Source organism: Camellia sinensis, chromosome 10 (assembly GCF_055761805.1).
Source record: "Camellia sinensis isolate YWXY chromosome 10, ASM5576180v1, whole genome shotgun sequence".
NCBI classification, from domain to species: Eukaryota; Viridiplantae; Streptophyta; class Magnoliopsida; order Ericales; family Theaceae; genus Camellia; species Camellia sinensis.
In genome coordinates, this window is record NC_138970.1 from 68893840 (window position 1) to 68965928 (window position 72089).

The following is a 72089-nucleotide window of genomic DNA, read 5'->3' on the forward strand; positions in this document are numbered from 1 at the left end:
CTTCTTCATTCTTTTCTAGGAGATTGGCATGTTTTCAATGGAAATGCTCACTTGATGCTTCTTTAAATATTGATATAGCTACTGCCTGAATATATATATATATATACACTTATATATAAGAGGGAGTTAGTAGTTACTCCAGTAAATATGGCTCTCCTTTGCTTTTCGGTTTTGTCCTCCTTTATTCTGTTCGACTTTTGTTTTATTGAAGAGTTTTGGATCAATTGGTAAATGCACAAATTACTCACTCTCTGTGTACGAGAACCAGTACGTCTCCCTATTGCTAGCCACATCTACCTTTTCTCTTCCACTATGCCATCTCTCTCTCTCTCTCTCACTTTCACTCCGTCCTTACATCTCTCTTTCTATCTCTCGACAATGACAATGAGATCACATTATGGATGATGATCACTGGCTCACAATGATGATCTGAAAATTGTATTGGAGATGGGTTAAATGTAGACGATTTGGATGACGATGGGTTTATGATTTGTACGACGATCTCGAAGCTGTGTTGGACCAAGTCTATGGGTTTAACTATGCGTTCAACCAATTTCAAATGAGGTATCAAAGAGCCTCTATTTTCAAGCCATTGTTCCTATATTGAAGGCCATCATCTTCAACCATAGCTTTTGTTTGGGTATCTGTAGCGCCCCAAATTTCTAGCCCAATGATAATGCAACAATCATGGCTCTCTTAAAGGAAAACCAAATATAACTTCCCATACTTGCATTACATAATAATAATAGTTCCTCATGCGATATTACATTGATTCAACAACAAGTAAATAACCAAATAAGCACCCCCAAGGGTTTACAATCCTCCAAGGTTATTCAAACCCACACATACATAGGCCTTGGCTTACAAATAGGATCACAGCAAATGAGAACTTTAGTGCTCTCAACACACACATTTCCACGCCCTCAATTAGGCGGATTCACCACATCTTTTCCTGCACAAAAATCCGATAGGGTGAGCATAAAGCCCAGGAGGAAATCATTAACAAAGTATATACATTTTATACAAGTCTCAAGAGATGAATGCACATACCATGCCATGCCTTTTTGAAAATAAAACACATCGTCATCTTTTGAAAACCATCATGCTCAATGATGTTATGCAACTTCAATTGTTCAAAATTTATCAATTTAATTAAAGAGGGTGGTAAATACAACTCTGGTAATCCCTAGGTCGGTGTCTGCAAGTAGACTATACGAGTACTACCAATTGTCATTTTTACCGATATTAACCGGAAGGCTCGACACCTATCCGCGCGATTTTCTGGTCTTTCACCAAGGACACTCAGAACAACTTAAACAATTTCATCTACACCACCTATCAAGACTTACCACCGTATTTATCCCAAAACTATTTCATGAAAATCCATTTCCCAACATTCTTTTCTTAATGCAAATTTCCAAAGCTTAACATAATCTAATGAATTGAAATGCCAATGTATGCTTAATAATGCAATGCAACATTACTTTCATATTCAATTGTTCCACACAATATACCATTGTGATCAAAATTTTCAAATCCTTTTTTCAACACAATTCCACAAGATAAATATATATATATATATACACTTTTATATCCAATTCATTCAAGAGAATATTGTAATTCCCACATTTCGAGCAATCTTAACAATTTAGTTAATTCAAGACTAAATCAACATTTTGACAACAATTTCCAAAATAAACAACATTTCTCATTTTTTTCACAAAATTCGTCATTTATATATAAATAAACAATTTTCAAAACATCCATTTATTTTGGTACACAAAATAAATATGACAACATCTTCCAATGATTTTCAACATTTTTCAAAGAAACGACCCAATTTCTTGGTTTTCTTACCAAAACCATTCTTCTCCAAGATATTTAGAAGAATCACCCCAAAATCATCTTTCTTCAATCAATATGGTTCAAAACCTTAAATTTCTATTTTAAAAGGAAAAGAAATTAAACCCTCTTTCAAAATCATTCATCTTCTTGAAATCAATAACCAATTTCTCAAAGCTAATCAAAGGATGATTTCGAAAATCATCTAGATCTTGCAAAACACACACACATATATATATATATATATATATAACTCTAAGAAAATCCCTATCACAAGTTTTGAAGAAGAAATGAGATGAAACCCCAAAAATCAACAATGTCGAAACTCGATCTTCACTGCACACAACGAAACCCTCGAGATGATAACCAACTTTCGTGAAGAACTTAGGTCTAAATCCCAATAGATTTGGAGAAATCAAAGAGAGAAGATGACTTCTAGAGAGAGAAGCTCCCGATCTGGAATTCTGGAGAGTTTTAGAGAGAGAGAGAGGACTGAAAAAGTGATATGAAATATTAGATTCACGAACTGATATAACATGGTCCGCTCGAGTGTGGAATGCCCCGCCGAAGCGTCAAATACACTAACAAAGTACTTTTACAGACAGGTCAAACTTCTGAAATCAAACATTTTTCGCTCGAGCGCATAAACGGCCGCTCGAGCTGACCAGCAACTTCGAATGCATTTTGCATTTTTGTTTTGGGGGTGTTGCCCCTCAACCCCGCCAGGGCGCTACCCTAGGACCCGCCAAGGGGCGCTGCCCCCTGGACCCCTACGAGCTGACCAGGCAACTCGACCCCCGACCGACCCAGTCGAAGTGGCAAAACATGAAAGAAGGATTGAAACTAGGATCGCTGCAGTATCTCTGTTTTTTTTTTTTTTTTGGTTTCCTTTTCTGTTTTAATTTGTTGTAACTTAATATTTCTTTTTTCCTTCTGATTTCCAGGGGTCAATCTTCGAAGTTGAAACACAGCTAGAATAGCTAACAACCTTATTTTTTAAAAGGTAAATAAATATTATCACCGATTCTTCATTCTTTGTGGATCTTTCTTTCTTGTTCTTACTTTTGTTATCATTTTTCTCTGCTTTTATTTCTTTGGTTTGTTATTCCTTGCTCTATTTTATTTATTTTATTTTTTCAAGGGAAGTAGACTGAAGTCTCAGATTTTGCTTTCTTTTGGGTACAAATTTGTTTTCCATGTTTTTTTTTTTCGTTTCATGTTTTTTAGCTTCAATGTTATATAGTGGCTATAGATAGAACATATGAAAGTTCAAAAGTTTCACTCTTTGTTACTTTTTATCAAGTAATTAGAACCAAGGGAAGGCCACTTTAATCTTTTCAGTGAACTTTGCAAATTAGGTATTCATGAAGCCAACCACACAATTCAAGTAGTTTCTAAACATATAGCCTTTTTAATGCTAATGTGATAGTCATACCTTTTTCTGCAATCTCTGTTGTGACTACCTCTTAACTATTTGTATGGTTTCATTTATTTATTTATTTAATATCTTATTACCAAAATAAATAAATAAAAATAGTTCTTCCTCTTCCAAGTATTGATGGATGCTTTCTAATCCTTTTGATTTTTAAATGTTTAGGATTGCATTAGCTTGGTGATTGAATTTGTTATATTTGTGGGCTAACTTCTTGCTGTTGTCATTTCGTATGGATAATACTAATTTCATCAATATGGGATTTGTGGCTTTTTTTGTTATAGTGATTCAGGTGCTCACTTTCTCTCTCATTGTTATGGTCAAAAGGGCTACTTTTATGTGATTACCGGTTTCGTCATACATCATTTCACTTATTGTCTTCATTGGGTTTGTTGTGTTCGGAAGTTTTTTCTCAAATTCCTGTCCTTGTTTATTTCGGGTTTGTGTGTCACTTGTTTCGGAGGGTGCACGGTTGAGTCCGGAGTGTCTGGACTTGAACCAAAAAAATTCTGGGCTGGAGGACCAAGGCCACATGTGTGGGGCCTTGGGCCGCACGTGCGGGAGATGAAACCGCACGTGCGGGGTGGTGTGGGTTTTTCAGCTTACACACTGCATTATATGCAGGTGCGGAGTGAGGTGCGGGGAGGGGCCACCGCACATGCGGGGGTGAAGGTCGCATGTACGGGAAGACGCTCCGCACGTACGGGAGTGGGCGCCGCACGTGCAGGCCTTTTGGCAGTCCGAAAATCTGGTTTTTCTCCTCCTTTAGGCTGTTTGTATATCACTTTTGTTGCATCTCTCTAAAAACTCTTTTCTCTCCCTTCTCTCTACATTTCTACATCAAAACAAGATCAAATCCTTGATCTTCTCACATCCATTAGAAATTGGCCCATAGCTTCTTCATCAAAGTTAAAGAGCTCCTCAAGAGCTACATTGTGTACGGTGGAGATTGGGTTTGGCACCATTGATTTCAAGGGTTTCATCTCTTTTTCTTCTTCAAAACTTGAGGTAGGGACTTCTTTGAGTTATATATACATGTTTATGCAAGGTTGATGTGATTTCGGAGTTTTCTTAAAGACATTATAAAAGGTTTTGGTTTTAGCTCAAGAAATTAGTGGTTTTGCAAAAGAAATCCTTCTTTTGTTTCTTTGAAATATTTTCTTGAATAATTGGAGCACATTGACATAAAAATGATGTTTTTTGGTGAGATTTTACCAAGAAAAAAAGAAATGCATTGCTTGGGTGAGAAACCTAGAAATTTCAGGGTTTTGTTGGATGTTGAGAAATTATGATTCTACTTGTGTTAAATGAATGTTCAAATGGAGATTTCATGATATTAGATGTAAAATGTCAAATTTCTTAGTATATGCGAAATTAGTAAATTTCCTTGGGATCTATTATTTATGTAGATATGTATATAAATCTTGAAATGACAAAATGTTGAGACCATATGAGATGTGGAAATGTTGTAACACTTGGATAGATGTAAAAGTTCATGAATAATACATGTTAAATGTATTGGAAAAAGAAAGTGCAAATTGTAATCGCAAATGGAACAATTGTGGGAAAATTATGTAAATGGTTGGATGGTACATCGTATGGGTAATCACTACATGACATGGATAATTGTTGCATTGCATGGATAACTGTGGCTTTGACATTTCATTATATTGCTTGTTACAAATATTGAATTGGGATTTGAAACTTGAATTGAGAAAGAATTATTGAGAAATGAGAACTATTGTAATGTCTTGGGCAAATACGTTAGTAAGTCCGGATAGGAGCTATAGATGGAATTGATTAAGTTAGCTAGAGTGTCCGGAGTGAAAGACCGAAAACACGCACGGAGGAGGTACCACTACCCTTCCGGTTAGCAACCGGTAAAGTGGGTTTTTGGTAGTGCTAGTTATGCCTACTTGCAGACATCAACCTAGGGATTACCTGATTTGTATTTACTACCCCAATAAATTAAATTGCAAATTTCTGAACTGTAGAAAAATTCAAGTTATCATTGTGCATGGTGGTTTTCAAAAAGATGTAAACCGCATAGCATGGCATGTGCATTTCATATTAGGAATTCTTGCATAAATGTATATACTTTGTTAAGATTTCTCTACTGGGCTTTATGCTCACCCCTATGTGATTTTGGTGCAAGAAAGGATGTGGTGATCCCGTCGAGTTAAGGGCGTGGACATATTTTGTGAAGAGTGAATGACTCTTATTTTGTTGTGATTCATTTTGCTAGCCAAGGGCTATAAATTTATGGGTTCATGAAACCATTTCTGTGTAACCAGGCATAAGCCTTGGAATATGTAAGCCTTCAAGGGTATTTTATTTATTTTTTGGATTTGGTGTTCTACATGCTATAGATTCATGTGTTTTATATCATTGAATGTATAATTCGCATGTGGGACTTTTGTACAAACCTTATTGATTAATGATGTAATGGTTGGTGTAGCGATCCCGATTTTCGATCATTCTTTCATGTTTTGCCACTTCGATTGGGCCGGTCGGGGTAGAGGGGCAGCATCTCCAAAACAAAAATGCAAAATGCATTAGAAGTTGCTTGTCTGCTCGAGCGGCCGTTTATGCGCTCGAGCAGAGAATGTTTAGTTTCAGAAGTTTGACCTGTCTGTAAAAGTACTGGGATAGTGTATTTGACGCTCGAGCGGGGCTTTCCACGTTCGAACGGACCATGTATTATATCAATTCGTGAGCCTGATATTTCACATCACTTTTTGTATATCTCTTTCTCTCTCTAAAAACATTTCCTCTCACTTCTCTCTACATTTCCTACCAAAAACCTCACAAGATCTTTGATTTCTTCAAATCCTTTGGGATTTGGACCTAAGTTCTTCATCAAAGTTGGTTAGCTCCTCGAGGGCTTCGTTGTGTGCGGTGAAAATCGAGTTTGGACACCGTTGATTTTGGGGGTTCATCTCATTTCTTCTTCAAAACTTGAGGTAAAGATTTTCTTAGAGTTATATATGTATTTTGGCAAGATCTAGATGATTTTTGAAATTATCATTCGATAGCTTTGAAAATTGATTGTTAATTTAAGAAGTTGAGCGATTTTGAAAGTGGGTTTGTCTCTTATTCTTTTAAAATGATCTTATGGGTTTTGATCTTCATTGATTGAAGAAAAGATGATTTTGGAAAGTTTTCTTTCAAAAGATTTGAGTTGCATAGTTTTGGTGAGAAAATCTAGAATTTGGGAATTTTTTTTAAAAGACTGAAAATTCATGAATGATATTGTTATATTTATTTTGTGTGTCAAAATAAATAGATGTTTGAACAATTTCTTATTTATATTTATATAAATGATGAATTTCAGGGAATATGAGAATTGTTGTTCATTTTGGAAATTATTATTCAAAACGTTGAAATAGTCTTGAAATGACTAATTGTTAAGGATACTTGAGAAGAGGGAATTGCGTTATTCCTTGGATGATGAATTGGTATAAAAATATTTATATTCATCTTGTGTTATTGGCATATCAATTCATTTGATTACATTAGACTTTGAAAATTGATTTGAAAACTTACATTGAGAAAATAATATTGAGAAACAAGTTTCCATGAATTGGTTTTGGGGTAAATACGGTGATAAGTCTTGACAGGTGGTGTAGATGAAATTGAATAGGTGTCGAGCCTTCAAGTTAATACTGGTAAAAATGATAGATTCTAGGTGTCGAGCCTTCCAGTCAATGCTGGTAAAAATGACAAATTGGTAGTACTTGTGTAGCTACTTGCAGACACCGACCTAGGGATTACCAGAGTCGCATTTACTGCCCTTGAAATAAATTGTTGAGTTTTGAACAATTGAAATTGCATGACATCATTAAGCATGATGGTTTTTCAAAAGATGAAAAATGTGATTTATCTTCAAAAAGGACATAGCATGGCATGTGCATTTCATTTCTTGAGACTTGTATAAAATGTATATACTTTGTTAAGAATTTTCTACTGGGCTTTATGCTCACTCTACGGGATTTTTGTGTAGGAAAGGATGTGGTGATTCCGCCTAACTAAATGCTAGAAAATGTGTGTATTGAGAGTACAAAAGTCTCATTTTGCTGTGACGCTGTCTGTAAGCCGAGGGCTGTATTTGTGTGGGTTTGAATAACCATTTTGTGTAACCATGCTTAAGCCTTGGAAACTTGTAAACCTTTAGGGGTATTTATTTGTTTAATTACTTGTTGTTGGACTAGTGTATTGTTGGACTAGTGTATTATCACATGAGTAATTATTTACATTAAGAAATGCAAGTGTGGGATTGTATAATTGGTTTTCCTTTAAAAGGGCCATAATTATTGTATTGTCATTTGGGTATGAAAATTAGGGCATTACAACTTGGTATCAGAGCTACCGGGTTTGAATACTTAGAGCTTGTGGGACGTGGTTGTTTAACCACAATGGGTTCATTTAGCCTGTTTAGGAAGTGTTATGCATCTTATGACTATGTGATAACATACTTATGTGACTAAATGGGTATGTGATTGGACTTTTGGGATGTTGTTTGCGCCTGTTAAATTCCTTTGAGGTCTTATTAGAAGGGTACTTGATCAATACTCATTCTACTAAGAATTCTTAGTTTTTCGTGGGACGAATCTCATCATAAGAGTATAATTCGTATGTGTTTACATGACTAAGTGTTTATGTGGAGTGAAATTGAATTATGTATATGGTAAAGAAATATATGGAATTATTGTAGTCGAACGTGTGAGTCCAGTTACGAGCACATATGAGTTAATGTGCTAAAAAAGCTATACTAATCCCTTAATTTTTGCTATACCTTTTGGTGACAACTACGGATGTGCGCAGTGTGGTTCGAGCAGTTTGAGGGTAAAATTACATATCGAATGGCGGATTGATGGATTGGTGGATTGACAAATTACGATTTGGACAGTTTTTGACAGATTGACAAATTGAAGAATATTCTAACTAATTATCATACATCTGCATAATATATAAAGTAATTTGTATAATATTTTTAATATATATAATACAATAATTTTACATAATATGTTTCATATATATAACTAGTAATTTGCAATAAATTTCATATTTTAAATCTCTCTCACACTCATTTTTACTTTGATATTTCAATAAAGGTTAAAAAATATATGTGTATTAACTATAGTGGAGAGGAGCGGTTTGGAAGGCGGATTATAAATTTTAAAGTTTAAATCGCGGTTAATGGTTAGAGCAGTGCAGATTGATGTGGATCAGTGCAATTTTAGCGAATTGGGCAATATTTTGCACAGCGCTAGTGACAACTACTGGCGCTGCAAAAATCCACATTTTTTATATAAAAAATAAAATAAAATAAAAATTACAAAGAAATATATAAACAATACTTGTACAAATGACATATTTAACATCTACACATTCACAACCAAATATAAAAAACAATTTTAAAAAAGCAAAAAAATATTAATATTATCCACAAATATAGTAAACTTAAAATATTTAAAAGTACATGGTACATGATAATGAAAGATAAAATATTTTCCCATAATTCCAAAAAAAAAAAAAAATTCAATAACGGGTAGCATTCTCCATTGTCATTGCATCAACATCACCAAGCAAGCTCCCAGCCATGAGGTAGCATCTAAAAAAATAGGTTAAACGTGCCGCGCAATATATTGTAAATAGGTGTTCATTTCTTATTACAATATGATTTGGCATTGTGTGTCTGCCATCTTTATCCTTAGGTTCACATAAAACTTTATCCTAAACTCAAATATGGTGGTTAAAAATTTCCCTAAACTCAAATATATATTCTTCTGTCTTGGATCTAGATATCTCTACTCAGCTCTTCCCCTAGCTACCATAACTACAGAAGCTACTAGATTTCCAATAACAATTCTAGCAACATTGACCTTTAAGCCTAAGTATAATCTAATATCATGTGAGTTTGAAGAACATGCGGTCTTCGGGAGTTGATTCCAACAAAACCAATAATCATAATACATTGCTCAGGTCAATAATGCTACAATAAATAAAACAATGTATTTGGGTTTTCAATAGGTTCACCCACAACCTCTACTAGCAATCCATGTAACAAATATAACATATCCGGATTTTTAGTAGGCTCACCGTCATCTTCCCATGGATTTTTAGTAGGCTCACCCTTAACCTCATCCGCGTGTGTGATTGTGTAGATGTGTGTGTGTATATATATATATATATATATCAATTTACAGGACATATACCAACTGCTTCATGTAGCGAGATTAAGGAATACCAATTGTTTCATTAGTTAATATCAACTTTTTTCCCTCTTGGCTCCCTGGAAACCAATAAACACATGGGGCTAGTTAAAAATGTAATGACCCAATTTTCATACTCAAATGACAATATAATAATCATGGCCCTTTTAAAGGAAAGCCAATTATACAATCCCACACTTGCATTTCATAATGTAAATAATTCCTCATACGATAATACATTTGACCAACAACAAGTAATTAAACAAATAAATACCCCCAAGGGTTTACAAGTTTCCAAGGCTTAAGCCTAGTTACACAAAATGGTTATTCAAACTCACACAAATACAGCCCTTGGCTTACAGGCAAAGTCACAGCAGAATGAGAGTTTTGGACTCTCAATACACACATTTTCTAGCATTTAGTTCGGCGTAATCACCACATCCATTCCTGCACAAAAATCAGGTAGGGTGAGCAGAAAGCCCAGTAGGAAATTCTTAACAAAATATATATATTTTATACAAGTCTTAAGAGATGAAATGCACATGCAATGCTATGTCCTTTTTGAAGATAAATCACATTTTTCATCTTTTGAAAACCATCATGCTCAATGATGTCATGCAATTTCAATTGTTCAAAATTTATCAATTTAATTCAAGGGACGGTAAATACAACTCTGGTAATCCCTAGGTCGGTGTCTACAAGTAGACTATACAAGTACTACCAATTTGTCATTTTCACCAGCATTGACTAGAAGGCTCGACACCTAGAATCTGTCATTTTTACCAGTATTAACTAGAAGACTCGACACCTATTCAATTTCACCTACACCACCTGTCAAGACTTACCACCGTATTTACCCCAAAACCAATTCATGGAAACTTGTTTCTCAACATTCTTTTCTCAATGTAAGTTTTCAAATCAACTTTCAAAGTTTAATGTAATCAAATGAATTGATATACCAATAACACAAGATGACTATAAATTTTTTTATTCCAATTCATCATCCAATGAATAACACAATTCCCTCTTCTCAAGTATCCTCAACAATTAGTCATTTCAAGACTATTTCAACGTTTTGAATAATAATTTCCAAAATGAACAATTCTCATATTCCCTTAAATTTATCATTTATATAAATATAAACAAAAATTTTCCCAAACATCCATTTATTTTGACACACAAAATAAATATAACAATATCATTCATGGATTTTCAGTCTCTTAAAACAAATCCCTAAATTCTAGGTTTTCTCACCAAAACTATACAACTCAAATCTTTTGAAAGAAAACTTTTCAAAATCATCTTTTCTTCATTCAACAAAGATCAAAAGCTATAAGATCATTTTAAAAGAGCAAGAGACATACCCACTTTCAAAATCGCTCAACTTCTTGAATTAACAATCGATTTTCAAAGCTATCGAAGGATAATTTCGAAAATCATCTAGATCTTGCAAAAATATATATATAACTCTAAAAAAATCCCTACCTCAAGTTTTGAAGAAGAAATTAGATGAAACCCCCAAAATCAACGATGTCCAAACTCGATCTTCACCGCACACAACGAAGCCCTCGAGGAGCTAACCAACTTTGATAAAGAACTTCGGTCCAAATCCCAAAGGATTTGAAGAAATCAAAGATCTTGTGAGGTTTTTGGTAGGAAATGTAGAGAAGGGAAAGAAAATGTTTTTGGAGAGAGAGATATACAAAAGTGATGTGAAATATCATATTCACAAACTGATATAATACATGGTCCGCTCGAGCGTGGAAAGCCTCGCTCGAGCGTCAAATACACTATCCCAATACTTTTGCAGACAGGTCAAACTTCTGAAACTAAACATTCTCCGCTCGAGCGCATAAACGGCCGCTCGAGCAGACAAGCAACTTCTAATGCATTTTACATTTTTATTCTGGGGGCGTTGCCCCTCAACCCTGCCAGGGCGCTGCCCCCTGGACTCCCGCAAGCTGACCGGGCAGCTCGACCCCCGATCGGCCCAGTCGAAGTGGCAAAACATGAAAGAAGGATCGAAATCGGGATCATTACAACCTTCTCCCCTTAAAGAATTTTGTCCCTGAAATTTCAAATCAAACTACCCAAACAAAGGGTTTCTAGTGATCAAAGCCACGCTATTTCATTTTCAAATCACAATACTAACTCTCAACCAAATTCCACCATTTCTACCACGGTTATCTCATTAACAACAACCTCCCAAATATGCATAAACATGAAATTTCTCAAAAAGTAATGGCGACTCTAAACAACCTTATGCTTAAAACAACAACGCACATATCAACATGTGGTTAACAACTTTAAATATGTTTCTCTCAGCATTAGGGAATATTACAAAGAAAAGCAACTTAAGCATTTTCAAATAAATTCGGATATTTGGAGCAGACTTCCGCCTCCCGTTCCCATGTCCCTTCTTCCATCCCATGGTATCTCCATGACACCTTTACCAACGGTATAGTTTTGCGCCGTAGCACTTGCTCCCGGGTATCTCATATTTGAACCGGTCATTCTTCGTAAGAGGCATCCTCATCTACCTCCAAGTCAACCCAATCAAGAACATGAGAAGGGTCGAGTTCATACGTCCTAAGCATAGATACATGAAATACGTTGTGAACTACCAAAAGTTGTGGCGGTAAAGCTAACGAGTATGCCACTTCCCAAATTCGCTCTAAGATCTCAAAAGGCCAATGAACCTTGGAGATAATTTACCACTCTTACCAAATCTCATCAAACCCCGCATTGATGAGATTTTTAGAAACATATGGTCACCAACTTCAAAAGATAAAAGTTGTCTCCTCTTATCGGCATAACTCTTTTGTCAGCTTTGGGCCGTAGCTAGCCTCCTCCGAATGAGAACAACTTTCTCGGTTGTCTCTCTAATAATTTCTGGACCCAGTAACGATGCATCACCCACTTTGGCCCAACAAACCGGTGATCTACAAGGTCAGCCATATAAGGCCTCAAATGGTGCCATCCCAATACTAGCTTGGTAACTATTGTTGTAAGAAAACTCAATCAATGGTAAGCGTCTTTCCCAAGGCCCATTAAAATCAAGGACACAAGCTCTAAGCATGTCCTCCAAAATCTGAATGGTACGTTCCGACTGTCCATCGGTTTGAGGATGATAAGCAGTGCTAAGAGTCAACTTAGTTCCCAACGCCCCTTGAAGGCTTTGACCGAGCAGTAAAACGAGGATCCCTATCCAACACAATAGTCACAGGTACTCCATGAAGTCGAACTATCTCTCTAATGTACAACTCTGCCAAGCGTTCAACTGAGTCGCTGGTGCACATCGGAATGAAATGGGTAGACTTAGTCAACCTATCAACAATCACCTAAACAACGTCATTCCCTTGTTGTGTTCTAGGAAGCTCAACTACAAAATCCATTGTAACACGCTCCCATTTCCACTCGGCTATTCGTAAGGGTTGTAACAAACCCGCTGGTCTTTGGTGTTCGGCCTTCACTTGTTGACAAGTAAGGCACTTCGATACAAATAAAGCAACATCCCATTGCATACCCCTCCACCAAAACTGACGACTAAGATCATGACACATTTTTGTGCCTCCCGGGTGTACCGCAAGGCGTGAGTGATGGAACTCCCGAAGTACTTCCTCTCTACAAGATTCTAGTACAAACAAACGGTCTAAGTAACGTACACTCAAATCCGAGTGAACGTTCAAACCTTTCTCTTCCTTCCCATTAAAAATCTTAACACGGATTGATTCCACATCATGGTCTCCTCGTTGTGCCTCTCTAACCTTACTAACCAAGGTAGGTTGAGCATTCAAAGTAAACAAGGTAGCACTCTCTCCGAACTCACCCAAGTGCAAATCAAACTTGCCAATAACATCTAGCATATCCCATTCCCGAATGGCCACACTTGCCAAACTACTCACAGATTTTCAACTCAAAGCATTGGCCACCACATTGGCCTTCCCTGGATGATAGTGTAACTCAAAGTCATAATCCTCCATAAATTCCATCCACCTCCGTTGTCATAAATTCAAGTCTTTTTGAGAAAACAAATACTTTAGACTCTTATAATTAGAGAAAACCTCAAACTTCTCACCATACAAGTAATGCCTCCAAATTTTCAAGACAAAAATTACCGCCGCCATATCTAAATCATGGGTGGGGTAATTCTTCTCATGAGTTTTCAATTGTCGTGAACCGTAGGCCACAACTTTTCCCTCTTACATCAAGACACAACCAAGTCCATCCCTAGACGCATCACAATAGACAGTGTAATCCAAACCCCTTTCCGGAATTATCAAGACTGGTGCTGTAGTCAATCTAGTCATAAGTTCTTAGAAAGACTTTTCACAAGCCTCACTCCACACAAACTTGACACCCTTCCTAGTCAGCTTAGTCAAAGGTGTAGCTAGTCTAGAGAAGTCCCTTACAAAACGTCGATAGTACCCTGCTAACCCCAAGAAACTCCGGATCTCAAAAACATTCTTGGGTTGTTCCCAATCCTGTACCGCGTCTATCTTTGAAGAGTCTACAGTCACTCCTTCACTCGACACTACGTGCCCCAAAAATTTCATCTCGGTGAGCCAAAACTCAGACTTATCAAATTTGGCATACAAACGGTGCTCCTTAAGCAATTCAAGCACTACCCGTGAGTGAGCCTCATGTTCCTCCTCGGAGGTTGAATAAATTAAGATGCTGTCCACAAAGACAACCACAAAAAGGACCAAGTATTCCCGGAAAATTCTATTCATCAAATCCATAAAGGAAGCAGGCGCATTGGTTAACCCAAAAGCCATTACAAGGAATTCATAGTGGCCATAACGCGTATAAAAGGCTGTTTTCTGAATGTCCTCCTCCCGGACTCCCAACTGATAGTACCCCAACCTTAAATCTATTTTTGAGCAGCAACGAGACCCTTTAAGTTGGTTAAACAAATCATCTATTCTGAGTAGATGATACTTGTTCTTAACTGTAACTCTATTCAACTTGCGGTAATCAATATACAACCGCAATGACCCATCCTTCTTCTTTGGAAAGAGAGCCAGCGCTCCCCAAGGCGATGTACTAGGGCGAATGAAGCCCTTGTCTAAAAGTTCTTGGAGTTGAATCTTCAACTCATGCAATTCGGCTGGTGCAAATCTATACGGTGACATGGAAATTGGTATCATGCTAGGCACTAATTCAATGGAGAACTCGATCTCCTGGTGAGGTGGTAAACTAGTAAGATCTTCTGGAAAGACATCCGGGTATTCACAAACTATCCTTGGTAACTCAACATGAGCCCCGTTACTCTCACTATCCAAGAGAGTTGCAAGAAGGCCACTAAGCTTGCCCCTACTACGAGGGTCAACAACTGGCGACAAGGCTCTATTAACTCGGTTCCCCAGAAAATAGAAACGATCACCACCCGAAGTGCACACTGTAACCCTCTGACGGTAACAATCAATCATAGCTTGATAAGAACACAACCAATCCATGCCTAAAATGGCATCAAAACTCAACATATCTAGCAACACAAAAGCAAACGAAAGTCGATGTCCGGCAACTTCTATTTCACAATCACGACAATCCCGGTCTAAATCAACTGTATCCCCAACATGTGCCTCTACTCTGAGTGAAGGCACTAACTGTGCTACCTCTAACCTCAATGCAGAAACAAATGTAGTAGATATAAATGAATGAGATGCACCCGTGTCTATCCATACATTAGCCAAAGAATTACACACAACAAAAATACCTCTCACAACTAAGGATTCTGGAAACTCTGGCACGGTAACAGCATACATGCGCCCCTGTGGTCCCTGATTAACTTGTCCCCCTCTCGGAGCACAGACCTGTTGTATCGACTGAGCTGAAGTGGCTCCCTAATTAGCTCGTGAAGCCTGAGCTGAATGAGCCTGCTGGTGGCTCTGAGTCTGCTTCAACCCAGATGCGCCTCCCAACTGAGGGCAAGTTCTCTTCATATGCCCCGGCTGACCACACTGATAACAATTAAATTCCTGGCCTGCATTCTGAGACTGAGACTGACTCTGAGATTGGTTAGGTGGTGGTGGTGGTGGTGGCAACATCAACTATCCTCCACCCTTCTGTGGGCACGAAAAGGCTTTGCGTCCCAGCTGGCCACACTTGAAACACGTGAAGCCACTAGATGCCCTTTTTCCCGGAACCACACTAGGAAAAGGAAAAGTGGATTTTGACTGCTGTGGTTGTGGCCAGAATTAAAAAGTACCCCTGCTCTTCTTATTCTACCTATAGTCTCCTTGAGACTCTTGGCCCCTAGGCCTCGAACTCCAAAGCCTCTCCTCCTCGGCTTGTACGGAAATCTCAATGTATGCCATCGACTCTACAAGACGGTCATAGTTCCGAATCATGTTCCCAACAATCTTAAAGAAAATTTTGGTTTTCAACTTTTTCTCGAATTCAATGCAACGACGCTATTCTGTTGCCACTAACTCTGGTGCAAACCTAGATAAACTAAAGAAGACTGCCTCGAACTCGGCCACGGTCATGTCGAGTTATTTGAGGCCTTTGAACTCTTGCCTCAATCTCTCCCTAGCAGCGGGAGGTAAATACTTATCTTGGAAAGCAACCACAAAGGCTTCCCATGATGGCTCCACCCTACCCTTGGCATACTTCCACCACTGACCCGCATCCCCTGTTAGGTAGTAACTCGTTATCATCTATATGAAGCTTCTCAAACATCTTCACAGTTTGTTCGAGCCACTCATCTGCTTTCTTGGGCTCGGGGCCATCATGAAATTCATCTGGTTTGGCCCGTAAAAACTCTCTAGTAAGGAAACTCGTCCTTGACTCCACGGTGTTCTCTCGGGCTTGATTCTCCGCCCTCAACAAGTTCATAGACTCCCTCAAGGTCGCCGTCATTTCTCAAGCTAGGGCCCCCATTGCCGTTTGACCCGCTTGTCCCACCTGCTCGGCCACATTAGCTTGGCCTGCTTGCTCGACCATATTAGCTTGGCCGAACCCTTCTTCTTGCACTGGAACCCTATGGACCGGTACGTCATGCACACCTCGGCGAGCCTTACCACGCCTCCCGCCTCTACCACCACGGACTTGACCCCTTCCTGACATCCTAATAAAGGACACAAGAGAAATAATTTAGCGCATTAACTCATATGCGCTTATAACTTGACTCACACGTTCGACTACAACAATTCCATATATTTCTTTACCATATACACAATTCAATTTCACTTCACATAAGCACTTAGTCATGTAAACACGTACGGATTATACTCTTATGATGAGATTCGTCCCACGAAAAACCAAGAATTCTTAATAGAATGAGTATTGATCAAGTACCCTTTTAATAAGACCTCAAAGAATTTAACAGGCGCAAACAACATCCCAAAAGTCCAATCTCATACCTATTTAGTCACATAAGCATGTTATCATATAGTTACAAGATGCATAACACTTCCTAAACATGCTAAATGAATCCATTGTGGTTAACAACCACTTCCGACGAGCTCCAAGTATTCAAAACCGGTAGCTCTGATACCAAGTTGTAATGCCCCAATTTTCATACTCAAATGACAATACAATAATCATGGCCCTTTTAAAGGAAAGCCAATTATACAATCCCACACTTGCATTTCATAATGTCAATAATTCCTCATGCGATAATACATTAGACTAACAAGAAGTAATTAAACAAATAAATACCGCCAAGGGTTTACAAGTTTCCAAGGCTTAAGCCTAGTTACACAAAATGGTTATTCAAACTCACACAAATGCAGCCCTTGGCTTACAGGCAGAGTCACAGCAGAATGAGAGTTTTGGACTCTCAATACACACATTTTCTAGCATTTAGTTAGGCGGAATCACCACATCCATTCCTGCACAAAAATCAGGTAGGGTGAGCATAAAACCCAGTAAGAAATTCTTAACAAAGTATATGCATTTTATACAAGTCTTAAGAGATGAAATGCACATGCCATGCTATGTCCTTTTTGAAGATAAATCACATTTTTCATCTTTTGAAAACCATCATGCTCAATGATGTCATGCAATTTCAATTGTTCAAAATTTATCAATTTAATTCAAGGGGCGGTAAATACAACTCTAGTAATCCCTAGGTCGGTGTCTGCAAGTAGACTATATAAGTACTACCAATTTGTCATTTTTACCAGCATTGACTAAAAGGCTTGACACCTAGAATCTGTCATTTTTACCAGTATTAACTAGAAGACTCGACACCTATTCAATTTCACCTACACCACCTGTCAAGACTTACCACCGTATTTACCCCAAAACCAATTCATGGAAACTTGTTTCTCAACATTCTTTTCTCAATGCAAGTTTTCAAATCAACTTTCAAAATTTAATGTAATCAAATGAATTGATATACCAATAACACAAGATGACTATAAATATTTTTATTTCAATTCATCATCCAAAGAATAACACAATTCCCTCTTCTCAAGTATCCTCAACAATTAGTCATTTCAAGACTATTTCAACGTTTTGAACAATAATTTCCAAAATGAACAACAATTCTCATATTCCCTGAAATTCATCATTTATATAAATATAAATAAGAAATTTTCCAAACATCCATTTATTTTGACACACAAAATAAATATAACAATATCATTCATGGATTTTTAGTCTCTTAAAAAAAATCCCTAAATTCTAGGTTTTCTCACCAAAACTATACAACTCAAATCTTTTGAAAAAAAACTTTTCAAAATCATCTTTTCTTCAATCAACGAAGATCAAAACTTATAAAATCATTTTAAAAGAACAAGAGACAAACCCACTTTCAAAATCGCTCAACTTCTTGAATTAATAATCGATTTTCAAAGCTGTCGAAGGACGATTTCGAAAATCATCTAGATCTTGCAAATATATATATATATATATATATATATCTCTAAGAAAATCCCTACATCAAGTTTTGAAGAAGAAATGAGATGGAACCCCCAAAATCAACGATGTCCAAACTCGATCTTCACCGCATACAACGAAGCCCTCGAGGAGCTAACCAACTTTGATGAAGAACTTAGGTCCAAATCCCAAAAGATTTGAAGAAATCAAAGATCTTGTGAGGTTTTTGGTAGGAAATGTAGAGAGAAGGGAGACGAAATGTTTTTAGAGAGAGAGAGAGATATACAAAAGTGATGTGAAATATCAGATTTACGAACTGATATAATACATGGTTCACTTGAGCGGGCTCAAGCGTGGAAAAGCCCCGCTCGAGCGTCAAATACACTATCTTAGTATTTTTGCAGACATGTCAAACTTTTGAAACTAAACATTCTCCGCTCGAGCGCATAAACAGCCGCTCGAGCGGACAAGCAACTTCTAATGCATTTTACATTTTTGTTCTGGGGGCGCTGTCCCTCAACCCCGCTAGGGCGCTGCCCTAGGACCGGCCAAGGGGCGTTGCCCCTTAGGCCCCCGCGAGCTGACCGGGCAGCTCAACCCCCGACCGGCCCAGTCGAAGTGGCAAAACATGAAAAAAGGATCGAAACCGGAATCGCTACAAAAAATACTTTCTATTTTAAATAAAAACAAATGAGATAGAAAGGAGTGAGAAAGTAAGAAAATAAAATTGATAGTTTTTCTTGATAGCCATTGAAGCACACCAAAGATGTTCCTACAAATACTTGAGATAGGGAAAAATTGAAATCAAATTGAATTAGAAACATCATGCACAATCAAATATGACAACAAAGTATTTGTTTCTCTAAATCCCTAGATATCCCATATTCCGTTGCTGCAAAGTATGCAAAACAGAAGTCCTTTGGCAGCATTTGAAATTCTGTCCTCGTAGGTTATATGGCCCCAAGCTAATAGCAAATCATTCTCAGATTGGATGCCTTTGACAAAGGACAAAGAATCTAATTCAAGTTGAATTTCATTGAAACTCAAATTCGTGCAAAGCTTACCACTTGGATGCTGTCAAAGACTCCACACAGTCAACATCCACAAGATTCAATAATTTCTTAGACAAGTTAGCAATAACTTCCCTTTGTGATCCCTAACAATAACACCTACACGTACTGTTTTTTTGCATTTTGAAAATAGTTTCATCAAAATTAACTTTAAACATCAATTCTTTGCTGAGAATTAACAAATTTTGCAAGCTCACTTGGATTTGCAAATCCATAAATTTTGGTTATTCCATCTGTTCAAACAAATCACAAAAAATAAGTCTAAACCCATAGGATCTCTTGCAACAACCTTGAAGTCAAAAACATTATGAACTGTTAGCTACATTAAGGTGGGTTGTTCAATGTGTCAATGACCACAGGCATTACATAAGCTAATGGTATGTGTTTGTTTTCTTAACATTGAGGTTAGGGACTCAAGTTTCATGGCTGTCATGTTTGGTTGTGTTTTCATTTTTTTTCTAATTTCCTTTTTTAAAAACACAAGTAAAAATTGTTTGGAGAACTGTTTTGGGAAAAAAAATAAAAACAACTCATTTTTTAGGAAACATCAATGTCTAGCATATACAGTTTGCAAATACTTCATTTTATATATATATATATATATATAATACAGATAAAAAATTAACCCAAAATTTAAAAATATAATCTGAAAAATATAACACAGTGATAAAATTTTTTTGAAACCCTTTAACATCTATGAATCTAGTCTTGGGCCTTGATACCCAAACAAGGTTCCAAACCACTCGGTCACTATCTTCAACATCTATGAATCTTGCCTGAATGCTTTATCAGAATATATCAGTTTAGTTTTACAATTCTAGCATAGCTTAAGAAACTACGTTGGAAGAAGAATCTAACAACTACAATAATCTAATAGCTACAACTCAGAAATTTATAGCAACAAATGAAAATAGGATGATCTGATCTGATCCTCCATGCTTTTAGCATGTAGTTTCTAAAAGCTACAACTACAGGGGTGTGTGAGTGTGACAGCCACACTTTGTAATTGTGGCCAAGAATTCAAATTCCATCTAGAAAACTCATTCCTCACCACACCAACACTCACTCTTGCTCATTTCCTTAGCAAAGGTCGCACGAAGGCAGGAGGGATTTAGTTTTCATTTTTAACATCCACAAAAGCAAATACAGATCTACAACATAATTGCCCGAAATTCGGGGTTAGACAGATCAAACTTGGGGTATATTGCCAGTAAATACTTATGTAACGTTGCTACAAGAAAAAGAAAACCAAAAATAAAGTAATATAAAGACCCTTTTCAACCCCAAGAACAAAAGATTAAAAAAATATGCAATTTTTTATTGTGCTTTTGTTTTTTGCATTTTCGAAAAAAAAAATAATGAAATTGAAATTAGTTTTCATTTCTGAGCCTAGTTTCTGAAATTTTAAAATAACTTTTTTATTGTTCCTAAAAATTGGATAATTTTGGGGAGATTTTCCTGAAATTAGTTTTTGTTAATAGCCAAAACAAATTTTCTGTGTTTTTCAAAAAAAAAATAAATAAATAAATTAAGCAGATTACAAAAGCTGAAAACACAACCAAATACGTTCCAAATCCAACAATTAGAAGCAACATAGACTCAAATCCCACAATTACGAATTTTTTAACAATATACATATATATATATATGTGTGTGTGTGTGTGTCAATAAAACAAAGGGAAATGAAATCAACAAGAAGATATGAAAAGAATTCGATTGGATTTACGATGGTTAAAGCTTTAAAGCAAAGATGACGAAAATTGGATGAGCAATCTTTGAATCGATCCAAACAAACCGAATCAATTCAACCCAATACCAAAAAAGTCACAAATTCGAAGCACCCACAATGATAAACAAAGGAGAAAGAAGAGAGAAAGAGGAGAGAAGAGAGAGAGAGAGCTATACCTGGATGTCAGAGGGAGCTTGAAAGGGTCTGCGAGACGCCGATGTTGTCACCAAAAGGAAGTCGCCGCCGTTGCTAGAGAGAGTCTGTGAGGGTATACGAGAGAGAGATTGTGAGGGTCTGCGAGAGTGATAGGAGAGGAGAGGAGAGGGGGGTTTCCTCGAATACAGTACTACTTTTTGCGACGGTTTCGGGTTATTCGTCTCTAAAAAGTGTATTTATCTGGTGCATTTTTTGGCGACTGTCAATTGCCATCAAAAAAAATAAATAAATAAATTCCCAACATAAAAATAAATAAATTCGCAACATATTTGTATTCCATCGCAAAAACAAGGCCGGTTTTGAACCGTCACAAAAAGCTTCGTGTTTTAAACCCTCTTTTCTAGCATTTGGTATTCTTACGAGTCTTTGTACAACTGCAATTTTTAACTAATCTACTTATTGGCATAGCATTACTTGTTTTTCTTTGTTTATCGCTATAGCAAATTATGATCTCAAATGCTTCCTGGAGATCTTTCTCTTATTTTTTATGAGTGATGATGATTGCAGGAATTACTGAATATTATGTAAGCATTTTTTTTTATAAATTTATTGTCAGTTTGATAAATTGGTGATGCAAGCTTTTTATGTCCTTTGTGGGATTGCTAGAAGCAAATTGTCTACCTCACTTATACTGTGTTTGGACAATGCATTTAAACAATGATTTGGAAAAAAAAAGAAAAGAAAAGAATGTGTGGTTGGAAAATTGTGGATGAAATATAAATATAATTTTTTTTTTTTTTTTTTCATCTCCTCTTTAAATCTCAACTTAAATTTATGATCCAAACACAATATTAAAAAAGATTAGGCTATAATACTTGTAATACATACCATATGTACTTATCATCAATTTTGGTATTGGTTTTAAACTATTGTAGTCGTAGGTTACACGATATTACGGTGGTGGAGCAAGCAAGTTATTAAAATAAAATTGATTAGGACTTGTTGTTGTATTTGATTATATTTTAAAATAATGTTAGTTATAATTTATTAAAAACTATAATTTTTAATTTTGTCAATTTAAATTTTAAAATTTTTATTTGTTTTAAATTTAAATCATTTACTTATTTTAGTTTTAAAAAAAAGAAGAAAAGTATTTAGTTATTTAACTGAATAAAAAGAAAAGAATTGGGCATTGAACTTAGTGGCGTTTAACACTTTTTATGGTATGAGGTTTTGGGTCTAATTCTTCGGGATACTTACGTGTAGGTCTTAATAAGTGAATTTATTGTCTAATAAGTCTTATGAGAAAAATTTATTATAAAAAAATGTCACTAATTGTAAGTTTCAGAGACAATTTATAAAAATCATAGCAAAAAAAGTCACTAATTGTTAATTTTTAGCGACATATATAAAAAATTGTCACAAAAAAATTATTTTTAGCGACAAATTTATCAAAATTTATTTTCAATAAGACTTGATGGGAATTAAGTCCAACTATTAAGACTTATCGGTAGTTTACCCTAATCTATACTATATATTAAGCAAAAATGGGTTTTTAACCCCAAGCCTTGTGGGAGCTCCAATCTCTCAATCTAAATTTCTTGATTTTTTTATTTTTTTAAAAAAAAATCTTAGCATTTATTAACTTCTCCGAACTCCCAAGTCTTACCCTCATAATAACACTTTAATGCATTAAGAACAAGCATAAATAAAATTCTTTAAAATCCAACACATATGAATTCCTTGAAAAGTCCCAACACATATGATTATTATCTCTCATAATAACACTTTAATGCATTAAGAACAAGCATAAAAAAAATTTCATGAAAAGTCCAACACATATGATTATTATCAAAATATTAAACTTCAATATAATATAATATAAAAAAAAAGATATTTAATTCTTTGAAAAGTCTAACACATATGATTTATTATCAAAATATTAAACCCCAAGCCTTGTGGGAGCTCCAATCTCCAAATCTAAATTTCTTGATTTTTTGATTAAAAAAAAAATCTTAGCATTTATTAACTTCTCTCAACTCCCAAGTCTTACCCTCATAATAACACTTTAATGCATTAAGAACAAGTATAAACAAAATTCTTTAAAATCCAACACATATGAATTCCTTAAAAAGTCCTAACACATACGATTATTATCCCTCATAATAACACTTTAATGTATTAAGAACAAGCATAAAAAAAATTTCATGAAAAGTCCAACGCATATGATTATTATCAAAATATTAAACTTTAATATAATATAATATAAAAAAAAAAAGACATTCAATTCTTTGAAAAGTCTAACACATACGAATATTATCAAAATATTAAATTTTAATATAATATAAAAAAGGGAAAAAAGAAGACATTTAAAAAAAAATTTAAAAATCACAATTTACATATATAGATAATTGTAAATACAATCCATGCATAGCACGGGTGATATGCTAGTTCTCTTCTTACGGAGAAATTTGATACATTTTGTGGTGATATTTAATTCTCCCTCATTATTATGGGATAGTATGTGATTAGTGGTTGTTGAGCTTGGACTTTAAATATTTTTTGGGTTCGTTTGGCAAGAAGAGTTTGGGATTTTTTTGGCTATTTTAGTCACAAAAGACAAAATAGGCTATTTTAGCCACAAAAAACAAAACATCACATCCACCCCATAATCATTGCACTCTTCTCTCACAAAAAAAGTCAAAAAAATCAAAAAGTCAAAAAACCCTTCCCAAACTAAGCTTTTTAGCCCAGGTTAAAATAGCCAAAAAAGCCAAAAAGCCAACCCACTTCCCAAACGGAGGCTTTGTATACTTACATTGAGTTTGATAAATAAAATTTTCTTTTTCTTGCGATTTTACTTGATGAAAATATATAAATCATTTAGATTAAAAATAAATTAGGGAATTAAGAATTTAATTGATAAAACTAAAAATGAAAAAGAAGCCCAATAAAAGGAATTTTATCTTTATAGTAGAAAAAAATTTTGATTCGACTAAGGTACGACATGGCTTGTCTTGGGTATGTACTAAGTATGTCTGGGTACGCCAAAAATTAAGAAAAAAAATTTAATTTAAGAATGTATTTTATGTACTCGGAATGTACGTAGAAATACCATACGTCGATAAGTATCTGGTACATGTACAACATGTTTGTTGAAGTACTTATGCTTCGTAGTATCAAGATAATTCTAAATGATGATTTTTATATTTTTTATTATTTTTTTGCAAAGTATATATTATTTAAAATTTAATATTTTTATTATTGAGATAAAAATTATTTATTGAATATTTAAAATAATTTTTTAATATTTGGGGGCCTAATTAATTTTTAAGGTATTGTTTGGGAGTAAAATGAAGTTTCAAATAAGATTTTGTGCTACGTCATCAAGTTTCATTTGATTATAGACAGAATGTGATGACACTAAATCGGGAGCTTTTCCCAAGTTAAGGCAAAATAGCAACCTATTTCTCAAAACTAGGTGTAGTTTGGACGGAATTTCCAAACTAAGCTAAAACGCTATTACAAATCACGCTTTCACCGTTTTTGTGGCTCTCCCGCGAAAAAATTGTAAAATCGTAAAAGCGTGGTTACAAACCACGCTTTTAATTAAGAAAGCGTGGTTATAAACCACGCATTTAAGGAAATTTGATTTATACATAAAACGTTGTTAGGAATCATGTTTTTAAGTAAAATTTGTTTTTTTTTTAGAAAACGTGATTGCGAACCATGCTTTTATTATTGCTATTAGCATTGTTAGGTCACAATGTAAAAACGTGTTTTCAAAACACGTTTTCAATAAAAAATCAAAACCAGTACTCACACTCTTCTTTCTTACACTCACTCACACACACTCTCTCTCTCTCTCTCTCTCTCACACTCATAATTTTTAATATATATAAATTTTATTTTATAAAATTGAGACCAATATTAAATATATATATATATATAATAATTTATAATAGAATTTATAATAGCAAATAATAATCAACTATATAATTTTTATAATTTTTGTAAATATAAATCATTTTTATATAATTTTTATCTTTCGAGTGGTTAGAAATAATTTTTTACAAATTAAATTGAAACAACTATACGTATGTATATAATCTACCCAAAAGTTAAAATGATAATTATTTTTTACCCTTAAATGATAATTATTTTTTATTTTTGTTTCTTAACCAAATTAATTTTTAATTTTTTAAAAAAAAATTCTAAAAATCAAACCACACATAGCCTAAAAATATTTTGATAAGTCATTTCTTACTTTGGTAACTTATTTAATTATTTGTTAATTTTACAATATTTTTACCATCTGAGGTATGTTTGGTAACCATTTTGTTTTTAGTTTTCAATTTATATTTACAAAAATTTAAAAAACTATCATAAAAACTTGTTTGATAATTTTTTTAGTTTATAAATGGTTGTCTGAATTTTTAAATTTGAGGAAAAAACGTAAATTCAAAAAATGAGTTTATGCTAGTTTTTAAACAAAAATTTAAAAATTTTACTAACAAAATTTTTTTCAATTAACTTTTTTTTCAAATAACTTTTTTTTTTCCAAATAATTTTTTTTCCAATTAATTTTATTTTTTTTCGATGATTTTTTTTTTCCAACTAGTACTAATCGAGGGGACATTTGGTAATACTACTTAAATCTTAGGGAGGAGATTGTAATTTCTAAAATGTGAGGGGTGTCAATGCAATTTACCCAGTGAGAGCAAATTGGTTTTTTAAAAAATTAAATTGCTGGGGGAATCTCTAATGAAATTTTAAACCTCAGGGGAGAGATGTAATTTCCAAAAGATGAGGGGGGAACTGTAATAAATATAAATCTCAGGGGGTGTCAGTGTAATTTACCTAAATAAAATAAATAAATTTTAAGAATTAAAGTAAAAAAAAAATCATTTTATATAGTTGATTATTATTTGCTATTATAAATTATTATTATTATTATATATATATTTAATATTGGTGTCAATTTTATAAAATAAAATTTATATATATTAAAAATTATATATATTTGATGTGAGTGTGTGAGTGTTGTGGGTGTGTGTCAGAGAGAAAGAGAGAGAGCAAGTGAGTGTGAGAAAGAAGAGTGTGAGTGCTAGTTTTGATTTTTTATTGAAAACGTGACGTTTTTACATTGTGGCCTAACAACGCTAATAGCAACCGTAAAAGCGTGGTTCGCAATCACGTTTTTTGAAAAAAAATAAATTTTACTTAAAAGCGTAATTTCTAACAACGTTTTATGTATAAATCAAAATTCCTTAAATGCGTGGTTTATAACCACACTTTCTTAATTAAAAGCGTAGTTTGTAATCACGTTTTTACAATTTTATAAATTTTTCGCGGAAGGGCCACAAAAACGGTGAAAGCGCGGTTTGTAATAACGTTTTAGCTTAGTTTGAGAATTCCGTCAAAACTAAGCCTAGTTTGAAAAATAAATTACTATTTTGACTTAATTTGAAAAAAGTCCTGCTAAATCGATCAAAATTTTAAAAGTTTAAGAGATAAATTGATATTATATAATGTCTGAGATTAAATTAAAAAAAAATGTAAAAATTTGAGACACAAAATGATATTTTTTCAATTTTTTTTTTTGTGAAAAATTTATAAATATTGTCAACAACTCCTCTCTCTCTCTCTCTCTCTCTCACTCTCACACTTCAGTCTCTCTTTCCTTCTCTCTCACTCACACAAACAGCTTGAAGAAGATGTCAAGAAGAGTTTCTGTTACTTTCATTATTGGACGAAGAACAAGAAGAATTGTTGATCATAATTGTCAAAAAGGTACAATATTTCCCTCTCTAATTAATCATCCCTCTTCATTCTTATTTGTTCTGTTTCGTTCTCTCTATACTACTACCCAAAACCCTAAAACTTTACCAACGCACCGATGCAATTCACGGCACAATGATCTGCAAGATGCTGTAAATTCCTTCAACTTCATGCTCCAAATGCGACCTTTGCCCCCCATTTCTCATTTCAACAAAGCTTTAGGTCCTCTTTTGAAATTGGGTCATTATGACATCGCTCTTCTTCTTATTGGGAAATTGCATTTTCTAGGCATTCAGGACAATTTCTACACCTTCAACATTGCTATTAACTGTTTTTGCCGCCTGAATCAAGTCGATTTTGGGTTCTCTCTTTTGGGTACCCTCTTCAAACGTGGTTATACACCCAATGTAACTACCTTCAACACTCTGTTAAATGGACTTATTTTGAACGATAAAACCCCTGAAGCTGTAGAGTTATTTAAGAAATTAATGAGAATGAGAGAAATTGAACCCGACGTGGTTATGTATGGAACCATTGTTAATGGGCTCTGCAGAACGGGGAACACTATTAGGGCTGTTAGTTTGCTTAGGATAATGGAAGAGGGAAGCTGTAAACCTGACACTGTAGTGTATAACACGGTCATTGACAGTCTTTGCAAGGATAGAATGGTGGATGATGCTATGAAACTCTTTTCTAAGATGAATGAACAAGGCATTTGTCAAGATGTTGTCACTTATACCTCTTTGATTCATGGCCTATGTAATTTTGGCCGGTGGAAGGAGGCTACCGGAATGTTTATAGAAATGTTGGATAGTGGTATTGCTCCGGATGTTCATACGTATAGTGTGTTGCTAGATGCATGTACCAAGGAAGGGGAGATGAAAGAGGCAGAGGGGATACTTGAAGTCATGATACAAAGAGGTCTGGATCCTGATGTAGTCACATACAGTACTCTAATGGATGGATATTGTTTGCAAGGCCACATCAAGGAAGTAATGAGAGTGTTCAATACCATGGTGGAGAGGGGCCTTCACCCTAATGTTTTTAGCTATAACATTCTAATCAATGGATATTGCAAGAAAATGAAAATAGATGAGGCTATGCATCTCTTTCAAGAACTGCCTCGAAGGGGTTTGCAACCTAACACCGAAACCTTCAATGCTATGCTACAGGGTTTGTTTCGATCAAGTAGATGTGGAGCTGCTCAAGAACTTTTTAATGAGATGCAAGCTGTAGGAATAATTCCAAATTCTCAAACTTATGGTATCTTATTGGATGGGTTGTGCAAAAATGGGCATATTTATGAAGCATTGTCATTATTCCACATGATGGAAAGCAACGGTTTACATCTTGATATTGTTAAGTATAATATCCTCATTGATGCATTCTGCAAGGATAAAAAGATTGAAACTGCAAGGGCTCTTTTCAGTAACCTTTCTTCCAAGGGCTTAGATCCTGATGTTAAGACATACACTATGATGATACAAGGTCTTTGTGAAGAAGGCCTACTGCATGAAGCTCAAGAGTTGTTTGTTAAAATGGAACATAATGGTTGTTTGCCAAATGATGTCACTTACAACACTATTATCCGAGGATTTATTGGACAACACAAGTGCTATGAGGCATTAATACTTGTTGAGGAAATGGTTCAAAGGGGTTTTTCAGCAAATGCTTCCAATTGTTCCTTGATCGTAGATATGCTCTCAACTAAAGGACAAGATCCTGCTCTTCGAGAAGTGATAAAGAAGTTCATGTCAAAAGATAGTCATGGAATGCATGATATTGAGTAAATTTCTTAAGATGTGAAGGTAAAGCTACACACATTAAAATATATATTATTAGGTGAAACTCCTTTCTTTTTTCTTTTTTTTTTTCTTGGTTATATATTGACATGGGCTTATACTTCTCCATCAACTATTTTGGACCTGTTGCTACATGACTTTGCAACATGTTTTCACATGTTGTAGATTCTTGTAGACTATTTGTTACCTCTCTCTCTCTCTCTCTGCAATATTTTAATTCACATGTAACAAATTCAAGTAGATTCTTTTTCAGTCCCCACTGAATAATGTACAAGTGGTCATTTCTTAGAGATTTAGGACCATTGACAGCCAATGGTACTTTTGGAGATTTCTTTTTTAGCTATGTGGTCATCAACTAGTTCTCTAAAGGAGAATTTATGGTCTTAGTAGTTGTACAAGATTATGACCTCGTTTGGGAACCCTCTTTTTTAGTCAAAAAGTCAAAAAGTTACTAAATTAGTCAAAAAGCCAACAACCCATACTAAAAAGTCAAAGATTCTCTTTTCTCTCTACTTTTTGCACATCTTTTCGTAAAAAGCCAAAAAGTCATCCCAAACATACTAGTTTTTTTTAGCTCATATTTTAGCCAAATAGCCAAAAAGTTACTAAATTAGCATGTTCCCAAACATGGCCTAAGATATCTTCGAATGTGGTGTTGGAAGAGGCATAACTGTTGTAGTATGCTAAATTGGGTACAAATTATAATCATTGTTGGTCTTTGTGCTCTATGAGATTTATACAAAGCTTGAGAGGATTTACATCATAGATGAGATTGTCATTGTCAAATAGAAGGGAAAAAAATAAAATAAAAATAATAATAATAATAATAATGAATAAATCCATTCAGAAGTTGCTACTCTTCCTGGTAGTGGGTGAGGCAATTCTCACCTTGTTTGAATGCCTATTGTTGTTTTATAATTTCCATTTATGTATCTTGTGCATTATGCCTCATAATTCTTTCACCCAGTCAAAATTTTTGATTCCCCTCTTCTGAAGGTTCATATCTCCGCCGCAGTGCTAAGAAACCCCCCTCACATACCTCGTTGCTGTTATAATTCATGGCAAGAGCAAATTCCTGTTGAATTGACAACTGTTCCTTTTCTTCTAAGCTATTCAAATACATATTATTGTTATATTATTCTATTGTATTTATTGGCACATATATTCTCATGTTGATTGTGATGACTGTCAGAAGTTCATTCATGTTTTTGCTCCAATTGAAGGTCATGTACTGGTAATTGACTTCATCAACTAGAGCATGAGCATGCTCTACAAAGCTAAAGCAAATGGGCCCTTAAGGATCAGGTTTGGACTCATCGATCTAGTTTTAATTTGCACCCTCATTCTCATAATGGTGCAGGACTTTGTTAAAGGACCCAGGTGCTGATTTTGGAGATTATTCAATTCCTTGATAGAGTTTTAAAGGCTGTATCATCTTGGACTGGGAAGGATCTCTTGTGGAATCAAGGAATTTGTGAAGCACCTGCAACTGCAGGAGATTGATTTTTGCTGTTTGTTTCCTTTCCTCATACAAGGCAAAAGTCTAAGCTTAATTCCTCATCATTACATCCCAAGGGTAGCAGCCTTTTTCAGCACCACAAGCATAAAATTATTATTATTTTTATTTGAGTAAATTACACATACACAGACCTCCCTTGAGGTTTCTGACAATTTCAAAATCTGTCCTTGTTATTTTTGAAATGAGTTATGACACTACTGTGTTAACGGAAAACATTTTTTTAAAACTATTTTGCTTGTAATCATAATGTTATATAAAATTCATTTTTATCGTCAAATTCAATGAATTTTGAGAAGACAAATATACCATGAATGCCTCAATTTATCAGCTGAAGCCATCCATCATAAACTCGGAAAAACTTTGTTTCATCTATTTGTTTGAACTCCTAAGTCTATATGTATGTGTACAATGTACATAGATATATATTTGAAACTATAGTAAGAGTCTTGTTTTATTATTGTTTTCATTCTATGTTCATTTTGGATTTCTCATCGTCCTTACAGGGCATTCATTTGGAACAATAAGACTCATGTATGCTAGTCGATTGTTAGCATTTGGATGCCCCTTGTGCTCATAAACATGTAACATGTCCATACATCTTAATGATTGGTAGTTTTTAAGTTCTATTCCTGGGAGCTTCTTGAAGATCAAATTGAAATATTAGAGCTTGAAAAATGCTTTGAATTAACCCAAGTAGATTATCAATAGCCATTATGGTGATCTGGAGTTGCAAGGCTATAGAAATTGCATCTTTGAACAACACCAACATTACAAGGAAAAAGATTAGAAAAAGAAAAATTAAAAAAGGAAACAAGTGACATAATAAGAATCAAGTCTATGTATTTAGAAATTTGATTTCTCTCTCTCCCCCCCTCTCTCTCTGCAGGTAGGAACAGAGAGAATAAACTTCAATTCATATAATCTGATGAATTTACGACTGTCCCTTTTTCTTCTAAGCAATTCATATACTGTAGTATTTCCATATCCTTCTGTTGATACTTACTGACATTCTATGCTGTAATTGAAGGGCATGCATTGGTGGTTTATCAACTGCACAAATATTTCATTATGCTAGGAAGAAAATTTGCACATTTAGCTGCAAATTCACCATCAGGGTTTAGTATTACATTAGGTATGTTCTAGAGATGAATAAAAGCCCTTTAGATTTCAATTGATTGTCTAGCCAATATGTGTTTAATTGCGAGAGTTCCCTTCGTAGTAGAGATTTTGTAACGCAATAATATTACGGTTAGCTTAAAGGTAACTTTGCTGGCTTCTTAACAACAACAACAACAACAACAACAAAAAAAAAAAAAAAAAAAAAAGAAGTGATCTTTATTAGTCACCCTTTTGACTTAGAGCTAGTGGACTTCATACTAAGCTCCTGTATATTTATAATTGCAAATATGCTATTCTTCTTCATTCTCCCCCAGGAGATTGCCATGTTCAATGCAAATGCTCATTTGATACATCGTTAAATAATAAATATAGATGCAGCTACCGCCTGAAAACATACATCTATTTTGTGCTGGTAAGAGAGGTGAAATTGATGTTTCCGGGTTGATGTTAATAAAGGCTTTATGGCAACATCCTTCAACAGATCTGTCTTGTAAATAAACTTTCCCGGGTTTCTACACAAATAGGAGAACAAGTATTGATACTAAACTGGTGGGTGCATGGGAGTAATTCAGACCTTTTGCATTTGCAATGATTCTAAATGTAGCTAATTTCCTTGGTAGAAATAGTATATTCTTGGTTTTCTTAGTCTTTACCCACTGAAGCTTTGAACCACTCAGCTTAAAAGGCATGGCATTACAAGATTTTTTTTTAATTTTAAACTGCTTTTCAGCAAATTATGATCTCTCAAATGGTTCTTGGAGATTCTCTTTGTCATATTTTTGATGAGAGATTGCTTATAAGAATTTTCTTCTTATGAATTTATTGTCAGTTTAGATTTTTAAAATTGGTGATGGAATTTTTGTTATGAAATTATCTATCTTATTCCATGCCTTCAAAGTTGCTTCAATGTTGGCATGCCCATCATTCTTTTTTTTTTTTTGGTTCTGCATGGGGTCTGTGTGTGAATGAACCATTGTTGTGCAAGACATATATCTTTGGAAAGAACAAAAGAAAATCTTTTTGGGGACTTCCAAATGTTCTCAGGTTTACTCTCTAGATTTTCATCAAAAATTGGTTTTTGAGTTGAAGCTTCATTTGCTCAAATTAGTTTATCCTTTCAAAATTGGTATTTTCAATGATGGCAAATCAAAGAAATATTACATCATTTTTTTATTTTGTATTTTTTTACAATTTGGCTAGAGTTTTGAAGCAATTTATGAAAAGTTAGTGAATATTTATTGCATTTATCTCATGCAATGGAGCTGTCAACACCGCCGTTAAAGAAGTCATAGCCGCGTAAGGATCCTCTAGAGTGGATCCTCTAGAGTGATCTCCTAAAGTGTCTGATCGGACGGTTGTGATTAAAACTCACCAAAACGACGTCGTTTTGGTGAGTTTTTTCCAAAAAAAAAAAAAAAAAAAAAAAAACACTGAAATTCGGGGGTTTCAAAATTCCCCCAGATGAAGATGAAGAACTATACAGACGGAAATCAGCACCGCGCAATTCCGGTGAAGGTTGAGCAAGGATCTGGTAGGGTGAAGTCTCAGGTGGAGAAGAAATCAGGAGGAGGAGAGAGTGAGGTCTGACCATTCTGTGAGAGAGAGAGAGATTTGAGTTTGAAAAAACAGGTTTGAGTTTGAAAAAACAGGGGTCTAAGTGTTAATAAGGAATATTCAATAAAAGTGATAGTGAGTGAGGTTGGTTTTAGAAGTTCACAGAAACACCTTCGAGTTCAAAAAATCTATCTCTCTCTCTCTCTCTCTCTCTACATATTTATATATATACGTACTGTTGTTTGAGAGGGTTGGTGTGAAAGAATCAACAATGGGAACGATTGAAAGAAAATCATCAATTGAGAATGCGCCTCGGACTCTCAGCATGAATCAAATCCAATTTGCAAGGGTAACTTTCTAACTTATATGTTTCTCTGTTAGTAATGGTTCCAGATTTGTGTGGACATGAGCGATAGAGACAACAAAGAAACAGGGATAGGCGTGAGGGACGAAGAAACGCGTGCAAACCCACAACAACAGATCAGCACCGTCGAATCTTTCCGTCTGTATTGTTCTTCATCTTCATCTGGGGAGAATTTTGAAATCCCCGAATTTCAGTTTTTTTTTTTTTTTTTTTTTTTTTTTTTTTGGGAAAAAACTCACCAAAACGACGTCGTTTTGGTGAGTTTTATTCACAGCCGTCCGATCAGGCACTTTAGGAGATCACTCTAGAGGATCCACTCTAGAGGATCCTTACGCGTCATAGCCAGCCATTTAGCCAACCTTTGTGGGTTCAAGAGATTAACATATTATGTAGCGTTTGGTAGGGTTTTAGAATTATGATTTGAGTGTGGAGTCGTATTTTGAGTTTGTAAGTTTTTAAATTATGATTTTAAAAAAAAAAATTTGTTTTGTTATGAGTTTTGAAAAGATATTTGAATTGAGTTTTAAATTTTTGAAATGAATTTTTAAATTAGAAAAGTTGTTTGATTTAAAAACTCATAACTCATAATTAAAAACGCAATTTAAAATTCTATTTAAAGTTTATAACCAAATTTTTTTTAAAATTCAATTAAAAAAAAATAATTATTGATAAAAATAATTTTTTATTTAAAAAATTTTGAAAATATTTTTTATGCAAAATATAAAATAATATGTATTATTTTTTGTTAAAAAAAAAATCAAGCAGAAACTCTCATTTTTTTTTTTTTTTTTTTTATCAATATAACAGGTGCCCATTGTCCATAAAAAAAAAAAAAAAGAATATTATTCCGATCAACTGGCCGGATGACTAGCTAGATGTTCAGGAGGAGGATTGGGTAGATCCAATCCGCTCTTTTCAAAATTCAAAATTCAAAAAATTGTCTACTTTCCAAACATGATCTGAAATGAGTTTTGGAATTTGACGTTGAAATCAATTTTTGAAAATTTAAACCAGACAAAGCATTGAAAAATACACTGAAATCATATTTCCAAAACTGCTCCAAACACTGCCTTAATTTTTCAACACGTAATCAAAACTCTATTTCAAACTTTATCATTGCTTGTTAAAAAATCATTACCCCTATTTTAGTCCTGCTTCAGTGCTTTGCTCCACAACTTTGGAATTTTTTTTTAAAATTTTTTTTATTACCGTCGCTGCTGGGTAGTCCTCGTCCATGATAAAAAGCAACCAAATATTGATTTCTTTACTATTTGTGTGCTCAGCCCCTTTAATAAATAACAACTCGACTAAATTTAAGAGAATGATGAGGTTGTATGGTTGAATAGATAATTTAGTTTTATCAATTTCCTAACAAGTGTTGATAAGTTTTGGTAGTGTTGACACTAATTTTTGATAAGATTTGTTTGTGTCAATACTAATTTTTGACAAGTTTTTCTAATGCCGACACTACTTTTTTTTTATTATAAGATTTGGTAGTGTTAATACTCATTTTTGATAAGTTTTTCTAGTGTTGGCATTAATTTTTTTTTATAAGATTTGCAAGTGTCTATACTAATTTTTGATAACTTTTACTAGGGGTTGTTTGGGATGATCTAAATAAGTACACTTTTTGACTTTTTATGAAATATGGGTTGGGTTTGGATTGGGTTTGAAGTGATGTGTTAGAGAGGTGGTGTGACTTAAATAAGATGATGTGACTTTTTGACTTTTTGTCTTTTTCAAGACATGCCAAACTTGGCCTAGTATTGCCACTTAACACTAGTGTCGTTACTAATCTTTTATTCGTTTTGCTAGTGTTAATAATAGTGTTGATACTAATTTTTAGTAAGGTTTGCTAGTGTTGGTTTTAGTGTTGACACTAGTGTTGACATAATTTTTTATAAGATTTCCTAGTGTAGACAGACAATAGTGTTAACGCTAATTTTTTATTTGATTTGATTTGATTTGCTTTGCTTTGCTAGTGTTGGCACTAATTTTTGATAAACTGTTGACATTAATTTTTATAAGATTTGTTAGTGTCAACACTAATTAATGAATTGTTTAATGAGTTGGTGGGCCAGATAATTTAGTTGATGTGTTGCTAATTTGTTTATTGTAGAACACACATACTAAAATTTAATCATACATTTATAAGCTTAATGTGACTCACTTTTGCCATTATTATACACTTTAACACATTTTTTTAACTATTCCATCAGAGGTGTTCTTAATATCTACGTTGATAGCTTATGTTAAAATAATTTTAAAATATTATAATTTTTTATTATATTTAATTTCATACATGTATAACTTTATAAAATTTCTCATGCCCTGGGGAATTTTAGCAAAATCCATAATAAATTTGATAAAATAGTCATAATAAATATTGATAAATTATTTGGGAAAATTAAAAAAAAAATAAATTTAAGATTTGATCATATAACGAAATAAACCTTGAATTTTTAATTTTATCAATTTAAACCTAAATTTTGTAATTTATTTTTAATCTAAATCATTTACCTATTGACTAAAATTGACAAAAAAAATGGTATTTTAATCATTATATTCAATATAGGTATATGAAAAATGTTTAAAATATATATATATATATATATATCTTTTACTGAGTTTAGTAACTAAAATATTTTTTTTCCTTTAAATTTACCTAACAAAAATATGCAAATAGTTCAAATTAAAAACAAATAAAAAAATTAAGATTTAAATTAACAAAATTAAAAACTCAGAATTTATCTGAGATTTTTTTTTTTTTTTTTTTTTTTTGGAGAAAATTACTCATAAATCCCATTTGGAGAAGTGTTGTTCCGCTTGGTCCTAAAAGTTTTCTTTTAAATCGTTTGGTCCTATTTATTTTTGGTATGTTGTATTTATTTGATTTTGGGGTTTTGGAGTTACATGTTTGCTTTTGTATTTGGTTTTGTTTTGATTTGTTTTTTGATGTGAGGCGTGCGTGGGTAAGATATGCTATTAAGTTTCTATTCTTTGAGGGGATTTTGAGGGAGTGATTTCTGGGATTTTTGGTGTTACTACGTTGGTGTGGTTGGGTTGATATGGGAGCTCTGTTTTGGCTGAAGCGATTGGTGACTGTTGCTTATTTGTTGTTATTGCTTCTAGGTAAGGTTTTGCTGAAATGCTGGATGAATTCTTTAAGGTGAGTTTACATGTTGGTTGTTTTTGATTCATTGTGTTTGTTTGAGGTTTCATTTCGGTGGGTGTGTCAGATTCTGGTAGTGACGTTGTTAATGTTACATTGCTATTTGTTTTGATGTTATTCTGTTGTCTATTGGGGGATGTGTTGTGTCATCATATGGAGCCCATGGTGACCAGTCTGATTGTGAATGTTACGTTGCTATTTTTCTAGCGTTTATTTTATTTTATTTTCTATATGGGGGATGCGTTGTGTCATATCATAGAGCAAATGTTTGTCATTCGGGTCGTGTAACACAATGGTTTTTTTGTTTTTTAATTATAGGTATGGAGTTTGTAGTGTTGTTGTTGTGTACTTACGGACAAACCAATGTGGTTGTTCATCTTAATCAAGCATTCACATTTGCATAGTTGGTTGATGGTGTGTATAGGAAGTTTGATTGTTTGGTACCTGGGTAGGTGTATTTTTGTTCAACATTCCTAGATACAACAAGTTTAAGGTTGTTTGTGTCGGCGATGCTCAGAACATGTTGACCCTTGAGAAGTCGTTCGGCATTGATCATATCGATGTGCTTATTCAAACGTAGAGTGACAGTCTAGGCGTTATATGTGGGCTAGCAGATTCTTCCAATGTTAGTGATTGTGATAACAGTAAGGGGCTGATGTATGACATAGAAGACAGGGCGGATTTGTTGCTGTTATATTGTCTTCATAAATCAAAGATGTTTTTGTTTGCTGGATTGGCTTATGGTATTAGACATATTGGCCAATCTTTTTAGGGCAGCACACACGAATTTTGGACGGTACTTTGCAAGTATTCTGTCGAATATGAGTATCAGTTTAAGTACATTAAGAATGACTCCGTATGGATCACAATTGTGTGTAAGTTTGCAACGTCAACTGGTTGTTCGTGGTTGGTTCACACAAGGGTGGCGACGTTGAATGGGTTGTTTTGTTTGAAGAGGTTTAACAGCTTACATTCATGTGGTGCTGCTGTACGTATGTACAGGAGCCTGCGTACAGGTTTAGATTTGGTGTTTGATGTCATTGCAAATCGTGTACATGGATAGCCGCTCACCCACCTGATGGACTTGTTGTTCGATATGAAAAATGATTACGGGTTGGACATTAGTTACCAGGTTGCCTGGTTGGGGGTGGAGAAAGTGAGAGGTGAAATATATGGAGATTATGCAATATCGTTCAACCAACTCAGGTGGTATGGCAATGCAATTATTGAGAACAATTAGTTACATCAATTTGGAATTCAATCAACAAATTGGGAGGTTCGTAAGATATTTTATTTCTTTTCAAGCATGCATAGATGGGTTCAACCATTGCTTGCTTTTGCTTCTTGATAGTACGGTTTGAAGGTGAGGTTCAAGGGGAATTTGCTCGCGGCAACAACTAAGGATGGTAACCAAGGTTTGGGTTTGCATTTTTCTAAGTGTTATTGCCCTTTTTTCCAATTTCACCATACTGTCACAATTCACATACAACAACATATGAGTCATATTGGGTTAATCAATACCAGTGCTTCATGTACATTTTCTAACAGGCAATTTCCGCAGGTTGGTTCCCGGTCCTTTTGCTATCGTTGATTCTGAAAATGCATCTAACTGGGAGTGGTTCTTGCATTAGTGATCAAAAATTGTGGCTGTAGCAGGACGTCGACGTTTATCCAATTGTAATGCTGGCCTCTTGCAGTCAATTCTTACTGTTTTTTTTTCGACACATCACACATTTTGTTTGTTACATCTTGAAATGAATTTACGAGACCAGATGAAATATGTGAATATGGACCAAAAAATTAGGTTAATGTGCAAGTTACGATAATGGGCTTATGCGCGTACAGTACCGTCTTTTAACTAGAATATCAAGATATTGAAACAATGTAGCCCAACAGTGGTTGGAAATTTCTTAAAAGATTTGCATCCAAAACATTGGGCCAATGCGTATTTCAGGTATCGTTTACTAACATTAAAATGTCAACATTTATGAATAAATAACATCTAACACTCATATCGGTAATTATTTCCTTTCACAATGAGTGCAGGTATGGTGAGATGTTGTCTAATGTAGCCGAGTCGTTCAACAATTGGATTCGAAAAGCTCGTCATCTCCCCATTACTTAGTTGGTGGATGCAATTAGGGGTCAAATCATGGAGCAAATGGTGAAGCATAAAGCTAAATGTTGCATGTAGGTTAGAGAGCTTTGCCCGAAGATGGAAAAAAATTTGGACTCCGTGTTTAAAAATAGCAAGTTGTGGATTGTTAGTCAAGTCAACGAGAATGTGTTTGAGGTTCTCTAGCACCCATCTATGTCGGTCGATATCAACATGCCTACATGTTTGCATTTCCAGTGGCAATTGAATGGTTTTCTATGTTCCCACACGGTTATTGCATTTCGGAATAATGGCAGAAACATATACGACTACGTCGACCAGTTCTTCCATGTTAAGGAGTTTAGGGTAGCGTATTCTGGGGCTATTCACCCAATTCCTATGGTGGGAAAACCCAAGTTCAATAGGGCAGATTACCTAATTGCACCACCTATTGTTAAGCGACCACCCAAAGGCCCACACGGAAGAAGATTCCATAAAAAAGGTGAGGTTATGCTACGCATTCATTGCGGCCAATGTGGCAAAATCGGAAACCATAACAGGAAAACATCTAAGGAATTGAAGTAATGCATCGACACGTACAGTTGACAGAATGATCGCGATTTTCTATCACCGAACATCACATATTTTACTCTGCCATTTATGTTCACATTTTTTTCACATTTAATGACATCGTTTGTGTTTAGTCTAATAGAAGTTTATGACATTCTACTTATTCTTATTATGGGTTGCTCAATTTGAGAATTACACGTTATTAAGTAAAGGTCAATTTCGCGGGCTTTTCAATTTTTTTTAGAATTCCTCATTGTCTTTACTAGATCATTAAATCATTAGTTTCGCCGCATATGTGAAAAAAAAAAAATAGTTTTTTTGTGTGCCACATGTAAGTGTTTTGACATACTAGTTTGTGGTACATTATTAGTATATGTCAACATGTATTTGCTTTGCTGTTAGTTTAAGTTACCAAACATCCCAGTCGTTGTACGTCACATCAAAAACATATCGAGTGTGGGTTGCGAACAAAGAGTTAATGTTCATTTTGGCAAATTGATTTGTTTGTTACATCATTCTGTTCAAATCCTTTCAGGGGGGTGGGTTGCGAACAATGAGGTGCCATTCAATTTTAGCATGTCTGTTTGTGTTTTAACAATGAGGTGCCGTTTAATATTCAAGCTATTCCATTTTAGTCCTGCTGGAATGCGTAAATGTGCCTACTACCATATATGGAATTCCTTTGTATCACCGTGTCATATAACGACCATTACAACATACACTATGGGTGCCTTCCGAATTCACATTACCTTCACATCATCTGTTCACAAAATACGACCAGAAATAACCAAAACATCATATTATCTCCATTATGGTAAATAAAATTCCACCAATCGACAATGTTCGTTGGAGATTAAATAACAATTAAGCCTACCAACATAATGAAAATGTTCATCTAACATAAAAGTATAATACCATGGACTTGTAGAAAATCTAAAAGGCATATATTCCTAGATGGTCATACACCAAAAATAATATTATTTTTAGCCTCAGTACAATGTAATTACCAAATGTTAATCAATTTGGGGACCAATCTACATTATTATTGGTAGCTGCATACAATGAGGACAATTATCTTTGAATTGGTGCATCCTGCTCATGTCCTCTACATACCCATTTACATCCTTAAGAATCCAAGTTTGATGAAAATAAGAACAACATACAAAAGAAAATAGAGATTTTGTGCATGATTAAGAACAAAATACCTGCTTATAATTACCTTTTTTTAAACATTTGCTTATGAAATGAAGAATAAAGTACAAAAACAAAACACCTACTTATGTTTGTCATATATCGAAAATAATATTTTTATTATTCGCTTTATAACATAATCGTTTATCCTGACATAACAACATCTGCCCAAAATCAAACAACTACTAACCTTTTTAAACAACCAAAAAGTTTTCAAAAAAAATCTGTCCACCATAATATTCAATTACATCAAAAATAAATAAATATACGGTTTGCAAAACAGACAAAAAACCTAGGCAAATTTTTTGGGGATGGTGGGATCAAGGGTCTGTGAAACATCTAATGTTGTCCTCTTGTGCAATCCTTTTTTTGGGTCATTCAAGAACATTTTCACCATCGCCTCATGGAGGATAGTTGGAGTAAGTCCATCCATTGTGTTGTCAACTTCGACTTCATGTACGTATTGGCGGATAATGAAACAGATAAAAATTGCACAGTCTATCCTGCAAGGAAAAAAAATGACACGATGAATGTCGCACTAATTTCAATGTAACACAAGTGATCTCACAACATAACATTAGATACACTTACGAATCTGGGCCCTGCTACGGGTAGTCCACAACCAGCATAAGTATGCCGTCAAAGTCTTCAATCTGAACATTGTTGGTTGCCAACCTTGGTTTCACGAAGCTCGTGTGGTGGTCGACCACCTATTGTTTCTAACAAATCAATACATACATCTATTTAGCGACATAACACACAACGTAGTCATAAGAGCATTAACATAATTAACTTAAGGACAGTAACTGTAAAAAGTATGTCCACCAGTCGTCAAGTTAATAACCAAAACTAATACAATTTAAATTAAGACTCGGTACCATTCGCGTGCTTACCACTTCAAGTGCCTTGTTGTAGTGGTCATCTCGCATTCCTCGTCTCTGCCTCATGGAGTTATAATGCTTCCATGTCTCAATTTTGACATTATGCACCATGACAACCCAATGGTTCGCATGGTAGATTAGGAAATGGTGTACCAGTGTCCTCGTGTGGCTTTGGTGTGTATGTTGAGATACCTCGTACGTGACAACACACTCGCATTCCTCATCATGTCCTACACGTGTTCAACAGTAATACATATCAAATAAACATTAATGGGTGCAGTTCACCGTTTTGGGAAAGGGGATATGATGTGTTTCAAATTACAAATACGTACCAAACACACGCTACTATACACGTATGATGTGTCCACATATTTGGTTCTTTCGTCTGCCCTTTTTACGAGTCCATGAGCATAATAGCATATGCATTGATTACCTACGTCAAACGTGACATCGTTGATAGATGTACATGAAAAATTACAAGTCCACATTAAATATGTGAACACATCCCCCCCTTGTCGAGTACTGAAAAGCTATAAGACAACATTATCAAAATGTTTAAATTGGGGGATGCGATGCATATACATTTTAATGGATTGAGCTTTGTTGAACCAAGTCTTGGACATTAGTGAAATGCACTTGTATTCCATCATCACCATCATCCCATATTATGAACCTGTAATCCAATAATCATTTTTTCAACACCAAATGCAATCCATTGTTTCAGTCATACTATCAAATCATACACTTAAATATGCAAAAAAAGGTATATTACTACTTGCAAATCAGACTTTGAAAAGAATATTTTTATTCATCTTAGTTCAATACATTGTACAATCACTTATTTATATAGATGGATCACCAGTAAGTAGTAAGTCCTATAATTGAGCTATTCTATAATCAAGCTACAATCAAGCTATTTCTTAATCTACAGGTAGAATAAGAGTATCTCCAATAATAGGAAACAATCACAAGAGATAATTCCTAAAATCTCTACACTCCTCCTCAAATTGGTTCATAGATGTCACACATGCCTAACTTGCCCAAAAACTTTGAGAACGCTCGACTGGACATTGCTTTAGTAAGGATATCGACTAACTAGTCTTTTGAGGAAATCTTAGGCAACTCCACAATTTTCTCATCCAATTTTTCCTTAATGAAGAATCTGTCTACTTCCACATGCTTTGTATGATCATATTGAACCGGATTATGAGCAATATCACATATCACTTTATTGTTAGAATAGAGTTGAACTGGTTGCGTAGGCGAATAGCCCAAATCCCCCAAGAGAAGTTTTAGCCATAATGCTTCACATATTCCAAGTGCCATACCTCTAAATTCAACCTATGCGCTTGAACGTGCAACAACATTTTGTTTCTTGCTTGTCCATGTAACGAGATTACCACCAACAAAGGTGAAACATCCTGAAGTAGATTGTTAATCGTCTACTGCTCCAGCCCAGTCAGCATCAGTATATGCATCCACACTTTGACAATCTACATTTTTTGTAAATAAAATTCCTTTTCCAGGAGCAAACTTCAGATACCTCAAAATGCACATAACTGCATTCATATGTGGCTCTCCAGGATAATGCATCTACTAGTTGACAATACTCAAAGCATAAGCAAGGTCTGGCCTTGTGTGGGCTAAGTACATTAATCTTCCGATGAGTCTTTGATATCTCCTTTTTTCAACAAGCACCTAATTAGTCTCAATACATAACTTCAATCCTTCTTCTACTGGTGTATCAGCTGGTTGACATGCTGACATACCAGTTTCCTACAACAAATCTAAGGCATATTTTCTTTGAGACAAAAAAATTCCTTTATTAGATCGAGGCACTTCGATCCCAAGAAAATATTTCAAGTGACCGAGATCTTTCATTTCGAATTCTTTGGACAATAACTTTGTAGAGCCTTTCTTTCTTTAGGATCATTTCATGTGACCACCATGTTGTCAACATACACAATAAGGGCAGTGATCTTACCATGCTGTTTTTTCAAAAATTAAGTGTGGTCCGAATTACTTTGATGGTAGCCAAAGGCTCTCATAAACATTGTGAACCTTCGAAACCATGCTCTAAGAGATTGTTTCAATCCATATAAAGCTTTCTTTAATTTGCACACCTTCTGACAATGCACTTCTGGTATCATGCATCCTGGTGGCAAATCCATGTAGACTTCTTTGGATAACTCTCCATGTAGAAACGCATTCGTCACATCAAATTGTTGTAATGGCCAATCCAGGTTTGTAGCTAGAGACAACAAGACACAAACTGTGTTGATTTTAGCTACAGGTGCAAATGTGTTTGTATAATCAATCCCATAAGTTTGGGTGTAGCTTTGGCTACAAGTCTTGTTTTAAAGCGTTCAATCGTACTGTCTGCTTCGTGCTTCACAGTATACACCCACCGACATCCAACTATTTTCTTCCCCGGTGGACGATCAACAAGTTCCCCAAGTTTCATTTTTCTGCAAGGATTTTATCTCCCTATTCATAGCAGTTTTCCACCTTTGGTTGGCTAAGGCTTCCTGCACACTATTAAGAATAGATATAACAGATAATTGATTTACAAATGACTTATTTGATTCTGACAGACGATGGTTAGACACATAATGACTCATGGGGCATTTAACTTTACTAAAAAGTTTGGGTTCATTTGTGGTTTTAGGGATGCCTTTGGTTTGACGCGGCGGTAGCTGTTTTCTGGATGGTTTAGGAACATCCTCAGCAAACAATTGGTTTGGTGTATCAGCGGCCTGTGGGGTGAGGGATTTGGATGAAGATGGAGCTACAACTTCATTTTCTAGGTGTTCATAATTGTCTGGGTGTTCATCATTACTTTGGTCCAAAGGTATACTATGCAAATCTAATTCACCTGCATTATTTTCAATCGATTCAGAGAGTTCCTCATTATTCACATCCTGATTACCAGATTCAGAGAGTTCCACTTTGGTAGAGATCAAAAAATTATAGTCATAGTCTAGTGCTTGAACTTCTTCCCGGTACTCCCCTTGAAGTTCAGGCTTAGAGGAAAAATACATAGAGTCTTCATGAAAAATGGCATCCAACGTAACAAACATGTGTTTGGTGGGAGGGTGATAGTAGCGATACCTCTTTTGAGAAGCAACATATTCTAGAAAGACACAACACAACGCTCAAGGAGTCAACTTGGTGCGCTGATGCTTATAAAGGTGTACAAATGCTACACAACCAAACATATGGGGAGGTAAGTTAGGGTGATGGGAGTAACAATTGCTTTAATGAGAGCCTGAGATGGTGTCCAAAAATCAATGGTGCTAGAAGGTACTCGGTTGATCAAATAAGCTGCAGAGGTAAGTGCATGTCCCCAATAAGAAACCGACAAATGGGCTTCTATTAACGAAACACGGACAACCTCCAACAAGTGTCGATTTCTTTGCTCTGCGACCCCATTCTGCTGGGGTGTATCAGAACAAGTAGTTTGATGAATAGTTCCATCGGTTTCCAAATACAGCTTCAATTCAAGACTCAAATATTCACCTCCATTATCACTGCGGAAAACCTGAACCTGTGCATTGTACTGACTGTGAGCAATTTTATGAAAATTTTGAAATAACAAGTTTACATCACTTTTGGACTTCATCAAACATACCCAAGTCATTCTGGTAAAATCATCAATAAAAGCAACAAACCAACGTGATCCATCCAAGTTAGTAACTTTAGATGGACCCCAAACATTAGAATGTATGATCATAAAAGGAACTGGGCTCGTATTCAAAATTAATGGAAACGAAGCACGATGGCTCTTTGCAAGTTCACAAATATCACATTTGAAACTGGAAATATCAATTTTTGCAAATAAATTAGGAAACAATTTCTTCAAGTAACCAAATGAAGCATGCCCCAGACATTGATGCCATAAACATATCTCAGATTTCTTCTTTTCACCCTCAAAACCACCTATCATTAAAGCATGACGCAATCAGTTTGAACTCTTTAACACCAAGTTTAAGTAATACAGCTTCCCTCGCCTAACACCACAACCAATCGTCTGCGTTGTTTGGATGTCCTTAAACACACAAAAATCAGGCCAAAAAATGACAACACAAAATAAGGCAGTGGTTATTTGGGAAACTGACAAGAGATTATAATCTAAAGATGGAACAATCAAAATAGAATCTAAATTCAAAGTGTCAGTGAGGGACAAGGATCCTTCTCTAATAATCGGAATTGAGGTACCATTGGTAATGGAAACAAAATTTTGTGCAGAAGGTTTAAGAGGAAATACTTGTTTAGAATCAAATGTCATATGATTCGTAGCATCAGAATCAATTATCCATGCACTATTAGAATCAGGTGCATAAATACTTAAAACCTTACCATCATTACCTGTCGTTGCTGCTAATATCGAGAATGCTTTAGCAATATCATTCTCTGTCTTTGTTTCAACAACTGTAGTAGTGGAGGTTTTCTTAGAATTCCTCTTCCATGAATCACGGCTATGATCCTACCATTCTGGATACCCCACAAGTTAGTAGCATCGATTTTTGGTATGACCACTTTGATTGCAGTGAGTGCCTTTGTAGGAAGATTTACCGACACCAGTAGCAGTCTTAGGAGGAACGGGCCTCGGTCGGTCCTGCTGGTGTTGAGGAGGCCAATTTTGATTAGAACGGTTTCGAGTCACCATGGCAGAAGTTTCAAAATTTCTGTAGACATCCCATTTTTTACCAACATTAAAACTCAGACGTCATCTATTGAGCGCTTGATGATTGTTCATGTTTGTGCTCGTTTTGAGTTTTTGGAGCCTTCGGCTGAGCGCCTTGTCTCGGGACCTCTTAACTTTCTCCTCTTGGCCTGGCTTTTGGACCATGCCTTGTTGCCTTTGCCTAGAGGGAGACAGAGGCCTGTAGGCCCTTTTTTGTAGTCATAGACTACCTTTCCCTCTCATAGGCCACTTTTTGTACCCGTAGACTAGTTTTCGGGGCTTCCGGCTGAGTGCCTCGCCTTGCGGATTCCTGTCTTGCTTTCTTTTTTGTTTGTTTTTGAACCAAACCTTGTTATCCTTTGCCTGGAGGGTGGAACAGGGGTGTAGACTAGTTTCTCCTCCTGTAGACCACTTTTCTTCCCTGCCATCCACTTTTTGTGGTCGGCCAGCTAGGGTGAGTGGTCTGTGGACCACCTAAGGTGGTCGGCAGCCTGCCACCACCTTCCTCTCTCTCTATAAACCCTCTCTTCTCCTTGCTGACCAGTTTCTTTCCCTGTAGACCACTTTTTCTGGTTGGTTGACTAGTGGGAGTGGTCAGCCGACCACCTTAACTGGTCGGCGGCCATCCTGCATTTTTCGCAGATATTTTCCTTGCCAACTGTGCCAACTGTTGGGCACAGAAGGCATCCTTCATACACGTGTATGGAGGGATTGCTTCAAGTTTCTAGCTTGTTCAACAAGCTTGAGGCTTGGATTTCTATAAGAGGAAGGCTCTCTCTCCATTTTCCAGGTTCAGGAAAATTGGCTGAGGGTTATACATATCCTTCTATCTCTATATTGCTCCCTCTCTCTCTATTTGTTCCATTTTATGCTCAAAAGTGCCATTTATTCACACTTTTGCACACAAACGTGAAACACCTTCACTCTTGGGCTGAGGTTCTTGGAGGTTTGTTTGAAGCTCAAAAGCTTGGTTTTTGCCTCTGAAGTTGCTACTTTGAAGTGGTTCTTCAAGGGTGAGTCTTCATCCTCTTTAAAGCTTTGTTTATATTGCTTATTTCCCCCCATTTGCATGATGTTTTAGGCCTAACTTTAAACTACAAAAACTCTTGTTTTTAAGTCCTTAAAATGTTTGTTTGAGGCCTCTTTGGTGTTGGGGGTGGTCTACCCCCTTTTGTACCTTATTTGGCCCCTTTTTGTGCCATTACTTTAGGCCTTTGAGATCACCTTTGTTTGGCCTCTTCACCACTGAAATTTAGTGGTGGAAAGTGTGTTTTGAGGCCCTAAATAGGAGGGGGTCATCCCCTCTCCTTGTGTCCTGGTTGCTTGCTTTGTTGGCCTCATGTTTGAGCTTATTTTTCTAGAAAGTGTTGGCCTGTTCTCAGCTTATTTTTGGCCCTATTTCAGCATGGCATAACTTTGTTTTGGCTTGGTTTGGTTACCTCATGCATGCTTTCTACACTTGTAGTCTAATCTTGCCATTTAGCCTTGTATGCTCAATGCTTTGATCCATCATGCTAGCCTTCAGCATGTTTTTGGTGTTATTTTAGCATGCATTGGCTCTGTTTTGGGTCGATTTGATTGCCTCTTGCATGCTTCATAACCTTGTAGTGTAATCATCCCTATAGCCTTAACATGCATCATGCTTTGGACCATCATTCTAGCATGTTTTTTGGCTCCACTCCAGCAAGCTTTTACTCATGTTTTGCCATGCTTAAGCTCTGTTTTGGGTGGTCTTGATCATTTGGACTTTGCTTTGTATAGCCATAGTTCAATCTTGCTCACTAGTTTTGAGTTTCAAAGTATCTAGCATGCTTTACTTGAGTTGTTTGCATGCTTTGGCCTCATTTCTAGCATGATTTCAGTGTGTGTAGTATAGTCATACTCCCTCATGTTTCACACTTTTGGAGGGTTATGCTTTATGCCTCAATCATGAGCCCAATATGTATGCATGCCTGCCTAAGCCTTTGGGCTACCATCTCAGCATGTTTTTGGTGTTATTTTACCATGTTACAACTCTGATTTTTGTTGGTGAAGTCACCTCATGCTTGGTTTTGGTAGGTGTAGTGTAATCCCCCTCATTGGCCTTACATGCGTCATGCTTTATGCCTCCCATTCTAACATGTGTTAGCTCTATTCCATGCATGTTCTGGCATTGTTTTGACCTGCCTTGGGACTTTTTTGGGTTATTTTGGCCCTTTGGGGTTTGCTTGATATGGCTATGGTGCAAGTACCTTTGATAGCCTTAAGCTTTGAGCCCCCTAGCATGCCTCATTTGTGATATGTGCATGATTTGGCATCATTTGGAATACAATTTTAGAGCTTACGTCTTTGCTATGCTCCCATGTTTATCACTCTTTCATTGCTCTTGAGGGTTATGCATTATGCCTTGTCCGTGAGCCAATGAATAAACATGCTTTGCCTACCTTTTGAGCCTCTGTTTTAGCATGCTTTCGGCCTTGATTTAGCATGCCTCAACTCTGTTTTGAGTAGTTTGGGTCACATGGGATTTGTTATGCATGGTCGTAGTGCAATAGCTTTGACTAGCCTATGATTCAAGGTCCTTAGGATGCTATGCTTGTGTTGTTTGGATGATTTGGCATCATTTTACACATGATTTTAGTACATATTTCATTGCCACACTCTCACATTTTCCACTTCTTCAATGTGTTTGAGAGTTGTGTCTTCATGCCTTGTTTGTGAGCCAATGTGTATGCATGCTTGTTTATGCTTTTGGACTTCATTTTCAGCATGTTTTGGCCATTGTCTTGGCATGCATGAGGCTTGTTTGAGGTTGGTTTGGTCCATTGAGTATTGCATTACATAGCCCTTGTGTCGTGTCCTTCACTAGTTTCAAAGCCTAAGGACTCTAACTTGCTATGCTCATGTTGTTTGCAAGTTGTTGAATCACATGTTGTTTGCATGTTGTTGCATTGCATCTTGTTTGCATGTTGTTGCATTGCATTATGTTTGCATGTTGTTGCATTGCATTGTGTTTTGAATGTTGTTGCATTGCATTGGATCGGATGTTGATCCAAACACGAGAAACGAGGGGCGTTTCATACTTGAAGTGATGAAATGCGCCTCATTTCTCGATCGCCGACCCTTTTGATCAAGCATGATAGAAGTGGAGACCCTTATGTGTTATTTGTGCATTCATAGACATTGAATTGTGCAAACTTGGCTTCTCGGCCATCGTGCATTGTGATGCTCAGTTGGTGGTCCGAGAGTCAAGTTCCGTACTCCCTTGAACTAGAGAAATGATAGGGAGGGTGGTTGTGCACACATTCCCTGGCAAATACACTACCAAGCCCTTGTTGTTCTCTGTTGTAGGAAAACTGGAGTTTGGCAGAATTTTTGGTCGGCAGACCAGTAAAGGTGGTCGACCGACCACTTTTTCTAGTCTACAGGGGGTCTACACCACCCTTTTCTAGTCGGCAGCCCACCAAGAGGTCCCCATGTTGGAGCAAAAGCAACTTGGAAGTTTGTGCAGTGTTCTGAGATCAAATCAAACGCAAACAGAGGCAATTCTGGGCATGGTAATGGATTTCCGAGCGAGGCAATCGAGAGCATGCATCCTTCATTGTTCAGGCAGAGCTGTGGCAGGCTAGTTCACATTCCTCACATGCTTAGTTAGTTACCATGTTTAGTTAATCTGTTAATTAATTAAAGTATTGTAATAATTAGTTGTAGCTAGTCATTCAATTTGTGTTGTGTAATAATTAGTCTAATTAGATTATTAGATTAGTTAAATAGCTTAGCTTAGTGTAGCTAGCTTAGCTTATTCTTTCGGACCCTCCGTTGAGAGGGCGAAATGCTGTAATAAGTGTGTGTGCGTGTGTGTGATGCATGTCTTTCAACCCCATTTCTTTCTCCTTTTTACTTATCATCTTTTGATGATTAGTTTAGGGCATGTTTCAATTAGGATACTTATGTTTGCATGCGTGCATCCATTCATCTGTCTTGCATGCACTGGGCTCGCCGCATCATACAAACTGCATTGTATTTCAATACCAATTTGAATACATGTTATCTAGTTGCATTCACAAGACATCTTAGAATATCCGAGCCTATCTTAGTTTCATTTTTCATGTGTTGCATTAGTCATTCTTGACATAGCTAGGATCATGCATTGATTACTAACTAGCTTCTTTTTTGGCTCGGAGTACATTGTGAGTGTTTATGCTTTAGCATCCTTGCATGAGTGTAAGTGACTGCCATGTTTAGTATGCTTTCCATGAGGCTAACTGCTTAATTGTTTAACTGTATGAATGCTTGTGGATGAAGGCTTCATTGCTTGAATTTGAACCATTCATCAAAATGTGCATTTTAAGCCCACTTGAAGTGGCGAATCATCATGTTTTTAAGCTCACTTGAGGGTGGCAAATCCGCGACTTAGCCTACTTGCGAGTAGCAACTCCAAACCATTTTCAAAAATAAACATGAGATGTTTTGTTCTAAATTGAGTGATTTAGTCTATACTTGTATGTTGTGTGCATCACATAGTAAGTTAGATTAATAACCGGAATAAGAACACATGTGTTTTAAAAAATAATATATCATGTTTAATAGAGGCCGATCCTTTGATCGGGCAAGTGAGGGTGCTCATTTCATGACCTTCCCCCCTCGTACCCAAGTTCCCGAACCGAGGCAACTTTGGTGAAGACGGACACGTGGCCTTAGGCACTAGTCATGGTTTCCTAATTTTCCAAAATAAAATATTTAGGTGGCGACTCTGAAATCTGGCAAAGCAGTCTATGTTTGGCACTTCTTGATCAAAATCGATTTTCCAAAACGATTCGTCGGATTTGAACTCTTTGGTGATTTATCAGTCTTACATTGCACTTTGTGAGATTAGATTCAGAACCGTGACAGGAGCCCAAACTATAGTAACTAGAACTACAATTCGTGCCCTCGCGCACGGAGTGGTGTTCGGGCGGTCTAAAATTTGCAAGTTCAACATTCATCGTCTCGCGTCAAACACATTTACGGCAGACTAGTGCATAACATTCCTCTATTGCGGGGATTGGATCCTTCCTCAAAATTTCACCACGGATTTGTTCAAATTCACCATCTAACCTAGCAAGAAAAATATGCATCCTTAGTCGTTGAACTGATTTCTAATAGGATGCAACATCTTTTTCACTCTCCTTGATCACCTGATCACGATGCTCCAATTCACTAAAAATTTCAATCAACTTTCCATAATACATAGAGAGTGTTTTGCTACTCTATTTGGCAAAGAAGGCCCTCTAGTTCAAGGTAAATACTTGCAATTCATCCGCTCCATCATAAAAAGCTTTAGAAAGAGCTTTCCAAATATCAGGAGCAGTTGGTAGGAAAATGTATCGCTTCATAATGTCTGGGGACATAGAAATCAACAGCCATCTCTTGACCCTTTGATTGTCTACATACCACTTTTCATATCCAGCATCTGTCTCAGTTGGTGGCTGTGAATTGCCACAAACAAAGGAGAGTTTCTTCTTCTCAGCAATATGCATCTCCATGATTTGAGACCACATATCATAATTGGTCTCATTGAGTACAATCCCTGCATTGAATGATGAGCCTTTAGATTGAATGATAATGGGAGCAGACTTAGTGCCAAATGTTTTAGAATCTAACTTGGCCATCGTTTGATGGTTGCAGCTTGGCTTTTTTGCGCCCTCTTTCAGAAACTTGAAAAGAAGCCCTACAGTTTGGACTCCCGCGGTTCTGAATCTCATCTCACAAGTGTAATGTGAAATTGATAAACAACAAAGAGTCCAAATCTGACAAATCTTTTGAAAAATCAATTTTGAATCAATTTACCAAAAATGGACTACTTTGCCAGATACAGAGTCACCATCTAAATATTTTATTTTTGGGAAAATTTAGGAAACTCGTGACTCGTGCCAAAGGCCACGTGTCCGTCATCACCAAAGTTGTCTCGGCTCGGGAACTTAGGTACGAGAGGGGAAGGTCATGAATTGAGCACCCCCGCTCGCCCGATCAAAGATCGGCCTATACTAATCATTATATAATTTTTTATAAACATTATGTGCTCTTGTTCTGGTTATTTAAACTAGCTTTACTATGTGATGCGCACAAGCAAGTATAGACTAGTTTGCTCAAGTTAGAACAATTCAATTTCATGTTTGTTTGCGAAAAGGCTTTGAATTTTTCACCTCAAGTGGACTTAAAATTTGATTTGACACTCAACAAAGTGGGCTTAAAACGCACATTTATTGAATCGTTCCAATTCAAACAGCAAGCCTTCATCCACAGGCATTCAAGCAGTTTATCAAATAAGCATTTAGCCTCATGGTAAGCATGCTAGTTATGGCAACACTCACATTCATGCAGATATGCTAAAGCACTAAAAACTAACCTAGTACTCCAAGCTAAGAAGATATGAGTTAGAAAAATATGTATGATTCCTAACTATGTTAAATGTCTAATGCAACACATGCGAAGAATGCAATTAATAGGCTCGGCTACTACTATGGCATATAAAGCAATTTGATAATATGCGATTAAATACGTATTCAAAGAAGCAATTAAAATGACAATGCAGTTTGAATGATGCGCCGAGGCTCGGTGCATGCAAGACAAGATGAATGTATGAAAGCATGATGTATACTAATTTGAAACATGATGCTCCTAAACTAACCATAGAAAGCGGTCAAGTAAAAGAGAGAAAGACGTAGGATTGGAAGACATACACGTTATTACATTACGCTCTCACGAAGGAGAGTCCGAATGAATAAAGAAAAACTAACTAGCAACTAATTAGGGCTAAGCCAATTAAGCTAATTATTACAAACCAAATGAAATAAAAAGCTAAACTAATTAACTAATTATTACAACACTTGAATGAATTAACTAGTAAGCTAACTAATTAAACTACAACACAAATGTAAGCAAACTAAGCAATTAAAACCTACAACTATACTGCTACTACTCTGCCTCGAGAAATGGAAGATGCACATGCTCGGATACTACCCAAAAAGACCTCCGTTTTGCTCTCGAAAGCCTCTGTTTGCATAGTTGAACATTTCCAGAACTATGCTACTCCACCTTACCAACAATCTACTGAAGTTTACATCAGTGGCCAGCCGGCCATGGATGAATGCTGCCGGCCATCTATGGTGCACTGCCGGCCATGGATGGTGGCCTGCTGGTCACTGATGCACTTGGATCATCATGCTGTAATAGAGTACAAACAGAGCAAAAAAAGGGTATTTTCAAGGATTATTTGCACAATTCACCCCTCCTTTTCACGAATAAATCCAAGGAGTTGTGAACTTAAGCCACAAACCACTAATCCAAGCAATTTCATTGCATGATGGCTTGTGATTCAACATGTGCAAGCTCAATAAATGCAAAACAAGACACTCAAGAACCATCACCTTATCATGCATGATCAAGGGCAATCGAGACCTAGAAAACTTGAGACATTTCATCACTTTGAGTATGAAATGTCCCAATTTGTCTTGTGTTCAATTAATGTCCGATTGAACACACAAAATACAAGTTATTATCTTGTTCAATTTTAGTCCCAAGTTGCTAGTTACTCATTTTAACTTACTAACCATTCTTTATTCCAATTAAGTCCAAAAGGTGAGTTAGAGTCCTCTACTAGAAAGAAGGCTCAAAACAAAAGTTGGTTTGGGTATGAAAGAAGGCTCATATCATTGGTAATGAACCCCCAAAGGGATTAAACCATTAAGTATGAAACCTTAATTTTAGACTTAGGCAAACAAATGACTCGAAACAACCTGCAAAGCAAAAAAGAAAAACAAGAAAGGAGAGAGGTTGCAGAGGTGATTAGTGCTAAAATGAAGTGCAAAACAACACCAAATCATGCAATCAACACAAAAAAGAGGTGTCTAATGACCTAAAGCACCAAACTTGTGAGGACTATTACACTACAACCATACAAAACAAGGCCCAACTGACCCAAACTACCCAAAATAGAGCTAAAGCAATATAAAACAAAGGCAAAAACATGCTGGAATATAGCTACAAAAAGCTAGAAAAACATGCTAACATATAGAGTTAACTAGGATAGCAAACAGGACACAAGAAGGGCAGGGTAACCCCTCCAATTTTAGACTTCAAAACATGTTTTATGCCCTTGAAAATACTCTGAAAATCAGTGTTTAAAGGCCCAAAAAAAGATGGTTTAAAGACGGGAAACACAAGTGAAGAAGCCTTACAAACAAGGTACAAAGAAGGGTGAACCACCCCTTACCTTAAAATGGCTTCAAACCACAAATTTCAGTCCATTTTGACAGAGTTTTTATAGCCCAAAAATAGCTTAAAAAAAATAAACAGAAAAACAAGTATGCAAAGTAAGCTAACAAAGCAAATATTATACTTCTTGAAGAGAAGAGTGATTCTAGGCAACAATTCATGCTAAAACCAACTCGTAGAGCTCCAAGGAGGCCTCAATGAACCTCAGCTCAAAGGTCATCAAGTTTTGTTAAGGAAGTAAAGGCAAGAGTGTAGTGTAAGTAGGCAAAAGTGTAGACAATTGTGAGAGAGAGAGAGAGAGAGAGAGAGAGAGAGAGAGAGAGAGAGAGAAATCTGGGGAGGGAAAATTTTTGAGTTTGAAATCTTCTAACCTCAAAACATGAGAGAGGGACTCCCTATATATAGAAAACATGAAATCTATACAAGGAGATCCAGCTCTCCACGTGTGGACAGATGCAAGCATCTATGCAAATAGCTGGCACGGCTGGCATAAAAAATATCTGCATATAACACTAGTGGCCGGCCGGCCATAAGTGATGGCCAGAAAGGCACATTAATGGCCAGCAGACCAGAAGCTCTGGCCGACAGCCTCCATAGTTGGCCGGCAGGCCACCAGAGACTGCAGGAGGGAAAGACCAAGACATGGTCCAAAAAGGAGACAAAATAGATGGAGGGTTTGAAAAGCTCAAAGCTGTGGCATTTCGCTGAGGACTTTGAGCGCTTGGTGAGCGATCAGACTCGTCATCGGATGTACCTGTAAGAACATCCAAGTCTTGAATGGCCGTAAAAAATGGAGTGTCTACAGTTGCCCCTCTTTGATAGAACTCGAAGTCATGATATGACGTGAGTGAATGTCAAAGCCCAGAGACGACCCATTTTGACGAGGCCGAAGACTTGGCAAACAATCAAAACAGAAATAAATGATTACGCCCGCAGGCTGCCTACATATCCTTTTGCAAGGAATCAAACCAACGTAGTTTTGGAGCAAAATGCAAATGATATGCATGATATGCAGGAACATAACTTATGATCATGCAATAAGGCAGTGCAATGAAACATTTAAATGCAAATGATATGCAAAGAAATGCTAAAGTTAAACAAACTGAAACGAAGCACAGTTCCAAACATGAAAAGAAAACCACGTGCCACGCACAAGAAACACTGGCCCAAACTAAATTTTGTGTAGAAAGGATGTAATAAAATTATGCAGGCTCAACTACGCGTCACGTAGGAAAGGAGAAGAATGACATGACCATCAGGTGCACCCGGGGTCTCAACCAAGATTCTAACGCATTGCACGCAGATGGAGAAAAAAGATGGTGTAAACACTAGGCGTACCCAAATGTTTCTAACCGATACAAACAATCCTACCGAGTCTCACATGAGAGGAGAAAGGGGTGGTGTGAACACCAGGATGCACCCGAATGTTTTTAACTGAAGGGCGGTATGAACACCGGGACGCACCCGAGTGTTTTTAACTGAAGGGGTTCTAACGTGTCTCATGATAGAGGAGGAAGAAGTAAAAAGATGCAATCTGAAGGGCACGAACTATTGTACCTGGAACTCCTCTGAATGAACTATACATACAATATCGTGCATGCAGAGGAAAGAGACTTAACAAATATGATACAGTAAGAATGCATGTTCAATACAAGACAAACAATCGAGGTACAATGTTAATGGCATGTTCTATGCGAGAAGCAAAAGCATATGCATATTATATGCATGAAAAAAAAACAAATGCAGCTTCCATGCATGATTCAAGAGCGAATGCAAGACACACAGGCAATTCCAGTGAGATGCACATCTTTCAACAACATATGTGAAATGCATATTCTATGCCACAAAGTGAAGTACATGTTCCATGCAACAACAAATAGGACATACACGTTCTATGCAAGATATCAAAGCATGATTTGACGAAAACAAACTCAGAGGCAACTTCTGATTCACCTCTCGGAAGAATTACAATGTGTTTAAAGGATACACCTCATTCATGTTGACAAGTGACGAACATCACACACCGAAAACACAGTTTTGAGCTTCCGCAGAGGCATTCTGAACTCAACAGTGAACAATCCCTTCAATTCTTGGAAACCAAAGACAAAAAACAACATCAAAACTCAAGGAAAGCTGTTGACCACCTGCCGGCCATGAGGAAAGGCCGTTGGCCAGGTGCCGGCCAACAATGGTCCTTGCCGGCCATCGATGAGCCTTGCCGGCCATTGATGGCAGATCGAGGGTAAATCGGACAATTTCGTTTCGGTCTTTAAGTATTCACCTCCACACTTCATTTCCTCACTTCCTCATGCCCGAAAATCATCTCTCTTTTTCTCTAGACACTCTTTCTCTCTAGATTTGCGATTTCTATGCGTTTTCCAACACCTTACACAAAGTTGGTTCGCTAACATCTCTTTATTTCCTTCACTTTGAACTGATTGAAACTTGATTTCGGTACTTTTTTTCTCATTTCCACCATTCTAGGCTCATTTTCCTTGAGTTTCTCTCGAGTTTTGTGCACTTTTCCCGACTTTGACTTTGTCCTCCGTTTTCTCTCTCCTAGGGTTTGGTTTTTCCAAGTTTACCCTTTTTCTTCATTTTTCTTCATTTTTCACCCATCTCGAACTTGTTTTCAGATGGCAGATGAGGTTCCTCAGGATGGGACTGCTCCGGAGGTTCCCCCAGTAGTTCTACTTGTGCCGGAGGTAGAGGAGCTGATAGCCGACCTTGAGGCTGACCTAGAGGTGGAGTTCGAGCCCGAGGCCGAGCCAGAGCCGTTACAACTGAAGGTACGACCTTTTGATCCGGTGAGATATCACCCATAAACATATATATTGCCCATTTCCGGAGGCATTAGACACTTCACCAAGTTTTCCCGCGGTGCACCTGAGGACCTTTGCTGAGGGAACAGGACTCTCACTTGTTGGCCATTGCCGTTGAGGTAAGCACCCTGTTTTTCATGTATTTTTGCTTCATGTATTTCTGCCTTTAGTTACTTGCAATTCCTGTACTGCCTTATATTGGATTCATTTGATTGCATTTCATACACTGCCTTATATCTGACCATGCATTTTCTTCATCTGATGCATTTTATGCACTACCCTTATTTGATGCATTTCATGCACTGCCCTTATTTGATGCATTTGTCTTCTGCCACAAGGTGAGTCTCGCGCCTTTAGAGGCTATGGTGCTACGACAATTAGAGATTGGTACGACGAACTCCCGGCTGGAGTTCGAGACATCATTGATGAGGCGGGCTTCAGCCTCTTCTGCTCTAGCTTGACTCGGGTCACCGCGAGTTGTCCCTTCCTGGGAGCACTGATGGAGAGGTGGTGGGATATCACCAACTCTTTCCACTTTTCCACTGCAAGGGAGATAACAATGACTCCTTATGACTTTGCCATGATCACCGGCTTAGACATAGGGGGAGATCCGATCCCGATTGATACTGATATGGAGGAGTGGGAGGCAGCTTGGTTCGAGCTGCTAGAGGTATACCCACCCATATACCAGACGGGGATGGTTAGGTACACTTGGTTCGCAAAGCGATTCAGAGGGACGGAGCCCGAGACGATAGAGGAGACCGAGCAGTATGCCAGGGGCTTCCTAATGTTCGTCTTTGGTACCGCCTTATTTTCGAACAGGTGGAATATCGGTGGCCTGTATTTGCTAAGTGCTCTAGTGACCCTTCCTCGGGTTTGTTTCTACGACTGGTGCAGAGCCAGCCTCACTACCCTATACGGATATATGAGCTCTACCTCCCATCTGTGAGGGGACTTGATTGGAGGCTATCGGCGAGCCTGGGAGGTACACATCTCAGTTCTCTCTTTATATTTTCTTTGCAGTTTCTGCACATCTATTTCAATACATGCTTTCTACTTCGCATTTCTGTATCTGCTCAAACACTATTCATACACTGTGCTTTCTGTCTTGCACTTTCTATATCTGCTTGATACTATACTGATCACATACCACTGTATTTTTCCTACAGTTATGGGTATACGCATACTTTTTGACTCTCACGTAGGTGCCTGTAGTGGAGCTTCCGTTGACGGTACCCTATTCGCGGATATACGATGGTTAGCTTCACCGTAGGACCCATGAGCCTTTCACATTCTTCAGGAAGTACTTCGACACAGTAACTGCCCATGAGGTAATCCGAAATACAGTCATTTTTGTTTTGAAACTGTTTTGCTTCACACATTTAGCAACTGACAACAACTAATAATCTGTATAACTCATGTTTACAGATCACGTGGCAGCCATAGGCCTTGATGTCGGAGGAGGATCCGGGAGCAGTTTGTCGGCGCTTGGGCCGTCTCCCACTATCGCATTCTGCTTGAGGGTCCAATCTATCAAGCTTGGTTCTTGGGTGAGCACTTCGTATGCCAGATCATGAGCCTACCAAAATCGATCATCCTGATGGCTCCACCAAGTCCATGCGATCCAAAGAGAGCCTATCTGTTGAGGAGGTCATCCAGTTCATGGTGGGCCTTGACGTCGACTTCTTCCGAGCGGAGGGCGACTATGCAGATTTCATCCAGACATACTTGATGTCGTCCCTGACCGGTGTTCTTGGAGATGAGGGGGCGAGAGCTCCTGCCGCGAGAGCGAAGCGCAGAGTGACCCAAGTGAGTAAGGCCCGTGGCAGAGGGGCTTCCCGAGCGGGGCGGAGGGCTGATTGGCCAGAGCTTTTCATTGCGCTGACTTGTTGGCAACACACCAGGGAGGCCTACTAGGTCCCGATTGAGCCTACAACAGCTGGTCATGAGCTTGTCGGGGTACGAGGCCCGACTCCGGTATGAACCACACTTTAGCACTTGCACTCCATATTTCATTTATGATATATCTATGGCAAATACTAATCATTCAAATACATTTGTAGGCAGGGATCGAGTACAAGTGAGGCGCCCTCGAGCTGATAGCCTTGCTGATGGGGATGATAGAAAGGAGAGAGACGCTGCTCAGCCTCTATGGTGTTCAGGTAATTTCTTCAATTTTACATTCCAGGCATCAACTTTCCACTGACACACTAACACTAACATTTCAACTAAAAACTTCCCAAACTACACTGATACATTGCATCAATAGACCGCATCTGACACACTGCGCTTGCATACTGTATTTACACACTGTATCTGACTTCTACATATACTCATTCTACTACTATGCTTGCATCTGATACACATTCTATAACTGATATGCACCCACTGTCTTTTCATATCCCACTCGTGCCGATGGTGCCAGCAGGAGCGGTAGTACCTGCACCAGCAGTACCTCCTCTAGCAGCAGGGAGGAGAGAGAGACAGCCTCCAGTACGCGACCAAGGCAGAGCTAGGGACACCCGAGCTGACAGCGACCCTTCAGAGCCCATTCTGAGTGATGATGATGCTGAGACAAGCAACTCTGAGGAGGCAATGAGTCAGCATTTAGAGTCATCTGAGAGTAGAGATGATGATGCCGGCTCAAGTTCTGAGAGCGGGGGCGATGCCGAGGCGAGCTCCGAGGCAGAAAGAAGAGATGGCTCTGGTTCAGACTCTGGTTCAGATTCAGACAGCGGAGCCAACGAGACAGTGCCCCAGAGTACTCTCCTTCAAGGAAGAAGATGAAGAGGGCTTCTCAGGGCTTGAGGTGACTGTAGACACCCCATTTTTTACTGTCCTCAAGACTTGGACGTCACCGTTGGAACACTTGGTGATTACCCTTGTTTGTGTTCGTTTGGAGTTCCCGGAGGTCTCGGCTACGCGCCTTGCCTCAGGATCTCCGAACTTGACTGTTTAGTGTCTGGTTTTGCACCAAACACTTGTGTTTTGCCTTGGAGGGGCAGGGAATGCCTTGTGAGGCATCCCCACACACCACCGGCCAGGGCCAGAGGCCACTGGCTGGTTTTTGCTGCCATCGGCAATATATATTGCCGGTCGGCACTATTTGTTGCCGGTCGGCACTCCCTTTTGCCAAAATGGCATTTTTGGGCAGCCGACTACTGTTCATCTGCTTTTGCTGATATTTTATTACAGCTGTCTTGCATTTGGCTACCCTCCATACACGTGTATGGAGGGATCTCTCTCTTTAGAAGCTTGTCTTGTAAGCTTTACAAGACAAAAAGGCTCTATAAGAGGAGCCCTTCTCTCCCTGGCTTAGGGTTAGACATTTTAGAGAGTTTAGACAGCCATATTAGGGTTTTGAGTTCTAGGGTTAGAATCCATACACATTCTATCTCCATACCTCTCTCTTTTTGCCTTTGTGTGTGTTCTAGGTGTTTTAGTCCATACTATTGCACACAAACACCTAGTGCTTCACCTTCCTTTGGCTACTGAGGTTCTAAGGGGCTGGTTTTGGTGTTTTGGAGTTGGATTGAAGCCAAGAAGGGCTGTTGGAGCATCATTTGTTGAAGGGGTCTTCAAGGGTAAGAAACTAGTCCATTTATTCCCCATTTTTGCATTGCTTTTCTACCTATCTTAGAACTATTTTTGTGCTTAGTGTATAATACAAAAAAGTTCTATTTTTAGGACCTCTTGATTGTTTATTAAGAGTGTTTTGTGGTTTGGGTTTGTTTGACCCCTCCTAAGCCTTGTAAGGCTCCTTTTTGTGCTATTTTTGTGCAAGTTTCGAGACTTTGGTGTTTGGGCCTCTTCACCACTGAAATCTTGAGGGATTTCAGTGGCATAGATGGTGCCTTGAAGTCTCCAAAAGGGGAGGGCCACCCCCTCTCCTTGTTGTCCTTGAAAGAGATCCTTTTTGGCCTCTTGAGGGAGCATCATGTTAGAGTGTGTATTGACCATGCCTTGGCTACTGTTTGCATGTCATTTAGCCCTCATTTTATAGCACTATGGCTACTGTTTTGGGCCTATTTAGAGCTGCCCAAATCACGTTTAAGTCCGTCTTTTTGTTTGTCGCATGCTCTCCTTGTATATCGTAGTATATTGGCGAGTTGTCGCATATTTGAAATCCCATGATTGAATGAAGTCACATGTTGGCTTACGTGCTTGAATGCCTACGTTAGCCTTGCAAACTTGTTAGTTGCATTGCTCTATGCCTTGCATTTCTTGCATGCTCATTTGCATTGCCGTATTGCATGCCTAGTTAACATGCTTAGGTTGCATTGCATTGGCATGCATGCTTGGCCTCTTGACTATCCATGATAGAGGCTAAGTCCCCATTTGTTTGTTGGTTTGCATTGCATGTTATTTGACATCAAAGTGTACTCACTTGGTCCCTTGGGCCATCGCACATCGAAATGCGCGATTGATGGTCCGAGAACCAAGGAGCATGTCCCTTTGAGTCACAAACATGATAGGGGACATGATTGGTGCATACATTGCTTGAATTGTATTCCCATGCAAGTTCTGTCCTCTGCTGCTGTGAGTTGCAGGTTCTGCAGGCATTCTTTGCCGACCGGCAGTATTCTTTGCCGACCGGCGAAATTTTGATCATTTTAAGAGAAAGAGAGACGCGCTAAGCTCTTAATGAATGAAATCATGCTTGTCAGCGTGAGTACTGGGAAGGACCCTGGCTTGATCCAGATTGGTTCCACACTATCTTCGGCGCAAGCGATTTGTCGTTTTCTTAAAAACTTTCAAAAACAAATGTTTACACGGCCCTGTGAAGACCTGTGTGGAACCGCTCTTAAGATTGTGTAGCCTAGGATCACTCTCAGCCTTAAGATTCAACCCGTCCGTTTCGAACCTCGAACCCGTTCAGAAAGTTCAAACGGTCAAACGTCATGTAAGGTCTCTATGGCCAGATTAGAAACGGCCCTCGAACAAAAGGCGTCGAAGTCGAATCAAAAAAGTAGATCTCATCTGAAGGAGCTCGTGGAGCAGCCATGACGGAGTCTCCTACAAATCATTGCAACAGCCGTTCTCCTAGACACAGAGAAGCTTCAACTTCAAAAACTATTTGGCATGGACTTGTTACACTTTTGCCCTTTAAGAGGCTCACTGGGCCGAAAACCCGGAAGGGCGACCCAGGCAAAAGTTAGAGCAAGAGAAAAATACAAAAAAAGAAGCAAAAAAGAAAAAGAAAAGAAAAGAAAAGAAAAGAGAAAATACGGAAAAGAAAAGAAAAAGAAATGAACAAAAAAGGAGAAAATAAAAAGAAGCTCGCAAGGTCGAAAACTCGCATCGGGCACCTTGGCAAAAGTTAGAGCCTGAAAAGTGAAGGTTAAAATACCCGAGTGTACCTTAACCGGAACTACGTAAGGCTTGATTCCCATGTTTGGGATACGTAGGCAACTTCATCATGAAGTCCAGCCCCCAACGCTTTCATAGCGTCTCAGTCCATGCAATGGTTTCAATTTCATCCCAAAGTCCAGTCGCCAACGCCTCCAAGGTGACTGTGTCCATATATTTGTTGTGACCGTCTTCGTCATCTCTGTGTCCAAGAGCTCGACCACCGCCAATGAAGACTGTTTGCGGACTGTTGCGACACCATCCAAACAAGGGGCAACTTTCCGTTGCCACGAGTTGTCGTGAGCCGCCATTCAAACCAGGGGCAACTTTCCGTTGCCATCGACCCCTTTCAAACCAGGGGCAATTTTCCATTGCCTCCGATCCGAGGTTGCACATCTCAAAGAGTAAGTTCCATGCTCGTTGACCGTTGACTGTTTGCAAAATAGTTTTTGAAAATTTTTACTAAAGTTGACTATTTTCTCGAAAACTATTCCATTTTCCAAAACTGGGCCATTGTCTTGGACCCAAAAAGGAAAATTTTCAGTGCTCACAGCCTGACTTGCGTGGCTTTCAAATCAAAAATCGAACAAGTGCGTTAATCTAAAATCTCATTTTGATCAAAACTGTTTTAGTAGAAAGCAAAAACAAAGAATGGTTAAAGTGATGAACTAGGGGCACAGTTGAGCCAGGCGCTCTGTCTCCCCCCCGTTGTCAACGTACTTGCCTGAAGAGCACTCTGCCCGCCAGAAGAAATAGCTGTGAGCTAACGGCATTGGGAATGAACCCGCAACTTCCTATTCATTCACCGATCACCTTGGGGAGGGACGAAAAATGAGAGAACGAAGAATAGAGAGGTGTAAGTTGAGAGAAAAAGTGAGCCAAAGGGTTTTGAGAGAAAAACCGAGCTTGAGTGCCAGAGTGATGTGAGAATCACAAATGAGAAAAGGATGGGAAACTATACCCAGATTGAACTGGCTCCTCGTGATCCGAGGTCCCCCGCCTTCGTTAACGTGTCTGTATGTCGTATCTTTTGTTTTGTTTACCTCAACCTTTGCCTTAGGTTTCTTCTGAGCGTGTCACGTTGTGTTTAGGTCGTGTACCTTTGTTGAGTCCTCCCCGCTGTGTCCAGTTGTAGGCTCAATACCCCGGTTGAAAACCCTTATTTAAGTTCAAAAATTGTTCATGCTCAAAATGCTGTGCCATTCTCTACATTTGGGCGAACCAAAAGAAGGAAAGGAAAATTTGGGGCATCCGAGCATGTTTCAATCCTAGCCGGTTTCACCTTTGAAGGCCGTCTTGTCAGATTGGGCTGTTTTGTTTAAAGTTTGCTGAGTGCAGAATGAACCAAATGCTGTGTTACGGGTTGTATGCAGTTTAATCCCCAGTAGAGTAAAGGGCTATGTGTCCAGAATCAGGCAGTGGGTTGCTTGGGTTATTTTGCTATTGGCTGTTTAGTTATCTGATTATTACCGTGCAAGTGCTCAATTTTTCAGACAACAGGTCAATTCCATTCACATTGAGGTGTAACATGGTGCGATGCAATACATAAGATATGTAAATATAACACTTTTTTTGAGATAAAGAGTTCATTTCATTTCATCATCTTTTTTTTTTTTTTTTTTTAAGTACAAAGTTTTGAGGAAAACAAAAATCTGCCTGCGGCAGTTCAAGGTAATCTAACTACCAATAAAAGGGAAAAGTACAAAAAAAGAGAAGAAAAACAACAAAAATCTGTATCCATGTCAAGCGACTCCGAGGGCTATCAGTCTGTCCTAGTCCTCTTCCTGGACGAAGGTCCAGGAGCATCATCAACATCGTCATCAGAGCCCGAGCTAGTGCCGCCTCTGGTCTCCTCCTCCAATGACTCCGCCTCCGACTCTGCCTCCACCTCCGACTCGTCATCATCGTCATCGTCATCATCAGGGACGGGAGCCCGCGAACTACTCCTGGCATGAGTGCGCCCCGCCTTGGAGCGGGGGAATACTCTGCCCTCCTCATCTCTCCCTCGGGCGGGGACGGAAGGTCCGACTGGAGCACCTCTTACCACAGGAATCTGGAAGGGAGGCTGAAAAAGTACATAAAAGGCAAATGCATCAGTATACTGTGGACAGTTTATCAGTGCAGCAAAATGCAGTGTATGAGTACAGTGTATGAATGCCGTGAGCAGTTTATCAGTGCAGCAGAATGCAGTGTATGCAGTGTATCAGACGCTGTGAGATCAGTGTATCAGGTGTGGTGCCGTGCATCAGATTACGTGAATCAGCTTGTGAGTGATTTGAGGCCGTGATCAGAAGAACATACCGGAATACTGTAGAGGGCCAGGAGATCAAAGGTCCGCTGTAGCATCCCCATCATGGAGGCATTCATCTCCAATGACTGCCGGGTGTACTCAGAAGAAGCCTGCAAAAGTATCAGATGCATCAATATTCTGTGGAATATCAAATAAACTGAAATAAAATGACTGTACAAAAATGCAGTAATACATACCGGAGGCAAGTCGGGGACACCGACAAACTCGTGGTCAGCCGGCGGAGGGGCGAAGGGGACCTGATAGGTCACCCCACCCTGCCCTCGAAAAGTTAATGAAGTGGGCAGAACAGGCCAACCGGTCTCCCGTCCTCCCTGAACTCCGCCCCTGCCACGGACCCGAGCCCTCCTCGAAGCTCCTGCTCCAACTCCCGCTCCTATCCTAGCTGCTGGCGCCGCGGGCCTGGCTCCCTCAACTCGACGGCCGCCGCTTAGAGACCGCATAATGTACGTCTGCACGTACTCTCGGTAGTCGCCGATGCCTCTAAAGCGGGTCGCCTTCCAGCCGATAGTATAATCGGCCATCTGCTCAGTAGTGAGCCTCTTGGTCTCCCTCATGTCCTCAGGAGGGTGAACCGGGACTATCTGCTCCGCTAACCCTAGGGTCTGGCGTAGGAAATGCTCACCCAGGTACCAAGCTCGACAGACCGGGCCCTCCAGTAAGATCCGGAAGCGTGAGGTCTCATCGGCACCGGCAAACCGATCCCGCATCGTGGCTGGCAAAGGAGCCCAAGGCTTCCAGGTGATCTGAAAATGCAATACAGTTTGTTATCTACTGTTATTGAAATATGCAGTGGAAAGGCGAAGCTTAAGTGAACTGCAAGTAAAACATACCTTTGCGGGGGTGATGGTGTCGAAGAAGCGGCGGAAGAAGCTGAAGGTCTCTCGCGGCCTCCAGGTGCATCTCCCGTCAAAGCGACGCGAAAAAGGGACGACCAGAGGGGTCTCCGTGACTGGCACGGGTGCAAGCCTGGGAAAGTAGGCGTAGACCCACAACTGCAGAGAAAACATCAATATGATTATCAGATAAAGAGTGGAATGCAAGATAAAGCAGAAATTGCAGAGCCATGTGTTGTGCAGTGTGTTGTGCAGAGTGTGCAGTGTGAGCAATGTACAGTCAGTGTAAAGCAAAGTATGTGTGTGCCGTGTGTACAGTATACAGCAAGTATAAAGCAGACTACAGTGTGCGCAGTGTACAGAGTACAGAAAAGATAGAAAAGTAGAAATGAAAAGCAGAGAAGAAACGTACCTCCCAAACACGCCAATAGCCCCCGAGCAACTGTCCACTGCCGTGGGAAGCTGAGCCCATATATCCGTAGAGAGTGGCGCCACCCCAGTCGTAATGTAAGATGTCTCTGACGTCCACCAGTGCGCTGAGCAGGCAGAGAGGCACGGTATTCGCCCGGTCGGCGAAAATGGTCGTCCCAAACAAGAACATGAGGAAGCCGCGTGCGTATCTCTCCACGGCCTCTGGAGTCATCGGGGCTGCATCAACAAGGGTGGGCTGGACCCTGAACTGCACCTCGAACCAGGAATATCGGACGTAGCCTGGACGAGCGAGAGGTGGCACCTCACCAAGCAGATAGATCTGAGCGGCAGTCACTTGTCCATGTCAGTATCAAAGGGGATCGGATCACCCCCTACCCCGATGCCTGGGAGCATCGAGAAATCGTAAGGGGTCATCGTCATGTCCCCTGCCGCGGAGAAATGGAATGAATCGGTGGTGTCCCACCACCTCTCCACCAGAGCGGCGAGGAGAGGTCTGCATGTAGTGAGCCTGGAGAGTCCTCTGCAGAATGCGCCGAAGCCCGCCTGGTCCACTATGCGACGGACCGCATTGGGAAGCTCGGCATACCAGTCCCGGGCGCCGGTGTTCCGATACCTGCGGATGGTATGGGAATCCCCCTGTAATCAAAAGCAACAATTGTAAGGCAATATTCAAAATGCAGTTTTAAGAAGCTTACAGTGAACTACAACGTGTGATGTATCAGCGTGTTCGGGTGGTTCAGAACAGATGTAGCATGTGTGCAAGTTTGACAGATTTAAACAAATACCGGGTGCCGGTGTGCTTACAGTGAACTACAACGTGTGATGTGTCAGCGTGTTCGGGTGGTTCAGAACAGATGTAGCATGTGTGCAAGTTTGACAGATTTAAACAAATACCGGGTGCCGGTGTGCTACAGTGAACTACAACGTGTGATGTGTCAGCATGTTCGGGTGGTTCAATACGGTATAGCATGTGTGCATATTTTCAGACTCATGCAAATATTGGGTACCAGTGTGTATGCAGTGAAATACAGTGTGCGCCGTGTGTTTGGGTGATTCAGGGCTAGTGCAGTGTGTGCGCATGTGTCAGTCTCAAGCAGGTATCAGTTGTACGAATGTTTACAATCAACTACAATATACAGGGTATCTGAGCTAAAGCAATTAAAGAGTACAATCAGCTACGACAGTTTTGTATTTTACATTGCAGAAAGTAAAGCATAGAAAAGAGAGTTACCTCGGAAGCGCCGAAGGATAGGTGGGAGGTAAGATCACGCAGTAATAGCTCGGGTGGCACGTGCCTCTCGAAGCTCCGAAACTGGCGCAGTCCGTCAGGGGGCAGAACATGAATCGCCGGCCGGTAGGTCGCCGGGTCGAACGGGCGCTCGCTCAAAGGTAGGAGCTCGACCCCGGGATCCATCTCGTGATCCGGAGGAGTCCCACCGCGTGGAATGTCATCTGCCATGTCAAGAATGATGAGAAAATAGCCAGAGGAAGGAAAACCGGGCTAGAATATGGAAAGTCAACCGAAAAGTCAACTCCCGAGAAGGTCGAAAATGGCCGAAAAAGGCGGGATGTGAAAAGGGTACGGAAATCAAGAGGAAAGCGAGGGGAACAAACCCCAAAAAGGTGGGAACGGCAAAAGAGGCACCGAAACAAAGATTTGTTCGGTTGAAAATGTCTGAAACGCGAAGAAAATCGCGAATCCGACGACGAAACGGGCGTAGAACGCGAAGAAACGGAGAAAAGAAGAGAGGAAAACACTCTAGAGAGAGAGGGTGTGGAATTTCGGTGAAGGAGGAAGTGAGAAATAGGGTTTAGAAACCCTATTTTAAAACACCCATGGTGAAATGTCGAATCTGCCCCGACTCAGGAACTTTTTGCCGGTCGGCAACATTTTGTGCTGCCCGGCAGAATATTGTGCCGATGGAATTAAATGATGGCCGGTGGACGGCCAGTGATGTATTCTGATGGCCGGTGGGCACCTGGTGACCTCCTACAGTGATTTTTGAGCCTCCTACACCATTGTTTGAGTTATGTGTGGGGTGCAGGGCCTTTAGTGCTCAAAACAGTGTAAAACAGTGCATTTCCGACGCTCAACCGGCCTCCGTTGTGACCTCGGATCGCGTCTTCCATGCGTGGCACTCGAATTCCTGCAAGGTGTATCCTTTTTATATCCTTTTAGGTTTTACAAAAGCTCAAAAGTTGCCCCATGTGTATCGCAAATCAATCGCACTATTTTGTGCATTTCAAATCATCGCACTATTTTGTGCATTTCAAATCATCGCACTGTTTTGTGCATTTCAAATCAATCGCACTGTTTTGTGCATTTCAAATCGATCGCACTGTTTTGTGCATTTCAAATCGATCGCACTGTTTTGTGCATTTCAAGTCGATCGCACTGTCTTGTGCATTTCAAACCATGGCACTATTTTGTGCATTCGCGATTGGCTAACGCATCGCGCTATTTTGCGCATCTCATTGCATTTTGCGTATCTATTCATTTCATTGCTTGCGTAGACCGCATGATAATTTCATTACTTGCGTAGACCACATGTTTGTAATCAATTTCTTTACTCGCGTAGACCGCATGTTAATTACATTACTTGCGTAGACCGCATGTTTGTAATCAATTTCTTTACTCGCGTAGACCGCATGTTAATTACATTACTTGCGTAGACCGCATGTTTGTAATCAATTTCTTTACTTGCATAGACCGCATGTTTGTAATCAATTTTATTACTCGCGTAGACCGCATGTTAATTACATTACTTGCGTAGACCGCATGTTTGTAATCAATTTCATTACCAGCGTAGACCGCATAATTGTTCAAATTCATTACCTGCGTAGACCGCATAATTGTTCAAATTCATTACCTGCGTAGACCGCATGTTTTGCTTGCGTAGACTGCATAATTGTTCAAATTCATTACCTGCGTAGACCGCATGTTTTGCTTGCGTAGACCGCATAATTGTTCAATTTCATTACCTGCGTAGACCGCATGTTTTGCTTGCGTAGACCACATAATTGTTCAATTCCATTACCTGCGTAGACCGCATGTTTTGATCGCGTAGACCGCATGATTGTTCAATTCCATTACCTGCGTAGACCGCATGTTTTGTTTGCGTAGACCGCATAATTGTTCAATTTCATTACCTGCGTAGACTGCATGTTTTGACTTGCGTAGACCGCATGCTTATGTTCAATTTCATTGCCTGCGTAGACCGCATGCTCATGATCAATTTCGTTGCCTGCGTAGACCGCGTGCTCCGCTTACATCACTGTGCTTTCACAGCATTGTTATGTTTCCCACTTACTTTGCGTTGCCACGCATTTTCAAATACATTAATATGCGTTGTACCTGTTAAGTTTGTTTTCTTTGCAGGCACGATATTGTATGTACGGTTCATTTGACGCTGGTGCAACTAGGCGAGCTGCACAGGTATATATACGGTCTAGGAGACCTTAAATCCTCGGAAGGTGCAAAACCTCCGGCACATTGATGTGCACAGTTCGTTTGCATTGTCATGCATGTCTTACGCCGCACATTGTTGCGCATTTCAAGTTCACTTGCATTGTTATGCATTCCTTGTGCAATATATACGGTCTAGGAGACCCTAAATCCTCTGAAGGTGTAAGACCTTTAGTGCATTGATGTGCACAGTTCGTTCGCATTGTCATGCATATCTTAAGCCGCGTGTTGTCGCGCATTCCATGTAACATGCATTTTATACATCATTGGCATTCCAAAAACAAAAACAAAACAAAATAAATAGTTGCATTGTTCAATTTCATTGCATGTTTGTAAATATCCATTTCGTTGCATATTTGTAGATATTGCATTGAAGATTGCATGCATTCACTGCATCCCTTCCATCTATGGCTTGCGCCTTTCCAGGTCGAGCTTGGTCTGGTATGTGCCCATACTTTTCACGTCGAAACATAGTTCAGTGGACCGTTCTATGTTAGACGTGGCTTCTACGTGTACATGCCTTTCCTAGGCGAGATCTAGTTTGGCCCGCGTGCCATACCCATTCCATTGTAGTTTGCATGCATTCACTGCATCGCCCCCGTCCATGGCTTGCGCCTTTCCAGGTCGAGCTTGGTCTGGTATGTGCCCATACTTTTCACGTCAAAACATAGTTCAGTGGACCGTTCTATGTTAGACGCGGCTTATACGTGTACATGTCTTTCCTAGGCGAGATCTAGTTTGGCCCACGTGCCATACCCATTGCATTGTAGTTTGCATGCATTCATTGCATCGCCCCCGTCCATGGCTTGCGCCTTTCCATGTCGAGCTTGGTCTGGTATGTGCCCATACTTCCCGTGTCGAAGCATAGTTCAGTGGACCATTCTATGTTAGACATGGCTTGTACGTGTACATGCCTTTCCTAGGTGAGATCTAGTTTGGCCGCGTGCCATACCCATTGCATTGTAGTTTGCATGCATTCATTGCATCAACTTCCATTTATGGCTTGCGCCTTTCCATGATTGAGCTTGGTCTGGTATGTGCCCATACTTCTCGCGTCGAAGCATAGTTCAGTGGACCGTTCTATGTTAGATGTGGCTTGTATGTGTACATGCCTTTCCTAGGCAAGATTTGGTTTAGCCCGCGTGCCATATCCATTGCCATCTCCCCAGCATATCCATATATATATATTACATTGTAGTGTAATTATCGCATCCGGCATTAGGATCATTGTCCTTTCCCCAGCGGATCGTTTCCCCACTTGTGTCAATTCCCCCCCAATACTTGTTCTTGTGTCTGTCTACGTTACTCATAGTTCAGTTGACCGTTCTATGGTAGACAAACTTGTTACCTCCATCAATCTATTTGAAATAGGTGTGGTTTCGAACCACTCGTGATTGGATCGTGATTCAATCGCTTTGCATATAGTTTGCATTGTTTCAATTACATTGCACTTTCATTTTCATTTGCATCATTTATACATTGTTTTGTATATATTGCATGATCATAAGTTATGTCCGGCTCTGTGCATTGTCTTGCATTTTGCCCCTGCCTTCGGGCGCATATCTTGTTTGTTTTGCATGTTTGTCTAAGTCTTCGGCCTTGTCAAAAATGGGTCGTCTCTTGGCTTTGACACTCACTCCCGTCATTGTTATGACTTTCGAGTTCTGTCAAAGAGGGGCAACTGTAGACACCCCATTTTTGACCATCCTCAAGACTTGAACGTCACCATTGGAACACTTGGTGATTACCCTTGTTTGTGTTCGTTTGGAGTTCTCGGAGGTCTCGGCTACGCGCCTTGCCTCAGGATCTCTGAACTTGACTGTTTAGTGTCTGGTTTTGCACCAAACACTTGTGTTTTGCCTTGGAGGGGCAGGGAATGCCTTGTGAGGCATCCCCACACACCACCGGCCATGGCCAGAGGCCACCGGCTGGTTTTTGCTGCCATCGGCAATATATATTGCCGGTCGGCACTATTTGTTGCCGGTCGGCACTCCCTTTTGCCAAAATGGCATTTTTGGGCAGCTGACTACTGTTCATCTGCTTTTGCAGATATTTTATTACAGTTGTCTTGCATTTGGCTCCTCTCCATACACGTGTATGGAGGGATCTCTCTCTTTAGAAGCTTGTCTTGTAAGCTTTACAAGACAAAAAGGCTCTATAAGAGGAGCCCTTCTCTCCCTGGCTTAGGGTTAGACATTTTAGAGAGTTTAGATAGCCATATTAGGGTTTTGAGTTCTAGGGTTAGAATCCATACACATTCTATCTCTATACCTCTCTATTTTTGCCTTTGTGTGTGTTCTAGGTGTTTTAGTCCATACTATTGCACACAAACACCTAGTGCTTCACCTTCCTTTGGCTACTGAGGTTCTAAGGGGCTGGTTTTGGTGTTTTGGAGTTGGATTGAAGCCAAGGAGGGCTGTTGGAGCATCATTTGTTGAAGGGGTCTTCAAGGGTAAGAAACTAGTCCCTTTATTCCCCATTTTTGCATTGCTTTTCTACCGATCTTAGAACTGTTTTTGTGCTTAGTGTATAATACAAAAACGTTTTGTTTTTAGGCCCTCTTGATTGTTTATTGAGAGTGTTTTGTGGTTTGGGTTTGTTTGACCCCTCCTAAGCCTTGTAAGGCTCCTTTT

General features: G+C 38.3%; 1 protein-coding gene and 1 long non-coding RNA gene across 8 annotated transcripts; one reads left to right on the forward strand and one right to left on the reverse strand.

Moving 5' to 3' along the window:
• Positions 1-16986: 16986 nt before the first annotated feature.
• On the reverse strand, positions 16987-21785 carry LOC114302123 (uncharacterized). The gene is made up of 2 exons (XR_003643298.2): positions 21294-21785; positions 16987-17327 (listed from the first exon to the last, which is right to left on the reverse strand). It is a non-coding gene; the product is annotated as an uncharacterized LOC114302123 (long non-coding RNA).
• A 5118-nt stretch (positions 21786-26903) lies between these two features.
• Positions 26904-39487, forward strand: LOC114302111 (uncharacterized). 7 transcript variants are annotated; one of them, XR_003643296.2, is made up of 5 exons: positions 26912-28862; positions 30080-30161; positions 36903-37999; positions 38146-38538; positions 38631-39487. XR_003643296.2 is itself a non-coding variant. In XM_028247086.2 (3 exons), exons 1-2 carry the CDS (start codon positions 26991-26993, stop codon positions 28842-28844), a joined length of 1578 nt encoding a protein of 525 aa, XP_028102887.2. In that variant the 5' UTR covers positions 26912-26990; the 3' UTR covers positions 28845-28862; positions 30080-30652. The 7 variants fall into 7 exon arrangements, 3 of the variants coding, with proteins under 3 accessions (XP_028102885.2, XP_028102887.2, XP_028102886.2); XR_014342175.1 differs by lacking the exons at positions 36903-37999; positions 38146-38538; positions 38631-39487 and adding an exon at positions 30272-30652 and having other exon boundaries at positions 26912-27066; positions 27343-28862; XR_003643297.2 differs by lacking the exons at positions 36903-37999; positions 38146-38538; positions 38631-39487 and adding an exon at positions 31403-31703.
• Positions 39488-72089: the final 32602 nt, after the last annotated feature.

What these genes read in the sequence shown, in the direction of transcription:
- LOC114302111 (XM_028247084.2), top strand. Translation starts at nt 26,991, where the DNA reads ATGTCAAGAAGAGTTTCTGTTACTTTCATTATTGGACGAAGAACAAGA.